Source organism: Pinus tabuliformis, chromosome 6 (genome assembly GCF_031772625.1).
Source record: "Pinus tabuliformis cultivar Carrire ecotype Pingquan chromosome 6, CPIR1, whole genome shotgun sequence".
In the NCBI taxonomy this organism is placed as follows: Eukaryota; Viridiplantae; Streptophyta; class Pinopsida; order Pinales; family Pinaceae; genus Pinus; species Pinus tabuliformis.
Window position 1 is genome coordinate 148,655,587 of NC_142292.1, and position 72,089 is coordinate 148,727,675.

The following is a 72,089-nucleotide window of genomic DNA, read 5'->3' on the forward strand; positions in this document are numbered from 1 at the left end:
TTCTCATCAGGTGTTTAGAAAGAAGACGCATACTGAGCAATACTTGCATGCTTCTTCGCATCATTTCCCCGCTCAGAAGTTAGGGGTTCTTAGCACGCTTGCCACCCGTGCTGTAAGAATTTCTGATGAGGAGAGCCTGGAAACGGAGAAGGTTCATCTCCTAGATGTCTTTGAGAAGAATGGTTACAATAGGCACCTCGGTCAAAAAGCCTTCCGCAGGGCCAAGAAGGAGCCTTCAATCCGAAGGGTTCCTAAAGATCATATCATGGGCGTGAACCTTCCTTACATCCAAGAGACCACAGACATGATTGCGAGGATTATGAGGAAGTACGATGTGCCCGCAACTTTTAGACCTCTCAACACTATCCGTGGCTCCCTCAGGTCTGTGAAAGACCCTATTGACCCTAAGGACATGAAGGGTGTCTATGTCATTCCCTGTTCATGTGGGACCCCTTATATTGGTGAGACTGGTCGCTCTATCAATCAACGGATTAGCGAGCATTCGGCTGACTTAAGACATGGTAGGACCAAGTCCTCAGCCCTGGCTGAGCATGCGGGGAAGACTATGCATCATGTATGTATAGAAGAGGCTCAAGTCATTGCCAAAGTTGCGCAGTTTTACCATCGCAAATTTAGAGAGGCCCTGGAGATTGAGAAAAGACCGAACAATCTTAATAGGGATGATGGCTGGAAGATTAGCAGTTGCTGGGTCCCAGCCTTGTCTTCCTAGCCTCCTCATTCCCCTTTTGTTTGGTCTTAGGGTTTCTGTCTTCCCTCTCCTTAAGTTTTGTTTTTGGATCCTATAGTATTACTACGGATTAGTCCTATTTTTACGGAGTGTATGAGTGATTAATAGGTTATTAATTAATTTCGAGCTAATTATTGTATTAACCTTATCCCGTTTATGATACTATTGGGTATATTATAATTAGATTAGATTTTTGTTTCCATAATTTCAATTATTTATGCATTTATATTTAATTCTACTATACCTTTAGAATTGTAATTCCCTTTAACTAATTTCTCATATATTTAATTAGTAAAAAAACCCCTTTTTAAACCTTATAGGTAATAATATATTTACCTAATGACATAGTTAATTTTAATAATTTTATTGGAATAACAGATTATTGAATAAATATTGATTATTTAATGAATATAAATTATTAAATTAATTATAAGAGGAGATCTAATTTACCAAATGACCATTAGTTTTAATGACAAATAAGAAACTATTATTAATAAATATATGATATACCAATGGTATTGAGTTAGTTTGAGTTAGTCATTTTTTATAGATATACAATTATTAATAAACATGTACTTTAACAATCCTCAATTATGGTATTTACCTAATGTAACTAATTTCTAAGAATATTATTTGTTTGTTTTTTAATAATATTGGAATTAAAAATTTTAAGTATATATAGATTTTTTAATAAACATAAACTATTGTATATAACTTATTGTTTTAATTTCGAATGGGCCATTATATTTAAATAATAAATAAAAATGATAGAGAAGATCTAGTTTACCAATGGACCATTAGATTTAAATAATTATTATTAAATAAATATACAATTACCTAATGTAACTAAATTCTAAGAATAATAGTAATTTAATACTATTTGTTTGTATTTAAATAATATTGGAATAATAATAAATATAGATTATTTAATAAATATGAATTATTATATTAGATATAAGTTATTAATTTAATGACCATTATAATTAAATAATAAATATGGATTATATAAATATTATATATCATTCATTTTTACATATACATATACCTTTATTATTATACGAATTCATTTAGTTAAATTAACAAATGAATTCTTTTAATATATAAGTTACCTGATTTAACTAATTTCTAATAATAATGAATTATATATTATTTGTTTTTAGATATACATATACATTTATTTAAATTAACAAATGAATTCTTTTAATATATTATTTACCTGATTTAGCTAGTTTCTAAGAATAATAATAATTAAATATATCTAGAATATTAGTGGTTTGACTAGGATCATTAGGTCAAAATTAGCCATTGGCAATATAGCCGTTGGAGTCTCTGCACACTCTATTTAATCAAGCTAAGCCAGATTGGTTCTTCAACTTGTCCTGACGATGAACCACACTGGTTGGTTCGAAACGCGTCGACAAAAGATTGGTTATGTGATTTTACTGAAGATTATCTAAACAATGTTATGGATCACAGAAGTCTAAATTCCTTACTAATTTTTAATTAATTATATTTTATTTGAATTTTTTTAAATATTTATTTTTCTATAATTATTTTAATAATAAAAATTATTATAATGAAAATTATAACTTATAATTAGAGTATTTTTTATGTAACAAATTAATTTAAGATTAAAATTTTAAACTTTTACTTAATGTAATAATTTATATAAGTTATAATGATTACTATAAAAATGAAATTAACGTAGGGAAAATAAGAAAAATTCAAGGAAGTGATTTCTGATCATGAGAATATGAGAAGAGGCACAAGGAAAAATTGATAGAAGGAGCCAGGATCTAGTTAGGGTCAAATTGGCAACAACATGTCACTTGTGTATTTTTTTGGTTTTCACATATGCCGCATTCACTCTTGCATGTGTGTCTTTCACTGGTTTTCACATATCCTAAGGGCATCAAGGCACACCCTCTAGAGGCAGTTCCAGTGCACTTGCTTGCACTAGTTGATGTTATTTATCATTAGAACATTTGTTGGACACATTCTAATAATATAGCGCACCTCTTGGTTATGGTTGGCAGTTGTCATAAAGATATATCTTAAATGTCACACTTCGGGACGAGTGTCACTTTATTGTCGTTTCACTATATAGATGTTGATTCAAGGGACAGTGTAACTTCTTGTCATGTGGTTGACCATATATATGTGTGTGATCTTAAAGACTTTTTGTATGCTCTTACTCTTACTTTCTTGTCTTGTTGATCTCACACTTCGTCAATTTTGGAGTTTTGGGTCACTGATTGATGTTATTTATCATTAGAACATGTGTTGGACACATTCTAATAGCATAGTGCCCCTCTTGGTTATAGTTGACACTTGTGCCATAAAGATATATCTTAAATGTCACACTTCGAGACAGGTGTCACTTTACTGTTGTTTCATTGTATACATGTTGATTCTAGGGACTATTTATCTTCTTCTCATGTGGTTGATCGTATATATGTGTGTGATCTTCAACACTTGTTGTATGCTCTTACTCTTACTTCCTTGTCTTGTTGATATCTCACTTAGTCAATTTTGGAGTTTTGGGTCATTGATTGATCTTATTTATCATTAGAACATGTGTTGCACATATGGTTGTTGGGTGATTTAATTGTGAGTTAAATCCCTATCATTAATTTTCAACTCGGGGTTCGTGAACTCATGAGGTATACGTGTATTATATGTACTAGGTGGTTATTTATCATAATATATTAATCTAATGTAATTGAAACTAACTACAAATCGAATCAAAGCAATCCAATCCAATCATAAATAAATTGAAATCACACTTGCATAAATGAAATCACACATGCTAAAATGAAAATAAATGAAATAACATAATTACATAATGTTACCAATATGTACAACAAATGAAAAAGAGATGTGAAACATGTGGTTGATGGGGGCCCTCCATTCCTCAGCAGGCACACCGAACATTTTTCACATCTTGGAGGTCAAGATAGTAGTATGTATTTCATAAAATGAAGTTACAAGATATTACAAGAATTCTCTATCCTCACTTTACAAATTACATCTTGGATGGAACTCTAAAATTTGGAACTTGGAAATTCTAACCAGCAACCCTTTGTATGAAGGATGCACTCCTATTTATACAAAAGTTGAAGGTAACTATTCAATAAATATAGATCCTTCAATCTCTCCTAATTCCACTTTTATCTCTTGTGGTTACAACCAATCACCTAAAAATATAAGATACAAATCCTCTTAAAAGTTTCTCTTAGTTTTGATCAGAGACACATATCAAAACATCCAATATTCTTCTCCTTTGAATGTGATTGGTTAATGATCCACATCTTCTACAAATATTCCACAAATCTTCATGAATTGGAATTTGAAATTCGAATTTGTGGTTGGGTGGCCAAATAAGACCCCTCTAGAATCTCCAAGCAAGCTAACAATATCACAAAAATCATAAAAATTTTAGTTATATATGAAAACATGTTAACTTCCTAATATTTAATCATAAATTCTCTTAGAATAATTAAAATAAATGAATTGGAAAATAATAATGATAAACCCATATGATCATGAAAATGGTTATTAATCTAGGGTTATGGAGGCACAAAATATGGTAAAGAGTTAAGAAATATGGTAAAATGATGGAAATGAGGGTAAAAGAGGAAGACATTTTGGAGACCCAACATACACCCTAGCTGAACATCTTGCATGTCCTCATACAGCTATTTCATTGATTCCCTTAATCATAAGTTGATGTTTTTGAAATGTTTTTCTTCTATATGAGCTTTGGCTTTGTATTGATTTTCTTTTAACTTTGCATAATCATATCATTCGATAACTTTATTCTTTGTGAAAAGTTTACTTTAAAAGATATTTGATTGCAACATATTCTTTATGGTTAGTTCTTGTGTGACAACCAAAATTTACGAGTACTGGTTCTTGTGTAACAATACTTTTCTTATTGTTGTTGCATCAAAATACTTGAAAGCAATGAGAATTTATATTTAGGTCCCCATAGTGGTTCTGAGCCATTTAATGTGCTCATCAATTTATCATTGCAAAACATATAAACTTTTGGAATCAAAATGCAATAATAGTTGATTGGTAAAAATATGTTGGTTAGGATGAAATGAAATGTGACATGTGACATGCAATCTGAATAATCCTTCCCCTCAATTAATGGTGTTTTGAGTTTTTGTAACATGATAAAGGGAATATAAATGATATGAGAGATTTTCAAAAATCACAATTTTAGAATTTAAGAAATTACATGATTAAAGATTACAAGACAACATACCTTCACCTACCTAAAAAGTGGACAAGCTATGTATATAGAAGAGTGTGTTGTTGTTGTTGGATCATGGAATGTGAAGCAAAAGAATCAGATCTACTTTTTCTTTCTCTTGGTTGTATGAATAGAGGATGAGATTCGAATATTTATTGCTATGGCTATTGAATTGGAAATTGAGTCTTGCTGCAAGCTGCTGAAATCATGTACTCTTCATTCATTCCCACCAGTGGCAAAATTCTTATCTACGTGAATAGATGTGTTGATGTCGAACATAGAAAATAAATTGTTGTATTACTGACCATTAATGAATTCCATTAACCAACACGAGATTACTCAGCATTGATGTCATTGAGAGTCAAGATGCCTAAGTACATCTTACTAGGTATGAATAGAGATGTCGTAGTCGAGTCACCTCGAAGATCCGACAAACAATGGACATTGATTTATTCCCATTGTATATTGGCAAGAGAACCTTCCATTATGGATGCAAGCCTCAAGGTACTTCAAATATCTCTATTCTTAATCCTAGATGATGTGTCAGAGTCGATGGGTCAAGACTTGTTAGAAGCATGGAAATTGTTAGGGGCTAATATTTGCAAGTGGGCTAGTTTTCCATGTTTTTTCCAAAAAAAGATTCGTTAGTTTCCATTTTTTTCTAAAAACGATTCGCCTAAATTTTATAGGATAAAATGATTTTACCTTAAAAATTGCTAAAATTGTATAAAGACTATATATAAAACTATAAAAAAATTGAATGTTTTTACAAAGATATCAACGAACATTTTATAATTTGCAATTAGGGAACTAGTAAAATTCTTCAATGTTTCTAAACTTTAAGACAAATTTTCATCCTTAGAATTTTCCTTGGTTAGAAGGGAGGCCTTAATGAATCCACCATCATCTAACGTGAGTATAAAATAATAATTTGAAGGACTATAGATGGAAAATTTTCATTGAAGCAAGGTTTATTTGACAGAAAGGAAAAGGAAAATCGGGTGACTTATCTTTGTAAGGGAGTTGAATGACTTTATTTTTAGTTTAAGTGTGAGTTAAAATGAGGCACGAAAGTATGAAGATTGCAAAGGGAAATGAACTTTTGGTAGTAGGGAGATGGAAATTTATGTATCAACTGTAGGCTTTGTTAGAGTCCCACCCTAACCCCCTTATTTAGGTAATGGGATCACGTCATAGTCAAGAGTCAATAAAGCCCATATTAATAATTGTAAGTGGTTAATCCGCAATTAATGACGGGACCACAGTTAGTTGCAAATGGGTCGTAGTATTAGATAGATGGTATTAATAAAACCCATGGTATTGGTCCGTGGTATTGCATGTATGAGTCATATATAAAGGATAGAGACTCCCTGCGAGGAGCATCGTGTCTTATTTTGTAATCGAGCTCTACTCTATTGGAGGTTGCCCCCTCGAAGAGGCAAGTGAACATTACTCTCTGAATAATAAAATCATTGCTATTATGTGTTCTGGGTATCTTTTCTTCACATATTCTGTATTTGGGTATCATTTTGCAGGTTAAGAGCATAACAAGTGTTATCAGAGCACTTTCCAGGGCCGGTGGGATCTCCATTTCTTAGCAATTTTTTTTTTTGGCTAGAGACGTGTTCCGGCATCTTTAAACCATGGGATCTGTCATTGAGCGGATAAACCTGCGGATTTGGGGAGGCATGCACGCAGGAAATACAAGAGGTGGTCACGTCTGTTGGACTCCCTTGTAACCCCTGTGGGTACCCCTTCGAGTAGTAGCGCATTAGACATAACCGCACACGGACTGTCTTCCACGTACCCTCTAGGTATATTGGAAGCCCCCTAAGCTCCCTTGAAACCTCGCCATAGATAAACCATCAGTCGTCTTGCGGCTACAGTACACCAAGAATAGCACTCGAAGAGATTACTCGCCCGTACGATAGGGTAGTCAGGTTGTACGGCTAAGGGTACGGTCGATCCTCCTTAGTTAGAGCCCTGAAACATTGGGCCGAGTACTACTGCCAGACCCTTATGTATATTGCGATCTGTAGCACCTGAAACTCCTCAAGACCATAGTTCCCTTTTCTATCGGGGGATCACACATCATCTCTTCCAGATCCGCTTGTGCAAAGGGGTGCAACAGCAGCAGACATCAGTCCCACAGTCTCGAGTTCGTAGATCAGCCATTCTGATCTATTAGATCCATCAGATCCGCAGAAGCAGTTTGTTCCGCCGCCCAGAGCTATCAGATCCGCCATTCAGATCTCTCAGATTCACCAGATCGGAGTCATTGTGAAGGGTTCCTATACCGAGGTATAATTTTCGCAGGACTTTTGGCCGCATTGACATTTTGAGGATTTGGCGACTGCAGTATTGATAAGGAAGGAGTAAAACTCCGTTAGGAGTTTTCAGAAAAAAAAAAACCATTCACTTCTTAGTGAAATTTTTTTTTAGGCGGTCCCAATTTTAAAAAAATCAGGTTGGTGTATGGTAGAAACTAGAGCTCAAGCGATGGCCAATGAAAGGATGGAAAAACTTGAAGAATCAGTGCAAACCCTCCACATTCAGCTTAGCAGACTATGTAGCATGGTCGAGAAAATAATCCCGAAGGGCAAGGAGCAAGCCCACGAGGAGGCGTATAATGGCAATGGACACAATGAGGGTGAGTCTAGCCACTCTCCTCACGTCTGGCACACCCACCAACAACCCAGTTAGCGACCTCCCAAGTTGGATATGCATAAATTTGATGGTTCTGACCCGTCAGCATGGATAGCACAAATGGAGCAGTATTTCAAATTGAATCACATCTTAGATGATGAGACTCGGCTTATGTTGAGGAGCATGTAGTTGGACAATGAAAGGTGGCAATGGTGGGAATGGCATCAACGTTGCACTGGACCTTTTAGGACTTGGACCAAATTCACCAAAGCTCTTCAAGACCGCTTTGACCAGGAATCATCTCTTTTGGGTCGTCTTACTAAGCTTCGACAGACTGGTACAATGGATGAATATATTACAGCTTTTGAAGCCTTAGCCTTTTGCACTTGGGGTCTCTCAGATGTGTTCTACACATAATGTTTTATCAGCGATCTTAAGGAAGCCATCAAAGCTCAAGTCCTACAGCACCACCCTCCCACATGGACGGAGGCTTGCGAGGTAGCTCGTAACGTGGAACATGCATTAGGAGCCCAATATAGTTGCCCAAATTTCTCTGCTAAAGGTCGCCCCCCACAGGCTCACAACACGACAAACACTTAAGGTCCAAAAGGTGTCACCTACGGAAATGGCCGACAGAAGAAAGCAAGGACTATGTTACTACTGTGATGAAAAATACTCCCCAGGTCATAAATGCAAGGAGCCCAAATTTTTTCAAATAGATGCCAATGACTACAGCTCAATAGAGGAAGATCCACCACTTGAGGAACATGAGGCGCTAGAAGACGACAAACAAAAGGACAATGTCTCTGATGAACCAGTTATTTTGCTGCATGCGTTGGCAGGGATTTCTTCCCCTCAAACTCTCAAAATCATAGGTTTTTTCAAACATCGCCTAGTAGTAGTCTTGATTGATAGTGGAAGTACACATAATTTCATCCATCAAAAAGTCGTAGAAGCAGTGCATTGTTTTGTACGAGCAGTTTCTAACTTCCAAGTTCAAATTGCCGATGGAGGCACAATGAAATGTGAAGGATGTTGTGAAAATGCCAAACTTCAAATGGTGGATTATCAGTTGAAAACCCACATGTTTGCCATACACATGGGGGGTTGCGACATTGTCCTCAGCGCTGAATGGCTCCGCACTCTTGGGCCAATCACAATGGATTTCCAGGAGCTATATATGAGTTTTAAGCAGAACAGCTACACACATACCCTCCGTGGACTCCAGGCGGGATCCCCCTCTATCATCAGCTTGCATAGGATGGAAAAATTGTTAAAAAAGGGAAATCATGGAGTTGTAGCTCAATTTAATGCCATCCAGGCAGTCGAAACCAAGCCTTTGCCAATTCATCCTGAGATGCAACAAATTTTAAATAACCATCTTCCGGTCTTTGACAAGCCTCATGAGCTTCCACCCTCGCGAGGGGAAAATGATCATAGCATCACCTTCGTTCCAGGGGCCCAACCCCCAAATGTGCGCCCATACAAATATCCGTTCACCCAAAAGAATGAAATAGAAAAAATAATCAAGGAACTTTTGGAAGTAGGTGTCATTCGTCCCAGCATTACTCCTTATTCATCCCCAGTGGTCATGGTGCTCAAGAAAGATGGGGAGTGGCGGATGTGTCCCGACTTCAGGGCCCTCAATAAGTTGATAGTCAAAGATAAATTTCCCATCCCGGTGGTTGACGATTTGCTGGATGAACTCAATGGTGCTCAATTCTTCACTAAGCTGGATCTTTGCTCAGGCTACCACCAAATTCGCATGAAGGAAGTCGACATTCCCAAGACTGCTTTCAGAACTCGTGAAGGCCATTATGAATTCCTGGTCATGCCATTTGGTCTTTGTAATGCCCCCTCTACTTTTCAGAGCCTTATGAACCACATTCTCAAACCATATCTCAGGAAATTTGTCCTTGTCTTCTTCGATGAAATCCTCATCTATAGTTTCACTTGGGCCGCACATCTTCAGCGTGTAGATCTACTCTTGTAGCTACTCCGCAAGCATAAATTATTTGTCAAGATGTCCAAGTGTTCGTTTGGCATGGCAGAAGTAGAGTATTTGGGCCACATTCTAGGGCATGAAGGTGTCAAGGTGGACCCCAAAAAGATCCAGGCAATGCAAGAATGGCCTCAACCTAAGACCTTGAAGAGCTTGAGAGGATTTTTGGGTCTCACAGGCTATTATCGTAAATTTGTCCTCAACTATGGTAGCATAGCGAAGCCCCTCACCCAACTCCTAAAGAAAAATTCATTATTCTGGAATGAGGAAGCACAACAGGCCTTTATAGCTCTAAAAAATGCCATGTGTTCCACTCCAGTCTTAGCACCACCTGACTTCACCAAATCTTTTGTCATTGAATGTGATGCTTCGGGTACAGGTATTGGGGTGGTCTTAATGCAGGAAGGGCACCCTTTGGCCTTCACAAGCCAACAACTAAGTGGGATGAATCTGGGCCAATCTACCTACGAGAAGGAAATGATGGCCATCTTACATGGAGTCGAGACCTGGCGACCTTACTTATTGGGGCGACATTTCCAAATCTGCACAGATCATCACAGTCTTAAATATTTTTTGGAGCAACACCTATCCTCCCCACAACAAAATAAATGGCTAGCCAAAATGCTGGGATATGATTATGAGATCATTTACAAGAAAGGAGAAAGACAATAGTGTAGCAGATGCATTATCTCGCCAATTTGAGGAGGAAAGTACTCTACTAGCAATTTCCTTCCCCATTCCAAAATGGATTGAAGAGGCTCACAGGGAATGGTTTTCACACCCCGGGATCTCCCAACTCATTTCTTAATTGGAGGTAGATCCAAATTCCACCAAGGGCTACTCGTGGCAGGATGATATTCTTCGCTACAAGGACAGAGTCGTAATATCACCAACATCCACCCTCAAAAGTCGCATTTTGGCAGAATTGCACTCATCTCCCATTGCAGGACATTCGGGCTTTCAGAAGATGTACGCTCGCACCAGAAGATCATTTTTTGGACAGGCATGAAAAAGGACATCCTTACTTTCGTAGCAGAATGCCATGTCTGTCAACGCCACAAAGGGGAAACCATCAACATGCCACGCACATTACAACCATTGCCCATTCCGGCATCAATTTGGATGGAGGTTTCTATGGATTTCATTACAGGTCTTCCAAAGTCAGGGAACAATTCAGTCATCATGGTGGCTGTGGACCGACTGTCGAAGTATGCTCAATTCTGCGCCCTACCCCACCCATTTACACCTACTTTGGTTGCTCAATCTTTCATGGATCAGATCTTCAAATTGCATGGCATGCCCACTTCTATTGTGTCCGACCGCGACTCGATCTTCACCAGTAATTTTTGGTAGGAACTCTTCAGGATACAAGGCAATCAACTAAAACTCAGTACTTCCTATCATCCGCAAACAAATGGTCAAACCGAAGCCGTCAAGAAATGTCTAGAAACCTACCTTAGGTGTTTCACTTCAGAAAAGCAACACCTTTGGGTACAATGGTTACCTCTGGCTGAATGGTGGTATAACAACAATTATCATGCCACCACCAAAATGACTCCCTATGAAGCAGTATATGGTCAACTCTCGCCTTCACCTACTTCTTATCTCAAGGGGTGCTCAAAAGTACAAGCAGTGGATCAACTCCTACAACAATGCGCAACCATGCTCGCCCATCTTCGAGAGAATCTTCATCAAGCTCAGAACCGCATGAAGCAACAGGTAGACCAGCATCACTCAAAGTGCCAATTTCAAGAAGGGGATCAGGCCTTTTTACGGCTACAACCATATAAGCCAACATCACTCAAAGACAAGGGGTGTCAGAAACTATCTCCCAAATTCTACGGACCATATCAAGTACTTCAGCACATTGGAGAAGTGGCTTACAAGTTGGCCTTGCCACCTACTGCAAAAATCCATCCAGTTTTCCATGTCTCATGCCTCAAGAAAGTGATTGGGAACAATTGCAGAATTCAGACCAGTCTACCTGAATTGGACGAAGAAGGGTCCATCTGGCTTCAACCCGAACTGGTCCTAGACACACGAGACAGGCAACTGCGCGACCGCATGACTAAGGAAGTCCTCGTCAAATGGAAAGACACCTCTCCGGAAGATGCAACTTGGGAACCAACCACTATTCTTCAGCAGTTTCCGCAGCTTCAGCCTTGAGGACAAGGCTAGTCTTAAGGGGGAGGGCATGTTAGGGTCCCACCCTAACCCCCTTATTTATGTAATGGGATCACGTCATAGTCAAGAGTAAATAAATCCCATATTAATAATTGTAAGTGGTTAATCCATAATTAATGACGGGACCACAGTTAGTTGCAAATGGGCCATAGTATTAGATAGATGGTATTAAGAAAACCCACGGTATTGGTCCATGGTATTGCATGTATGAGTCATATATAAAGGATAGAGACTTCCTGCGAGGAGCATCGTGTCTTATTTTGTAATCGAGCTCTGCTCTATTGGAGGTTGCCCCCTCGAAGAGGCAAGTGAACATTACTCTCTGAATAATAGAATCATTGTTATTCTGTGTTCTGGGTATCTTTTCTTTGCATATTCTATATTTGGGTATCATTTTGCAGGTTAAGAGCATAACAGGCTTAGAATGAGTAACAATGGTAAAATTGGTATATGGTTAGTAGCAATGGTGTAATGGATCTGATTTGGCATGGAATGATCATGCTCTTCTGAAACAAACTTGGTCTTTAAAAGGTACTTGGGCATATAGTAATCTTCTTTCATCTTCGTAAGACATGTAAAAAAATTAGCACTTTTCTGCAATAAAATGTAATATTATAGAGAGAGAGAGAGAGAGAGAGAGAGAGATGATTAGTCTCTCTTCATCTGATATAAAAAAAAAAAAAACTCATAAATGGTACTAATAAAACAAATTTAAGGAAGAAAAATTAAATTCACTTTTACTTGTTTGGAAAGCAATACTTTGGATCATCTGTTAGTGTTTTGTAACTGCCTTTTTCATTGTGCTTCTAATCAATTTTGAGCTTGATACCTCTTCTCCACACACTTAAGACCATAAACCAAATTTTCATAAGCTACCGAATTGTGTCGATTCTGCAAATACCAAAACATCTGGATCATTACACCTCCTTGATGATTTTCATATTTCAATTAGACTCAGATGTTGGTTTGTCAATTATCGCGGTTGTGTTTTTAATATTTGTGGGTTTTGATGAGGGTTGAAGCATGTGACAACATTTGTCCTTTTTCTCTAACGCTCCACCATTATCCATGATCCTGTGGATCGAGAAAGTTCTCAAAATTAAAAATGCTCGGATCATCTTGAAACCAATGCCAAAGAATAGATCTCATCACCTTGAATCCAACACAATTCATTTCACTCAAATATAACTTCAGATGTTGTCGGAATCACGTTCTATTCATTTCGGAAAATAACTATAAAAAATGAATTTTGAGTTGCAGGAATGCCCACTTAGTAGCCCATACACTCACTGGGTCATGACTTGGAAAGTTGACTATTCCTTCATTGGCCAATGAATGGTTGACATTTGGCATGCTTTGATTCGTTGAAACTTGGTTATTTTTCATTGTTTAATAGTTTTATGTGGTGGCCCAATGAGGGAGTGACACGTGGGACACCTAGTGGTTTCCATGTGGCCTCCTTGTGGTGGACAAAAAATTTTGTGAGGTCGAACGAACTACATAGGAAACGACCCTAAGATCTCATGTTTAGCAAACAAGCCCTTTTGCAAATTTGGTTGTGTGTCTTTCTTATTAACTATGCTCCTCGACTCATATTTAAGGTTGAATGGCCATGCATTTGGGGAAAGGGGTCATGCTAAGCCCTCCAACACCGCGGAACCATATGCGGAGGCCAAGGGCTAGGCATTAACTTGGATCGCGGTCATGGTCCCATGATAAAAACCATAATGTGCTAACGCAAAAATGAAAGGGGGCTAGCCCCAAGGTACATGGTGTTGTATGACCACAGGCGCGGCAGATGAACTAGGAACCAACCTTAGGTCATATGACCGGCAATGTGACCACACTGGCAGAAGAAAGGGCATAGAAATTCGTTGGTTCTCGACCTATGATCTCCGGCACCAAATGCAGTCATATGGTGCCATGTGACCATGATATTCGGAAGTGGGGCTTAATGGAAAATTTATCTGTCCTATAATTTCAACCTCCGATCAGGAATATCGGTTAGGTTTGCACATAGTTTCCGAGTTCGGGGTGAATAGACCATGTTTAGGTCGAATTGTAGGATTATTAGGAGCATAATTTGGAAAAAACTTGAAAGAGTCATATTTTACTCAATTTTTTGCCAAATGAGGTACAAAAAGAGTTAAAACAAGGCTTTTTTATAGTGTTGGATCCATTGGAAACATTATTTTTCTTGTTTCATCTTTTTAAAAGTTCGTAATTATACTTATGAGTATGAATTTAGATCTCTTATCCAATTTTTTTTCAAAATTTTAAAACTAGCTTTATTCAATTTTATTTTCTGATATTCCAGGTCATAGAGAGTGTAAGGAGAGACCATATTGAGCAATATTGAAATCCTATATTCATTTGGAATGTGAAATTTAAAAAAATAAAGTAAAATTATTTGATTTATAACTTCAAATTTTGGCTCTCAAAACTATGTTTGTTCTCCTTCTTCACAAATGTTCCTTTTCTTTCTAGATATTCCTACAAATTCTTAGTGAGTGTGGTGTCTCTTACTACAGCACCAATAAATAAAATTGCGAACGGAATGAAATCTAACTTTAAAAATAAAATAAAAAATCACCAAACTTGGTTTTATTCGTTGATTCTAACCTACTCTACTTTACTGGAAATAGGAAAATTAGTTCAAGTGTATGCATATTTCTAGTGTAGCCATGTGCGTAAGAGAAGTAAAAATATATTCATGCTTTGTTTTCAAAAATATGCATTAAAATACATCAAAGCATGAAAGACCAGTTGTTTTAATAATGCAATTAAGAAGTAAGGAAGAATGAAAGAGTGATGTGACTTGATCTTTGATTGGAACCATCTTTCAATAAGGCCATGACATTCCTGATTCCTTTCTTGGTTTAGATCACATTGAGTATCCTCCTTTGTTATGCATTCCTCAATATTAGATTCTATAGGTTTCTCCCCATCAAAATTATTGCATGATTCTTTACTCTCTTCAATAGATTGAGAAGATGAATCAAAAGGGACTTGAACATATTCTTGTGGAGGTGGAGAGATAGACAAGTTTTTTAATGCAATTAAAATATACTCTTCCTGAGAGGTAGATATCTCAGTTGTTTCTAGGATTTGAGAAAGTTCTTGGAAGGACATTCTTCAAACTCTTAATTGTCTATCAATTACTGCAATTGGTTGATAATTCCTGTCGTGCACACAGATTAGTACAAAGTTTTGAAAATTTATTGAAATTTAATATGCATCATAAATTATTGTATTATTATTTTAACCATTCATCTAAGAATGAATGCAAATTCCTGGATGTGGGTGTTAACTACAACAGTTAATATGATTAGATGAAGTGGCAGCAGACCGGGTGACCACATGGCCCTCTGTAACATTTCCAATGCCACACTGAATTCATGGCACCTTGCAAGAGCCATTTAATGCCTGCACTAGTTGAGGCAGGGCCATTACCCACATAACCATGGAGCTGGAGAACTTTCCTGTTATTCTGCCCCTGATTCACTGTGTTTTCCCTCCACAGGCGGGAGAGCCGAATGAACGCACCAGCACTAGCCGCAGATGTTGGCTTTTGAGCTGAATTGATTTGGGTAATAGCATCCACCATTCCCACACCAACCCCTATAATTTGGCTCACAACCTACATCCCTTTGTAATTTCCTCGTATAGATCTTCTGTCAATTCCTCCTCTGTTCTTGTTGACATTCTCCCTGTTCCCATATCCACCATGGTCTGCCATCATATGCACAGTCGACGTGGAGGCACGCAAGGAAGAATTTCTCGTTCCCCTTCTCTGCCTAGCATCAATTATGCTTCCCTTGCCTTCTCTGCCGAAAATCCCCACAGCACAGTTTCACAGGCCGGTACCTAGATACGAGAAGTGGCAGAGGCAGAGTCTGCCTCCATAGCTCAGGCCATGAAGCTGCAGCTGTTCGCACTACAACCTTTCCCCTACCTCCGCATCCTGCTCCTCACACCAAGTAGTTTCAGTTTCACAGCTCTTTTAACTGCCCGGTTATCGTAGCTACTATCTCAATTACCATCATAGAAGAGACTAATTAGCATGTTCCCCTCGATAATTCTACGGAGGAGGAAAACAGAGCTGGCCTGAGTAGCAGGAACCAGGGCAACAATGGCGAGCAGGAAGCTGATGAAGGACAGAACAGAAGGCATGGCAAAGCTATTGCTGGCAGTCAACATGTTGAGATGGGTGTACACAGTTACATGCAAGCCTCGGATAGCCATCTAGGTGACACGTCAAGCCCACGTGTTGGAGCTTGCAGCATGGAGGAAGGCCATCAGGCACTGGGACGTGGCGAGTCAGACAACCCGGATGACTGGGCGTGTCCAATTGTGGAGGAGCCCGCTCCGTAAGACTAAGCGCCATGTGTCGTGCCTGCCAGGTGGAATTCCTATCTTGTTCTTGGTTTAGTTTATGTCCAGTCTTATGTGTCTTCAGGATAAAATGTTGGTCTGGTCACCCTGTCTTGGTAATGATCTGTTTAAATTCACTACCCCTTTGTGAGTTATTTTCTGGAGATATTTAGGACATATTCTTGGACGGGTTTCCCCTCTGCGAGGGAAATCAAAGACAATTATCATGGATGTGTGCCGATTGAGGCCGGGTTCCTTTGTGGCCAACTCTCACTGTAACTACCCTTTTTTGTATGATATTAATAGATTAACCTTACTTACAAAAAAAAAAAAATGAATTCAACTATCATGAGTTCTCTAAACTTTCAAAATAAGCACCTATCTATACCTCCCCAACAATGACTCCAAAATGTTCAATGATTTAATTGTGAGTGAAATCCCTATCATTAATTTTAAACCTAAGGTTTGTTAACTGATGAGGTATATGTGTACTATATGCATTAGGTGGTTCTTCATTAGAATAGATTAATCTAATGCAAGTGAAACTAATTACAAATCAACTTAAATCAATGCAATCCAATCATAAAAAAATTGAAATCACACTTGCTGAAATGAAAATCACACTTCACACTTTCTAAATTGAAAATCACACTTGTTGAATTGAAAATCACACTTCACACTTGCTGAATTGAAAACCACACTTGATTAAAATGAAAATAAATGAAATAACATAATTACGTAATGTTACCAATATGTACAACAAATGGAAAAGAGATGTGCAAACTATGGCTGATGGGGGCCCTCCATTCCTCAGCAAGCACATTGAACAATTATCACATCTTCGAGATCAAAGTAGCAGTATGTATTTCATAAAATGTAGTTACAAGATATTACAATAATTCTCTATCCGCACTTTACAATTTACACCTTGGATGGAACTCTGAAATATGGAACTTGGAACTTATAACCAGTAGCCCTTTGTATGAAGGATGCACTCATATTTATACAATAATTGAATATAAATATTCAATAAATATAGATCCTTAAATCTCTCCTAAATCCACTTTTATCTCTTGTGGTTACAGCTAATCAGCTAAAAATATAAGATAAAAATCCTCTTAAAATTTTCTCTTGGTTTTGATAAGAGATGCATATCAAAACATCTATGGTTCTTCTCCCTTGAATGTGCTTAGTTAATTATCCAAATCTTGTACAAATATTCCACAAATATTCATGAGTTGAAATTTGAAATTCGAATCTTTGGTTGGGTGGCCAAATAGGACCCTTCTAGAATCCCCTGATGAAATTTGATGACTAAAATGTTTCCTGCAATCCCAACCTGGTTTTAATTCCACCTTATCACTCCCATTCAGTTAAATTCCCTTCCCCATAAACATGCATTCGACATATAGAATTATCGAAATGAAATTTTTAGATTAAAACACATGGAACTGTGAACACATGCTGAAAATAAATATGGACTTAAATAGACCAGAAACACATAAAATACACACAAATTTTTGGTTAACTTAGACCAAGGGAAAACCCCTTCAATCTTCTTCAGGGAAAACCTGTTAGAGAGATCTTCAAATTTATTTATCTTTCAAGTTCAAGAAAATTAAATTTTCAAACAAAACAAAACAACAAAATACAACTTATCTCTTCAGCCAAAAAATCCTTGAAAAACAGTGCCCACTTTGCCTCGTTTTTTGTGCCCACTTGAAGCTGAAAATATTTACTGTAGTACAAACTATATTGTATGGATTGTGTATAGACTGTATCGATTTTTGTACCACTGTACGGATTGTATGGATTTGTTTTTTCAAAAAAATGAAATTATTTTTTTCTCAAAAACTTCTCTCAAATGGCGTGAATCTCACAACATTCAATGTTGTTTTTACTTTACCTTCTGTTGTCTTCTATGCCTCAATTTGCATGCCCATTTTTCCTATAAATCACTCCTTCAACTTGCTGCAACAAATTTCTCCTTTAGAACGTTTCTCCAGCTCTTAGCCTCCACTTTCTAATCTGCTCATGATGAATGAATGCAATCTCTTTTTTCTCTTCCCCATTTGTTTCCATAAATGAATTTTGGGAAACCCTAAGATCTAATGGCTTAGATTCATTTAGATCAAGGGATGATAATAAATGTGCATTTAATTCTCACTTTCTATTTTTTAACTCACTCATTAAATAAAGTGCCCACATTATACTTTATGTCTAAAATCACTTTTCACTTTATAATTTAACATTGAATTTACCACTTATAAATTCACTTTCACTATATAAAGTCACACTTAGGAAAAGAATTAATTTGGGCACTCTTCCCTACGTAGAGAGTAAGCCATGGGAAACCACTTTTCCAAGGTACATTAAAAATCAACACTCCCTATCACTGAGGAAAGTTTCTTTCACCACATTCATCTTATCCCTAAAATGGACATGCCTGCCTCTTGGAAAGGACTTCCTGACAACATCAACCACCTGATCATCTGTTGATATATACTCCAGCTTCACTGCCCTCTTCTGAACATAGTCCCTGATGAAATGATATATGATGTCAATGTGTTTTGACCAGTCATGAAACCTGGTATTCTTCATGAGTTTAATGCAACTCTGATTATCACAATGAATAATCATCGTTCTTAACTCCTGATCAAATAGGCCATACAACAACTTGTGAAGCCAAATGGCCTAACAACTAGCTTGGTTAGCAGCCATATACTCAGCCTCAGAAGAGCTCAAAGCAACTGACTTTTTATTTCAACTCAACCACAACACAACTACAGAACCTAATCTGAAGAAACACCCTGAATTGCTTTTCCTGATAGAAGCACAACCTGCCCAATCTGCATCTGTGTAACCTACGAACCTAGCTCCATCTCCTTCACTATATTCCATACCATAATCAACAGTCCCCTACAAATAACGAACAATGTGTTTTGTAGCTAGCTAGTGCACCCTCTTGGGCTCAATTATGAACTGGCTAAGTGTATTCACTGCAAAGTATATATCTAGCCTAGTGTTGACCAAATACATCAAGGACCCAATAGGTTGCCTATACAATTTGGGATCCACCAAACTAGAATCTGAGTCATGAAGCTTCTTCCAGTTGGTGATCATAGGCATAGACATACGTCTAATGTTTTCATGTGAAATCTACTCAACACATGCATAACATACTACCCCTATCCCAGAAAGATATTCCCCTCCTCCTACCACACCTCAAGCCCTAAAAAGTAATGCATCAACCCAATGTGCATCATCTTGAACTCCATAGAAAGATCCTCCTTGCAACCACTACTCAGTCTCTGTGCTCCAGTAATGAATAACTCATCAATATACAACACAACAATGTTAATCGAATGATCCCTACAAAAATGTAGTATAGGTTCATATTTGCATCACTCTTCGTGAAACCCATCTACTGCAAGTAACTATCAATTGTCAAATACCAAGCTCTTGGAGCTTTCTTAAGTCTGTAGAGTGCTCATCACAACCATCATACATGGATCTCCCACCCAAGTACCTCAAAGCACAATGGCTGCTCAATGCACACCTCCTACTCTATAACTCCATTCAGAAATGTGGTCTTCACATCCATCTAATGGATCTGCCAACCCATTTCTACAACAATAGAAAGATGGGACCGAACAGAAGTGTACCAAGTTATGGAGATATGGTCTCATCATATTTAACTCCCTCTATCCATGAGAAACCCCTAGCCACAAACCTCACCTTGAACTTCTCAATGTTGCCATCCACAACATGCTTGATCTTGTAAAGCCACCTTGAATTCAGTATTGACATGCCCTCAAACCTAGGCACCACTTCACAAAAATTGTTCTTAATGATAGAGGCATACTCCTCCACCATAGCCTCTCTCCATACCTCTTGGATGGAAGCGTCCTCCAAGCTAGTAGGATTAGAGTCATCAATGCTGGTATCCTTGGCTACATAATTGCAAAACGGCTTAGGTGGCACACTGTTCCTGTTCACCCTCTTCGGAGGAACAATAGACTTTGCTTCCTTCAAGGTGTCTTGAAGCCACTTTGGTTTCCTCTTCCTTGAAGAAGCTTCCCCATAGGGAACCTCATCCTGTGCCCTCAGTCTGGTGAACCTAAAGGTATTCCAACTGACCCTTGTGTACCTGTACCAGCATTTGTCCTCGAAAACCTATACTAGCACATGTGCCTATGTCAGTTGAAGTGCCATGTGAACTCTGTAATAGTGGTCTCCCTATAGAAGTGTTCGGTGAACTTGCCGCAGGACATGTCGCTAACACTAAATTACCTCTTGTACCAGTTGATCCAGAACCCTAAGTTCTTGCTCCCTGTACCTTACCTCGCTATTGAGGAGAAGTTTGCGACTCTCTCTCATCATACTCTTGTGATCTCTGATAGGCCCTCTCCTCCTCAAATGTCACATCCCTTCTAATCACCACTCTACATTTAGAAGGAATGAAGATCTGTTAGGATTTCGAAGTCTCGATGTAGCCCATAAAGATACCCTTCTCTTCCATGGGTTCTAGCTTTGTCCTCTATTCCATCAGGATATAAGAATATGTGAGACATCGAAAGATACAAATATGTCCCACATGAGGCTTCTCTGTAGTGAAAGCATCCTTCCGATTCATATTCCCCAATAACTTGTGAGTACTCCTCTTCTAAATATAAACAACAGTATTGCAGGCCTCGTCCCACAAGAACAAGGAAACCCTTGATCATGAATCATCACTTTGGCAGCCCCAACAATATCTATGTTCTTCCTTTCAGACACCAAATTCTACTGGGGGTTGTAAGGAACCATGAACTCTCTCCTAATACCCTCTTGTGCACGTAAGTCAAAAAATCCACCGTTAGTGTACTCGCCACCAAATATTTACCTCAAGGCCCAAATCCTCCTACCCGTGTGCTTTTCCACAAGAGCTTTGAACTCCTTAAAGTGACTGAATACCTCACACTTGATCTTCAGGAAATATATCGAAGTCCTCCTAGAGTTGTCATCAATGAATATAACATAATACTCATAACCACCCAAAGGCACATGAGACATAAAACGACTAACATCGGTATGAATCAAGACTAGTATACCTGTAGATCTATTGTCACTTGGTGGGAAAGGTAACTTGGTGTACTTTCCCAAAGCACACCCTTTGTAGACCTCATAATGCTCAACAATGAAATCAGGAACTCTAGTAGTGATCTCCCTTAGTATGCTAAAATCTTCATGATGCATATGTGCCATCCTACAATGCCATAACTCACACAAGTCTCTAATGTTGGTGGTACTAGTGCGAGTGCTACTAGATGTGCTACTCACCAATGCTCCTGCCGACTGAAAACTGAGCATGTATAATTTCATAGAGCTAACTCCAATCACTTTAGCCAAAGTGATGAAAGCTCCCCTTGGATGCATCAATACCTTCCCTCCTGAGAAAGTGACATCAAACCCCTTCCCCTCCATAGAAGACACCGAAATCAAGTTTAGCTTCATCCCTGGAATATAAAAAACATCCATGGCCTTCAAAATATGAAAATACTCCCTCTAAAAGGGCACAGTCTCTGCACCAACAGCTCTCAGAATGCGTCCATCTCCTAATACAATCTCAATATCAGGTGCCCTCTCTGCAAGCTCTAAAAAGAACTCCCATGCACCTGTCATATGCTGGGAAGCCCTGCTATTTATATACCATACATTGGATGATGTACTCCTACTAGATGTAGAAGTAATAAATGTAAAGTCCTGGTCAAACTGTGAAGCAAACTGCTCCACCTCTGCAGAAGTTGTAGTATGCTTCTTCCCCTTCTTCTTCCTCTCAGGACATGTAGCAACATAGTTCCCCATCTTTTGACATGCCCAACATTTGACTTTGGACATATCCGTATATTTGTTGTTGTTCTTCTTCTCTTTTCTCTTAGCCCCATCTAATGAGGTCCCTTTATTGGCCTTCCATTTATTCTTCCCCCTGATTTTCAAGGCTATATCCTCCTCATCTGCTATCTTCACCCCACCACTGCTAGTCTTCCATATCTCATGCTCCACACAATCATCCCAGCATCTGTACTAATTGGGAAGATTGTTTGTAGAGGTAACAACAACTCCAAATACCTCTTAAGACTTAGGATGTGCTGCTACAGATATGATAACTAACTCTGCGGGTGCAACTACCTCACCAATAAAAGTCAAATCATCACTTACTTGTTTGACCCTGCCAAGATAATAAACTACACTTTCTGCCTTTGTCATCCTAATGTTCATAAATTGTTCTTTGAGAACCATCTTCCTACTCTCAATGGTACTCTAATAGAGAGTGGTTAGAGCTATCCACATCTGATATGCATAAGTGTTTCCTCTCACTTGAGGAACCACATGATACTTCAGACTATCCATCAAAATCCTTTTTTCATTTTCATTATTTTTTGTGAATTCTGAATGTTCATCCACAATAGTAGGAGGTACAACTACTTGCCGCATTCTGTCCCAAATTGTTGCCTCCTCAATCACAGTATGAATTCTGTCCTTGCAAATAGCATAGTTTGATGTCCCATCCAATCTGTCCACTATCCTTAAGAACATGGCCATGACTGTTGTCCAAAATTTATAAAACCAAGAAAATGGAGAAGTGAACCTTTCAGCACACCTTGCTATCTCAAAATATCAGTTTGTTGTCCAAAAATTCAATTTGTTATCCAAACACTGTTTGTTGTCCCAAACTACTGTTTGTTTTTCAAACTGTAATTTTCAGCCTATAGCTCTCATATCATGTTGAAATTTGATGACTAAAATGTTTCTTGCAATCCCAACCCGGTTTTAATTTCACCTTATCACTCATACTCAGTTAAATTCTCTTTCCCATAAACATACATTCAACATATAGAATTCTGGAAGTGAAATTTTTAGAATAAAAAACATAGGACTGTCAACACATGCTGAAAATAAATATGGACATAAACAGACCAGCAACACATAAAAATACACACAAAATTTTGGTTAAATTAGACCGAGGTGAAACCCCTTCAATCTTCTTTGGGGAAAACCTGTTAGAGAGCTCTTCAAATTTATTTATCTTTCAAGTTTAGGAAAATTACATTTGCAGATAAAACCAAATAACAAAATACAACTTATCTCTTTAGCCCAAAACTCGACAACCATGCCCACTTTGCCTTTATTTTCATGCCCACTTTAAGTTGAAAATATGTACTCTACCGACATGACTGTATGGATTCCATACTGACTATACGGATTTCTGTACCACTGTACAAATTGTATATTTTTTTTTCAAGAAAAAATATTAAAAAATTCTCTTGAACGGTGTGCAACTCATATCATTCAATATTGTTCATACTATACCTTCTTTTGCCTTTTATGCCTCAATTTCCGTGCCCATATTTTCCTAGAAATCACTCCTTCAGCTTGCTGAAACAAATTTCTCCTTTGAAGTTTTCTCTCGCTCTCAACCTGTTGTCTCCAATCTGCTCATGAAGAATGAATGAAGTCTCTCTTTCCTTTTCCATCTTTTGTTTCCCTAAATGACTTTTGGGCAACCCTAATATCTAATGGCTCATATTCTTTTAGATCAAGGGATGAGAATAAATGTGCACTTAATTCTCACTTTCTTTCTTTTAACTCACCCATTAAATAAAGTACCCACATTGTACACTATGTCTAAATTCACTTTTCACTTTATAATTTAACATTGACTTTATCACTTATAAAGTCACTTTCACTTTAGAAAGTCACACTAAGGAAAATAAATATTTTGGACACTTTTCCCTAGGTAGAGACTAACCCATAGGAAACCACTAGTCCAAGGTGAATTAAAAAGAAACATCTCCAAGGAGGCCTACAATATCACTAAACGCATACCCCTTTTAGATATATAGAAAACATGTTAATTTCTTAATATTTAATATAAATTCTCTTAAAATACTTGAAATAAATGACTTGAAAAATAATCATGATAAACCCATACGATCATGAAAATGGTTATTAATGTAGGGTTATGGAGGTACAAAATATGGGAAAGAGTTATGGAATATGGTAAAATGATGGAAATGAGAGTAAACGATGATGAAATTTTGGAGACCCAACAATCTAATTAGGGTCAAATTAGCAATAACATGTCACTTGTGTATTTTTTTATTTTCGCATATGTTACTTTGACCCAACAATCTAATTAGGGTCTGATTGGCGATAACATATCACTTGTGTATTTTTTTGTTTTCACATATGTTACTTTGACTCTTGCATGTGTCTCTTTCACTTGTTTTCACATATCCTAAGAACATTGTTGGGAATAGGATCCCCCAAGGATAGTTTTGGGGTTAAAAACCGGTGTTTTGGGTCAAGTTTTGTAATAAAGTATAAAGTCTCTGCATTTTGTGGTCGTGGAGTGCGAAGGTGCCATGAGTCATAAAGGGTTGTACACCCTTATTTTGTAAAGTGTAAAGTCAGCTGTAAAACCTACCCATGGTCTGCGAACCATGGGATTGTATAAAAAGAGCTAAGTAAGTAAGCTCTAAGTAGTTTTCATAGTAATAAGTGAATAAGTTTGGAAAGAAGTCTTGAAGCGATAAGGAGAGAAGTCTAAGCTTAGGGTCGTAGCGTAGGTAGAGGGTCTGCAACTGAGTGTGCAAAGGCCTAGGGTAGAAGTCTGCAGCTGAGTGCGTGGACCCCGGTAGCTGTGTGTGCAGGGCAAATAGAGTCTGTAATAATCTAAAGATATCAATAAAGAGAAGCATTCTATGAATTCTGTGTCTTTTTTCCTATTAATGCATCTTGTCATATTGTGTGTGAATTTCGTTTATAATTATTATGTGATGCACGAATGTACGCGATTACATTGGATCATTGAATGCAAATAAGGATATCTTTTGATGCGATGCTAACTGTGATTATTTAATAAGATAACTAAGACACTTAAGCTAGTTTGGGAATTTGTGTGATATGCTGCCCTAGCAGTGCGAAAGTACCTAAACCGTAGGTTAGGGTTGTGTGAAGGTCAATCGTATCCCTTCGCGGAGGTACCGAAGGGTGAAATAAGGGGCTAAGTAGACAGAGCCCTAGAACTTAACGACCTGTGCCAAAGCATGAATAGAAGGAATAAATTGACATCACGACCATCTCAGGGAGCAAAAACTTGGTTCCAACACCCCCCCATACTGCTTTGGTTTAGACTTCGGTCCGCACTCCATGGGCTGATGCTGAAAGGGCCAGAAGTGTACAGATTTTTTTGGCTAACTAACACTGAACCTGGGTCAGCCCCCCCTAAGCCAACAAATGGTTCCATTGCCGGGACCAAATTCAAGGTGTAGTTGAACAAAAATCCATGATTGACAATGGAACAGTGGCTGGACAGGTACCTCTATATAGAAATCCACAAGATATTTTTTTTGTTCCTTTTTGGTTGAGCTATATGAGTGGATTGCAAAGCTAGTGGATAGCCAAGGAAGGTGGAGACTTGACGGTCCTATTGTTTGGACCCAGAAGGTAGTACAAAGATTGGAAGCCTCTAAGGATTAGATTGCTTGTGGTGTCGATCATTGGCTCACTCGCATCATAGGGGTATTTGTGACTCAATTCGCAGTTGATACCTCAGTTAGCTACAGCGAGGCAGAAAAACACTTTTTCGAAGGACCACGAGCTAAGTACTTAAAGTCTTTGAATACCTGAATTAAGATGTTATTGTGCGAAAAATGGGTTATGCAAGTACTTGATGTTCAGAGCTACATGAAGCGGAAAAACTTACAGGAACGAAGGAAGAAAGGGTCCTTAATATAGTCCATTGATTTCACCTCCATTGGGTGACAAAGAGGGAGTAGCGGAGGCTTGTCTGTGAAGTTTTATCTAGTTGACAAGACAACGATTCCCACAACTGCCACCTCCACCCACACCATTTCCAAGTTCACCACCATCACCCATGACTTCGCCCATACAACCTCCACCTCCACTGTAGTTTAGCATGGCAAATTCATTGAAGTTGCCTTTGTTTAAAGGCTTGGGAAATGAGGAACCAGACCATTTTTGGTTCATTGTGATAGCTGTGTGGGAAGCTCGGGGTGTTACATATGATCACCTAAATAAGGAAAAACTAGTTAGTTCTTTGCCGGATCACACGCTATCTTGGTTCATTAAATACTTTAATGATAACCCGAATGTTGGAGTGGGAGACATCCAAACCGTGCTCAATAAATAATTTAGTAGGCCTAAGTCTAAGTCATGGTTGATTGTGGGGTTGAAGGAAATCACGATGAACCCAGGCAAGACACCTTGAGAATTAGATCAGAGGTTGAAGTGTAAAATCCGTGAAGCTAATATGAACTTAACAGATGGACACCGTGAATAGTTCGTGGCTTCACTCCTGCCACACCTAAGGGATGCATTGTCACAATAGAAGATAACAACTTAGGTAGAGGCCTTGGATTTTTCAATGATACTGCATGAAACACTGATGCATCTGGGGCTCCAACAGATCTACGCGGAGTTGCAAAATCGTTTCCCTAAAATGAAAAGTTTGAAGCAGGACATAACAGCTCGATCGGGGGTGTGCAAAGAGGTATGGTTCCTGAAATCTAAGGGTCAAGGGCATGACAAAGACCATTTCCTAGCCTTTGCAAACTACATTACAGGAGGGGGACCGATTCCTTTAAGGTTGGAAGCTCAAGTAGGACCAAGTGTGGGGCTTGTGTTTTGGTATGCTATATGTCAGGTAGTAGGAAAACATACGACAAATAATTTTCATTTGTTGTAGAAGTTTGTACAAACCCCACAATAGTTGTTCTGAAACTTATATAGGTTGGTAGGGAATGATGAGCACAACTGCATAACTTATGAATTGATGATGGATAGAACACTTGCCTATAGGGGTCTCGGAAAAAACGCGGCCCCCTGACTAGAGCGTAGGGATGATGCGAATAGGCTTTCAAGGGTGCGAATGAGGCGGAGGCGGGGAGGACCTAACAGAGTTTGAGGACAACTAATCTACTACAATTGCGGAGGACCAAGACACTATGCCCATGATTTCACTAACCCAACATGTTCATCTTGCAAATATTGCACTTTGTTTGATGATGAAACAGAGGACTGTCCTATGCTGATAGCGAGGATACACAATAAAGGGGCGCTACCAACCCAGCCAACTCAGAACCTACATATGATGAGTTCTGAGCCTTGCGAATAGTATCTGAATGTGAATATAGTGCTTCGAAGTCGAATTGAAATAAGGAATGATAAGGGGAAACAACCCGAAGAGAGTGCATGGGTTCGCAAAGGCCCGACGAAGGAGGATGAATTTGATTTGGATAAAAAACGTTCATGGAAGCAAAGAAGAGTTTCACTGAGGCCTCCACCTCAGGAAGCAAGGATAATCCTGATCATGAGATGGACCCTTCTATGCTTATGACCCTCTAGGAGACTTGCATGAAGTTGTTGGGCGATAGTAAGGTTGTGAGGGGATTACAAGAGCTTATAAATTGATATGCCGAAAACACTCCAGATGAACCATGCGTGGTACGAAAGATTGGTAAGCATAAAACAAGGGTAGGATGAGAGATGAGGTTGACTGCCCAGATAGGAGAATATGAAATGGATCAGGTTATTTTGGATCTGGGGTTATACGCGAACATCCTACCGAAGAATACTTGGGAACGGATGGGAATACCCATGCTATAGTGGTCTCTGATTCAGTTAAGGATGGAAAATTAGTAGAAGATCATCCCCATGGGGCGGCTGCAAGGGGTGACTGTAGATATTGAAGGCGCGAGCACGTTGGCTGACTTTGAAGTAATAGAAATTGTAGATGACAGTAATCCCTACCCTGTGCTCCTTGGCATTGATTACGTTACTAATATGAACGCGTTAATCAACCTAAATAAGCGAAAGATGATATTTGAGAAGGAATCGCTCCATGTAATAGTACCCCTAGATCATGTTGAAGGATCATGCTATACTAAACCAGTCTGCTATTATGAGAGAGATGATGATCTAGACTATATTTATAAGATAACAATGCAAGACCAAGATTGGGTGAATCCAACGGTGGATGGATGAATTACATGGGATCATGAGAGTTCTTGCACCTCAGGCTCTAATGAATAATTAGAGTGATGGTAGAATTAGTTACATGAAGTAACCACACTGAGTTGTAACATGATTACCCAGTTGCTACGTTGTGTGTTGTGAGAGGTAAATAATCTGCCCACTTATGATGGCCTGAATGATGTAGATATATTTTTGGACGCATTGCAAAGGGACGTACCAGAGAGGTAGTGCTTCCAAGCTTTGGACTAGGCACTGTGCACTATGCCCGCAAGGTGGTGGGGTATGTACAAGGGTAGCTTTGATGATTGGTGCGAATGTAGGAGGATGATGAGAACACACCATGGGATGCCGAAGGTATGAATGACAGAAAAATATGATGGGCAGGATGATCTGCGCACACACTTGGCCAAATGGGCTCAGGCTTATGAGATGAAGCACCAACCTGATTAGGTGCACTTGTTCTGTCACACCCTGGATGTCATCCCGATGAATTGGTACATTGAAATAGAGCTCCACCATGGTACAAGTGAATGGGCTATTTTGGGCGAAGGATTCATAATGACATTTAGCTTTGAAGACGGGTTTGACTGTATTGATGAGGCACGACAAGAAGTGAAAGCAATAATATTTAGGATACCGTAGGATCCTTTGGACCTGATTCAAAACGATTGGACTACTCAACTGAGTCATGAGTTGGAATATTATAATGTGACACTTGAAGAAGAAGATGAGGACCCACGAAAGATTAAAATCCTGGAAACAGAAGGTCACCGTGAGGTTGAGGGACCACAAACTGAGAATCTTGATATAACTGTGCCACTAAAAACGAAATAGGTAAATATTGGTACGGAGGCAGAGCCCAAATTTGTGAAGATTTGAGATTACTGGGATGACATGACGGTGGATAAGGTCGCTGAAATGCTCCACGAATAACAGGATTTGTTCCCTACGAATTTTGCAGATCTAAAAGGGATAATTGGAGATGTGGGTGTTATGAAGATCACGTTGAAGCCCAACATGAAGCTAGTTAAGCAAAGACCTTACCGTCTCAATATGAAGTATAAGGAGAAGGTTCGCTTAGAGCTAGACAAGATTCTCATGGCAGACATCATTGAGACCATAGAAGAATATGATTGGGTAAGCCCAATGGTGGTACAGGAAAAGAAGAAGAAGGATGAAATAAGGATATGCTTAGATCTCACGAAGTTGAATGATGGTTGTGTACATGATCCTTTCTCTGATGAAGTGTTGGACAATGTAGGTGGCCAGGAAGCATATTCCTTTACTGATGGGTTCTCTAGGTACCATCATATCAAAGTCGCGTTGGCAGATAGGAGCAAGACGACCTTCGCAACTGAGTGGGGGTGTTTTCAATATGTTATAATGCCTTTTGGATTGAAGAATGCACCTGTAATTTTCTCGCGTGTAGACATTGCTACATTCAAGGAGTTTATTCATAAGTTCTTAGAAGTGTACTTTCATGACTGGACTATGTTTGGGTTGTTGAAACACCATGTGGCAATTTTTCACCTAATGCTAGATACCTGTTGAGGATACCAGATCACCCTTAATCTAAAGAAATTCCTGTTTTGTGTTCCTTTTAGGACCCTGCTAGGTCATTTGGTTTGTAGATAGGGAGTGAGGGTAGATCCTGCAAAGATCGTGGTGATACTTAACTTAGAAGCACCGAGGAGTGTGAAACAGCTGCGCGCTACCCTAGGACATACAGGATATTACAGAAAGTTTATCGAAGGCTATGCCTAGATCACCTCACCTATGGAGAATTTGTTGAAGAAGGATGCCACATTCTATTGGAATGAGGACTGTAAGAAAAGCTTGGATGTATTGAAAGAAAATATGGTCACCACGTCAATTCTAGTCTTCCCGAGTTGGAAGAAGGATTTTCATGTACATGTCAACGCATCCTGTATAGCATTGGGAGTAGTACTGACACAACCTGGTGAAGGAGACTTGGACCATACTATAGTGTTCGCAAGAAGAAGGTTATCCAAGGTAGAGAATAACTATTCCACTACCAGGCGTGAAGGGTTAGCCATGGTATACGTGCTCGAGAAGTTTAGACACTGTTTTCTTGGTGGCCATTTTAAGATGTATACGAATCATTCCACGTTGAAATACCTAGTCAATAAGCTTGTGTTGGTGGGGGGGGGGAATCTACAGGTGGTTGCTATTATTTCAAAAGTATGATTTTTAAGTGATTTTGAAACCTAGATGAATGAACATAGGACCAGACCATCTGTTGTGCATCAAAATAGTGGAAGAGCCCACTAATCTGGAGGACAGGTTGCCTTTGCAGTGTGTGTCATGGATTGTCATTTTGAATATAGCATACACTTCCTAATGACATGAACTGCCCCGAAAGGTTACATAGTCCAGTAGAAGAAGGAGTTAGTGGTGCGCACGACAAATTTTTTTGTCATTGCTGGACATCTGTACAAAATGGGGTTTGATGAAATATTGGGATGATATGTACCAGAGTTTAAAAGGAGCAATATCCTCGCAGATGCTCATGGGGGCACCGCGGGAGGAAATTTTGTAGGAAGAGTGACCACATAGAATATTCTACACACAAGGTTGTGGTGGTCAACCCTCCATCAGGATTCAAAAAATTACTACAAAGTGTGTGATGTGTGTCAAATGACTACCACTCCATCGTGGAGGGATTAGCTGCCTCTGAATCCACAGATGATGTTACAACCCTTTGAGAAATGGGTGATAGATTTTGTTGGACCCATTCAACCCCAAGGAAAGAAGACATGAGTGAGGTACATTATCATTGTGACAGAGTATTTGACTCGATGGGCGGAGGCAGAGCTCATGAAGGGTTGTACAAGCATGACTGCTACAAACTTTCTCTTTGAGTATGTATTGATGTGATTTGGGTGTCCAAATATTTTGATGAGTGATTGCGATACGCACTTTGAATGAGACGATCAGCACACTAAGAAAGGAATTTTAGGTATATCACCAGAAGAGAATGCCTTATCATCTGCAGGATAATAGGACAGTGGAAGCATTCAATAAAGTGCTGGAGAACATGCTGACCAATGTTTTCAACGCTCACTGAAGTGATTGCAACCTATGCATAAACGCAGTACTATGGGCCTATCAGACAACATGTAAGAAGGGTACTGGACAAACACCCTTTAGGCATGTATATGGTGTTGAAGCAGTAATGCCCGTAGAATACATTGTGCCTAGTCTGCTCATCACGACGCTAATGGGCATGACAGATTGCAGAGCGTTGGAATAGAGGCTCATGCAGTGGATCCGGATTTAAACAAGAATGCAAAAAATTGTAGATATAACCATAAACACATAGATGCAGTAGAAATAATACTTCATTTCATTAATGTAAAATACTGAAATATGCTTACAAATAGAAATGGAAATAAACGAGCTAGGGCGATGGTAGCTTATCTCTAAGAAGAGATGTGGTGGCTACATGCCTCTGAATTGTGTTACAATCAGGCTAAAAGGCCTATTTATTGTTGAGAAACAATGGAAAACCCTTCAAATCTGAAAAGCTAACCCTAGAATATGAAACGCCAAATTGTGGGCTCCATTTCGAGTAAGTTGGTACATCAACTTCCCGGGGCCAGAACTTTGGCACTCGATCTTTGTTTGATGCGTACAATAGCTTGTTAGAAAGATCTATCTGAGCACTACAACTTTGGGAAAAGCAACATCGGTCCATGGACCGCGGTCCATGGACCGCGGTCCATGGACCGCGGTCCATGGACCGATGTTGCTCCCAGATTTCCCAAAAAACGTTGTTTAGGGCCTCAAAACAGCTGCGGAAGTTCAAGACCCAAAAAAACTCATAAAAATAGTAAATTGTGCTATAATTACAGAAACTAAAAAACTGAAAGAGACAGTTGTGGGGGTCCAAATGGGATAGCTGGGTGGCTACCAGCATCCACCTAGATCATTCCTCCCCCCTTAGGAAGCAATGGTCCCCATTGCATTGAGTTCCTCCTTGAGATGAGGAAGCTTTTGCTGAACTGGGTTTCTGGTGAACTGTTCTGCAATCTCTGATGTGTCTATTAATTGTGGGAAGCATGATCAATGACGTTCCACATTGAACACTCGGTGTAAGTGAAGGAATGGAGGAATGTTGTGCTCCAAAGAATTATTTCCCATAGCCTTGGTAATGGTGTAAGGACCATGTTGGTGTGGTTGGAGCTTCTGATGGGCTCTTGTAAGCCATTCTTTCTGTAGATGTAACCAGATTTTATTGCCCACCTGAAGCTTGTGTGGTACCCCTGTAGGTGAGGAGAAGTTCTCCTGTGTTCTTTCATGACCGTTTCCCTCTGTTGCTGCTTCTACATGAAGTAACCCTTTGCGGGGGTCATGGATGTAGCAATGATCTTCCCCTTACTTTGGGAGCGAACCAGACAGAAAATGAATTTCCTAGTCTGGGATATGAGCTTGCAGCCTTTCTTGGCAGTGATCAATGATGTGGCGGTAGGTGGGGCTACCTCTGGTATCCTGTATAATGAATTATCCAAAGAAATAATGAAAACATGAGGCCTTAACTCATACATAGCATGTCGCCTCCACAAGTAAGGTTGGCCTAATAGTACATCGCAAACATCCAAAGTTGTAACATCACACAATACCTCATCTCTGAAGGGCTTGATGCTGTAGGGAAGGTGACACTACTGGCGAACTTTGAGATCTCGTCCTTCGTGAAGCCACTCGATACTGTATGGCTACGGGTGTGGTGTACTCGATAGGCCCAACCGCTTCACAACCTCTGCTGAAATGAGGTTCTTTTGGGTATCACTATCGAAAATGAATTGCAGCGGAAAACGCTTCACCCACATCTATGAGTGGAAAAGGCGCTCCCCCTCCACTGGGTCTTTGGGTTCATTCTTCTCGATCTTGGGAGTGGAAATAGTGACGTTGGGCTTTGCATCAATGATCTGCTTCCCTTTGCCATTCTTCTTGTCAGGTTCTGACTCAAGGTCGGAACATGCATCTGATTCTGAAGCCTTCAACTCAGCCACCAGTGATTGCTTGGTCTAACACTCACTTGTGTTATGAGTGGGAATCTTGTGGAACTCACACCACTTTCCTGTGTCCTTCTTTGTCTTCATGGTGTTGTTATTTTCTTGTGGCTTCGATGGGTTGTCTTGGGTCACCCCACCTTGGTTTTGTCCTTTAGTCTTTGGATTTGTAGATCCAAAGTCTTTCTTCTTTTGTTTTAAATTTTGCTCAATTTTGACAGCATATTGGTACGTTGTGCCAAGTGACGATACGTTTGGGAGCTCCATCTCTTCCTGGATGTATTTGTTTAGGTAGCCATGGTATTTGAGTACCAGATGCAACTCAGAATATTTAATACCCAACTGTGTGCAAAAGGTATGAAAAATGTTTTATGAACTCTGACACATCTCGGTCCCATCCCTGCCCCAGTGTGGTCCATTTGATGTATTTGTCCTCGTAGCTTTTGACAGGGTAGTACTGCTCCTTGATGGCATCCCAAAAGGAATCCCAAGTGGGTGTGGCTGAAAATAGTTAGCCTATACTTTCATCCTTCTACTTGCAGTAGGTTTCCCACTAGTCCTTAACGTGGGGGGCTACTTTAAGAAGAGTGAAAACAATCTTTTCCTGACTCGAAAATTCATGAACAGAAAAATACCCATCTAGAAGATTTAACCATTTATCTACAGCATCTGCATTTATTTTACCCTCAAAGATGGGGATTTCAAAATTAACTTGTACCTTAATGGGTGTGGCGTTTCCAGCGTTGTTGTTGGAAGCTGATGTGTCACCTCTGGGTAGTCACGGAAGGATCTTCGCAAAGCTATCCATCATCGCATTCCTTTGTCATTTGAGGGCTTCTTCGAGGAATATTTTGATAGGATCTCCTGGCCCCTCGTCTTTCTTCTCATCCTCCATGGGAGGTTGTCGGGATTTGCAGGGCTGGTCTTGCAAAGGTTCGACTAGTTCAAGCCCTAACTCCTTATATCCTGACCTCGTCAGGGACATGCAAAGAAAAACAAAGAAAAAGCTGACCGCTTTGAAACAACTGATCCAGATTTAAACAGGAATGCAAAAAATTATAGAGATAACCATAAACACATAGATGCAACAAAAATAATACTTCATTTCATCAATGTAAAATACTTAAATATGCTTACAACAAAAATGGAAATAAACCAGCCAGGGCGATGGTAGCCTATCTCTGAGGAGAGATTTGGCGGATACAAGCCTCTGAACTATGTTACAATGAGGCTAGAAGGCCTATTTATTGTTGAGAAACAATGGAAAACCATTCACATCCCAAAATCTAACCCTAGAAGATGAAATGCCAAATTGTGGGCCCCATTTTCTGTAAGTTGGTACATCACCTTCCCGGGGTTGTAACTTTGGCACCTAATCATTGTTTGACGCGTACAATAGCTCATTAGAAAGATCTATCTGAGAACTACAACTTTGGGAAGAGAAACATCGGTTCATGGACCCATGTTGCTCCCAAATTTCCCAAAAACTGTCGTTTACGACCTCAAAACAGCTCCAGATGTTCAGGAACCGAAAAAATGCTAAAAATAGTAAATTGTGCTACAATTACGGAAACTGAAAAACTGAAAGAGATAGCTGTGGGGGTCCAAGTGGGATAGGTTGGTGGCCACCAACATCCACCTAGATCAGCAACTGTCTGAGCTTGAGGAAGAAATATTTCTAGCTAGATTTCACCAATAGGTCAAAAGCAGCGCGAAAAAGTATGCCATGATTGGCACATTAAGCTGCGCACCTTTAAGGTAAATGACCTTGTTTTGTTATATGACAAAAATTTTGATAAATTTTTAGGAAAATTCAGAATGCATTGGTTAGGGCCCTATGTCATAAGGATATTACCAATGGAGGAGTGGTTCAGTTGTTCAATGTGAATGGAGATCCCTTATGAGGAAACGTGAATCTTGAAGCCATACTCCGGTGGTTTGGCCATGTGATTATATGAAGGTAGCATAGTCTTAACACTCCAGGCAGCTGAAAGGAGGTGCAGGACTATAAACTACACTGGCCGGGTTGAGGAGTTGCACGATGGGAGGATTGTGCGAAGCAAGGAATTGTCACAACGTTTGCGACAATGCGAAGGAAGCTGTGCTACCCACGGAGAAATTGCATAGGTCAACCAAAAAGTGACTGTTAAAGTCACTGTTCATTATTTGATGATAGAAATGCGGCCAAATGGAGTGGGCGGCCATCATTTAAGATGAAATTTATGGGTCAGATCCTTGAAAATCTGCAACCAATCCAGCATTAATGAACTGAATTTGGGGGGAACAGTCGGATTTGAATTCAAAATTCCCTATAAATTATTGGTGGCTCCCATCAAAAAACACTCATAATTTTAAGAATTGAGTTGTTGAGCTCTTAGACACACATGAACAAAGAATTCTTTGAGGCTCTAATAGAGAGTACAATGTTTGAGAACTTACGATAAACATCACGAGAATTGCTAATTAGCGTTATGTCGACACCTGCCACAACTATGGACACCAAAGCAGTGACAACGGAGGAGGATATGCCGGAAATTGTTATGGAGGCCGAAGAAGCTTCTCCAGAGGTTGCCAAAGTATTAGTGGAAGTTATTAAATCACCAAGGATGCCGAGACAAAAGATGAACCCAACCAAGGAGAACGTGAAGGATAAGAAGGGCAAGTAGCCTGCAATACCAGTGCACGCATCGTTGAGAAGAAACCCATCGAAGGATAAGCCCACCACATAGGAATAGGGCAAAGCCATCAATCTGGAGTGGGAGGGGGAAGAAATCAAAGACATCCTGATGGATGAGGAGGATGTGGGGATAGATGTGGAGGAAGTTGAAGCCTAGTGTGCTAACCCTATCACTCGATTGCCTGAGTATGTCCCTCTAGACAAATGTAAGGCCGAGGTCCCGAAAGATATCTACAAGAGAAAGGTCCCCTTGGAGACCCCTTTGCTGCTGGATGAGATTATCCTCGAAGGACTACGCTTGGGGTGGGTTCCTCTATAAAAATCGAAGACTGAGACTTGGCTAACAATGAAAAGTTCCGACACTTGGCAACCGAGCAAACTATGCACCGCATTATCGATACAACCATCGGAATGACCACATTGGAGTTGTGAAGGTGGCTCAGAGGAGTAAACAAGGTAGGTCTGCTCGACCTGCTATTGTTGTTGCACTACAACCGCACCCCAATTACACTCTTGGTCATCAAGTAGCTGCCGTGCTTGTTGCATGATGGGTGTTTGTGGCTGGCGGAGCCAATACCCATCACTGGTAGATTGATCCACAGGATCATGCGGTTGCCTTACACAAGAGAAAATGCAGTCACGTTGTTTGGAAGAAAAGGAGAAGGCCCTCACAAAGGCCATGAAATAGAAGTTTAGGTTGGTAAAGAAGCCTCATAGATATGTTATATCCAGCATTTGTCACTATGCTGTAAAGGTGGCTACACAGATTTTAGTATAGAAGGTGATGAGGAATTGTCGGGCCGATGAGGTGTTGGCACCTGTCATCGCGCTTGCAGCCCAGTGCATCGAAGGAGTTCAGTTAAATTGGGCAGACTATCTCCGTGGTTAGTTCCTTGCCAACTGCTGCAAAGCTTAGGAGCTCAGCCAAGATGTTCCACTACGGGTGGCTCTTTCTCTCTGTTGTGCTGGTAGAATGGGAGCTGCCAGAGGACAGGCAATTCCCTTCGGTCGTGCCAAACCTACCATAAGCCACAAATTACACTTCATTGTGGGCGAACAAGGATGCGCAACGCATCAAGGACAACAAGATCTTCTGGATATTGATGGATATAAAAATCCGCATGGTCATCAATTGCAAACTGTGGTTTTTGCCTACGGTGTTTGTCAACCTATAAGGCTACGGGGAGTTTAAAGTAGATTTTCACCATGTTTCCATGAGGGCAGGGAAGGACCCTACGCAGACATGGTATGACTTTCCTTACCTGGCAACAGATGATGCCATTGATACAGTACTTGATTGTTGGCTGGTAAAATGGAGCACTACAGCAGACTTGGTGGTGGGAGGGAGAAAGTCTGTCACACAGTGCAAAAAGGATGAGGCCAAGGTAAAGATGATGCAATTGGCTGAAAAGAAAAAGGAGGAGGCTGCTGACAAGGCACAGCCGGAGCGTGGTACCGCTTAGCAGACAGATAAGTAAATAGGTGGAATAGAGTGGGGCCCTGACAAAGGCATGAGGTCGCCTTCACCCGAGATAGAGGAAGAGACATATAAGCAGATAGAGTAGCACGATGCAGACCCACAGGCAACATCCGCCCACATCAAACGTCCAAGGGAGCAAGATAAAGGAGGGTCCAGGAAGAAATCCAAGGCCACTAAAACATCGTTGAACCCAATCACCCTCATAGATGGTGATTTGCATGACATCGGTGACACGATGCGGGATGTCACTGCGGAGGCCCTACAATAGTTTGAGCATCAACAACAACTAATATCGGGGGCTATCTAAACAGGTCTGCAGGAGCTGCAGACTCACACATCACAAGCTCTCATGGTGTCCACCAACCTTGCTATCGGCACTTCAGAAGCTTTTGATATGCCTCACTTGAAGGCCTCCAGTGTGATAGTGCTGCATGATGGAGCACTGGCCATAGAGAATGAAACTGATAGACCCACTGTCAGCTCCCTCAAGGGAGTAGGGTTGAATTTGGTAGCGCTCCTTGGTGAAGTGCTCCCCCTGTTGTAGGATGGAGTCATTGCAGAGATGAGGGCCCGTGACCACTGCACCCTATAGGTGATCAGCGAGTAGCAGATTAACATTGAGCATATGGCACTACAACGAGACACTGCCATCACCGCCATGATCGAGGCGACCAACCAAAAGAAGTGTATAATGCAGGTCATCGAGGAGGCATGCCAAATGGTCCCAGAGTTGGCCATTCATAAGGAAGAACCAATTGAGGTGCATGTCCACAAGCTAGTGACTGGGGTGCGTGATGCTTGTATAGAATTGGTGAGGGTTCAGTTGGAGTTGAACCTCCAGATCACCGAGTTATAGTTGAAGGCAAAACCTTCAAACCCACTGGAAGTAAAGGAGAAGTGTTCAACCGTTGTCACTGTTAGTGAATTATATATTATAGAGCAATGGAACACATAAAATATTGTAGAAATATAAACACAAAAAACACATAAAACAAGAGAGACACAGATATACATGGTTCACCTAGTAGATATACGCGGTTCCTTCTTTTTTTACATTATCCAGCAAACTAAAGAGATACAACCTACAACAGAACTGCTATAACTCACTCTTCCCTCTCAATCTCCTCTCTTTTCCTCACTCAAAATAAAAATGTGCATAAACGCGATACAACTCCCTCATATATAGTGAGGGGTTGCCTTCTAGGGGAAAAAACCCTAAATTAAACATAACTTCTACTGTCAGATCTCCACCTAATGAACGACCCAGATTGACTACGATATTACAGCATTTTACAAGGTAATTTTACGGATATTTTATGTTACGAACTGGGGTCCAATGTGGTGATACCTTTGAATACGGAATATAATTAGGCTCCACACCCAACAGTCACAGAAGCAATAGTGGCAGTTGACAGTGAGGTAGCAAACTACATGCAACTTTTTGAGTAGTCGTTCGAGGTCCTGAGGAGCTTGCAGGAGGACCCTAATATACAATGACTAGAGATAGAAGTGCGCGAGCTACAACAGTGCTATGATGAGTTCAAAGACACAGTGTAAACTGTTGCGCTCACACACAGACTGGTAAATCTATAGGAGGCCAAGTAGCTGAAAGAGCAGTTGGATGTAGCGTTGCACAAGGAAGCAGTTTTGAAAGCACAATTGAAGCCCTGGCTATATGAGGCTTACACCGTCATAGCCTCTATTAAAGGAAAGCTTGTGACTCTGCAAGAAACTCAGCAAAAGCTTGAGGCTGATAGTTCAGGAGCAGTGACTGAGCAGATGATTGAAGACGCAAAGCAGGCGACCACACAGTGCACTCCCGAGGTTACAGTCATACAGGTCAAGCTGGGAGGTCTTCGTTCCAAGATCTCTGCTCCTGTAGAGTGACTCGAGGGCAATTCATTATGTTTGTTTTGGGGGACTGTTGGGAACAGGATCCCCCAAGGATAGTTTTGGGGCCAAAATCCCATGTTTTGGATCAAGTTTTGTAATAAAGTGTAAAGTCTCAACATTTTGTGGTCACGGAGCACGAAGATGTCATAAGTCATAAAGTGTTATCCACCCTTATTTTGTAAAGTCTAAAGTTGGCTATAAAGACCTACCCATGGTCCATGAACCATGGGATTGTATAAAAAGAGCTAAGTAAGTAAGCTTTAACTAGTTTTAGTAGTAATAAGTGAATAATATTGGAGAAGAAGTCTTGAAGCGATAAGGAGGGAGGTCTAAGTTTCCGGTCGCAGCATAGGTAGAGGCTCTGTAGCTGAGTGCACAGAGGCCTATGGTAGAAGTCCGTAGCTGAGTGTGCAGACCCCTGTAGTTGTGTGTGCAGGACAGATAGAGTCTGTAATCATATGAAGATATCAATAAAGAGAAGAATTCTACAAATTCTGTGTCTTTGTTTCCTGTTAATGCATCTTGTCATATTTTGTATGAATTTCATTTATAATGCTTATGTGATGTGTGAATGTATGTAATTACGTTGGATAATTGAACACAAATAAGGATATCTGTTTACGCGGCACTAATTGTGATTGTTTAATAAGATAACTAATACACTTAAGCTAGTTTGGGAATCTGCGCGATACGCTTCCGTAGCAGCACGAAAGTACCTGAACCACTGGTTAGGGCTGTGTGAAGGTCAATCATACCCCTTCACAGAGGTACCCAAGGGTGGAATAAGGGGCTAAGCAGACAGAGACCTAGAACTTAACGACCTGCGTGAAAGCAAGAAAAGAAGGAATAAACCGACATCGCGACCATCTCAGGGTGCAAAAACTTCGTTCCAGCATCCCCCCATACTGCGTTGGGTGAGACTTTGGTCCATGCTCCGCGGGCTGATGCCAAAAGGGCTAGTAGTGTATGGATTTGTTTGGCTAACTAACATTGAAACTAGGTTAGGCTCCCCTAAGCCAACAAGAATCATGGCACACCTTCTAGAGGCAACTCCAGTGCACTCTATTGCACTAGTTGAGGTTATTTATCATTAGAACATGTGTTGGACACATTCTAATAACATAGTTCACCTCTTGGTTATAGTTGACATTAGTGTCATAAAGATATATCTCAAATTTCACACTTCAAGACAACTGTCACTTTACTACCATTTCATTATACACATGTTGATTCTTAGTACTGTGTATCTTATTGTCCCGTGGTTGATCATATATATGTGTGTGGTCATGATTAAGACTTTTTTTATTCTCTTACTCACACTTAGTAAATTCTGGAGTTTTATTTGTCTTCACAAGTTGCGTAATCATTAGTCAATCCTCAACCTTAACCTACTATGCAGTACACATTCCTAAGCCATAGTGATGGAGGCCTTACCTCTTGGAATTTCATACTATGCAAACCTAGATGAAAGCCACCTTCAATTGCATGTTGAGAAACCTCAGATCTTAGTCACTTAGCCTTGTTGGTTACACTTTTCCAATGCAAAATTATAATAAGCCCTTCCTTAAATTATGCACTGCACACTTCTTGTGGGTATTGGGGTCATTTATAGACCCTTGTGGAAGGCAACTATGCAATGCCTAAGCCTCCTCCTCAGTCACTACACACTGCACTGTCATAGTCCCCAACTCTACATCCCTTGTCTTCTCAAATTTCCCATTGTGCAATACCTTGACCAACCTTGCCTTCACTATGCACTGCACACTTTCAATGAGTAGTAGGGTCATATTTAATCCTTGTGGTGCTCAAATTTGTAGTACCTACAACCCTCCCTTCAATGACTACGGACTGCACATTCTCTGTGAGTGCGAAGGCCTTCCTTACCTCCTGGACTTGCAAAAATGCATAATCCATGATTTACCTACCCCTTGCCGCTTCACATTGCACACTCACTATTCCTAGTCGCTCACTCCTTGCCATCTTACGCACTACACCCAATAATTCTATTATCTCATTTCTTATGCTCTATCCCATCACAATCAACATCTCTCATGAGAAAAAAAGATAGGTAGGTGATTTTGAGGTGGATGTTGTCTTGCCTTGAGTAAATTGATTTCCAGGTCTTATCATCCTCACATGGCATGATTCTTCTCAAGGAGGTCATTAAAGAGAGGCTACAAGAACACACTTATGGAGATGAGATACAAAGATACCTTCATGCAAGAGATAAAGGAATATTAGACCTTGACAGAGAGATTGCAACGTAGGTTGACTTAGAAGGTTCCAATATTCATGTAGACCCTATGGAGGGTGAAGATAAAGCACATCATAGATGAATAATCAAGTGTTGAAGATATAGTAGCATCAATCCATTTCCATCAAGCCTCATGTCACCGTCACTAAATTATGGTCATTCAAAGTGTCAAAAAAAGAGTATTCCTTGGTCCCATGTACTTTTTCCACATTAATGGTGCAATGTGATTTTTTATTTTCAAAATGAGAAAATGTAAAAAAAATTTAAGCCCAAGGGTCACACATTGAATGTTAAAAGTCACTATGAATTCCTAGAGTCAAGTAGGGGTTCAAAGGTTACATAGAAACTCAAAATTCTCATCGGAGCTGAAGAGTCATCCCAAATGTCAAGAGTCACATGGGAGTTGAAATGTCACATCATTTATTATAAATAAACCTTCATGCCTCAAGAAAATGACTTTTCACCTTGGCTTCTCTAGTTTGGCATAAGAGAGAAGATCATTCTTTGGAGGTGCAAGTCATGACTTACTGTTCCACTATTGGAGCTAGTGTTGCATCATTATAATTGTGTATGTTGGAATTTTCACTTAATACATGGAGCTCTTGGAGTCCTCGCATTTTCATCCATGTATCGTGGATGTTTTAAGTCTATCCTTTTAATGTTTACGGTACATTTTTATGTTCATACATACTAAAAAAATGAATTTTTTTGTTGGCCTTGGTATATGTCTTGTTGAATGTGCATTCTTACCTTCTTTCATTATCATTATTACTATGTTAAATGTTTTGTAGTTTCACTAAAAATAACTATAAGGAAAATATCATCTAGTGAAGGTTTTTGTGGAAACCCCTATAAAAAAACCCAAAAATATCTTTGTAGTTGAGGTCACTAGTGGAGGTGGGTGGGAAAATTTTTAACTAGAATTTTTTTAGACGGTGTGTATACAATACACAAATAAGTTGATACTTGATTATCCATACAAGAACTAGTTTGGCATAGAACATGGTGCATCGTGAAAAAATTATTTTTATAAAACACAAAAAAACATAGTGCACTAAATAAGACAATGTAGTAGTGCTTGAATAATTTATGGCGCTGGAAAAAGGTTAACCTTTAAAAATTGTTGGTTCTATATTCACCCCGTAGCACTGTTTTACTTCATGTAATAAAACAACCCGATGCCTACCAAGAAGGAGCATTTTTATAGTTTTTAAATTTCAAAAAAATGTGGTACTATTTTCCAATGATGCACCAGTGTAGTAAATTTGCTAAAATGCCCAGGGTGTCTTGTAAAGAGCATCAGTAGATGATTTTTAATTTTTAAACAAGAGCAAAGCTATAGTCAAACAAAGAATCGATGCAATACCTGTATTAGAACAACCTAGGGCATCTTATGAAAAGCACCACCATATATTTTTTAATTAAAAAAATGTGGTGCTCTTGAATATCTTCCGCACTAGAGGGGTTATTGTAACACACCATAGGAGGGTTAAATTGAAAAAACCTCCCAGACATAAATTCCATTTTTACCATCTACAGTGTTGGAGAGCTTTGAAGCACTGTTGCCATTGATGTTTCTCTTACTTGCCATCTTATGTACTGTGCTCACTACCTAACTTTCCAATTTTTTTAAACATGGTAAAATTTGTTTTTCTCCATTACATGTCAACAATGCCTTCCCAATGACAAAATGTCTACATAATTTCTATGTTTCTATCTAACTTAATTTTTTTGTGGATTAGAATTGCAAATTAGCTTAAAATTTAAATTATTTTTGAAAAAGGAGAATTCCCTATGCGCTATTATATGTTCGACTGGGATCGATAATGGTGCACCTTATAAATTTACAGGGTGCACTATAGTTCGGTCTGTGAACGTAACACACCGATATTGTTGCAGTGTGTTTCATAAATTGAAACACATCAGGAAATCTATAAATTGTATGTTGGTTTATTACGCTTGGTGTTTGTATATTTACCAAATGCACCATAAAAATAATATTTAAAAATATGGCTATAGCTTTGTGTATTCGCTAACCTAAACATTCCATATCGGTGTGAAAAGGTTATACCTGTGCACTGGTCCATAAGTTGCTGCCATTGATGATGTAGTTGTTAGATGCAATGATTGATGGTTGGCATAGATGTCAACCTGAGCATGTGTTGACAGTTGCAAAGGAGTTCTGGTTTTGGCATTACCCTAGTATTTGGCACTTGGTATTAGTTTGAGGTTGATTGCTATATGTTTGTGTGTGGTCTAGATCAGTACTTGGTATTGGCATTACAGGTATTGATTTTACCATGGTATCCACCTATGGTATTAGCTTTGAGATTACCATGGTACAGGGGTCTGTGGTATTGGATAACCATAGTATTGGCACATGGAATTGTCTTGGATTTATCCTAGTATAAGTGTCTGTGGTATTAGTATAACAATGGTATTCACTTGTGGTATTTAGTTAGAGATTAACATGGTAAACGTTTCTGTGGTATTGGGATAAGCATGGTATTTTCCTAAGGTATTAGCATGTATAATTGCTTAGATTAACTTGACATATACATTTGTGAGTGTGTTGACTTATGGATTTTTTGTTAGTGTGAGAAGATTGATGGCGAGAAAGTGCGAGAGTGTGCTACAATGTCTTATCTAGAATATTGCATATATGTAGTGGTGTCTAGTCTGTAGGTTTTAACCCCATATAGAAATTACCTGCATATGAATTCTAAGACAGAAAATAAACAATGCGAGAGCATAACACATAAAACACATATACACAGAGATTTTCCCCTCGATCCCAAAACCAAGACTACTAGCTTGATTTTTCATTATTTTCTTTCAATGTTACATACATATTTATACATGCTAAAGCATCTAATATTATGGACCGAAAAACCATCGCGTCCAAAACCATGGACCGAAACCCATTGCATCCAAAACCATGTGCAAAAATCATGCACAAAACCATAGGTAGGTCCATCCAACCTAATATAGCATCTAAAAGAAAAATTTTCTGAGGCGCTATCCCAGACCCCATAGAGTGGGGTTACCTACACCCCGCAAACCCCTTGTGACTCCCCCTGCTATGCAATCGGAGCAACGAAGGGGGGGGGTTCCTTTGCCCTTCAAAACACCTGGTTAACTACTTGGGCTAATCATGGAAAGATAATAACACAACCCAACATTCTCCCACTTGTTTTTTTCTTTCCACAGGGGGACACAAGAGAGCTTAGTGATTTATCTAGCCTTGCAACACCCATTGTTTCTCTACACCAAGAGAACTTCTCAGAGCTCATATATTTTGTCAAATCATTTGCAGTATTCTTCAAAGTGTCCACCTTTACTAGCAACACCTTTTTGTCTTCTATCATATCCCTCACAAAGTGATATTGAAGATCAATGTGCTTTGTCTTTGAATGATATGCAGGGTTCTTTGCCAAGAAAATTGCACTTTGGTTGTCACAGTACATCCTTATAACACCCTAAACTAACCCCATACTCGAACACAGTCTCCGCAACCAAACGGCTTCCTTGCTTGCATGAGTGGTTGCCATGTATTCTGCCACTGTAGTTGATAGTGCTACTACATATTGTTTCTTATTCATCCAACTGACTACACGTCCAAATAGGTTAAACACATACCCACTTGTAGACCTTCTCTGATCCAGATCTCCACCACAATATGCATCAACAAAGCCATGAATATCTAACAATCCATCCAATCCTAGTCTTCCTTGGTAGCACAAACCATAATCACTAGTGCCACACAAATACCTGAAAACCTACTTCACTGTTGTCCAATGCTCCTTCCCTGGTTCTAACATAAACCTACTCAATACTCCCACTGCATGTGCAATGTTTGGTCTAGTACAAACCATAGCATACATCAGGCTACTGAATGCACTTGCATATGGAACACAAGACATGTCCTCTTCCTCTTCTCGTGTCTTGGGACACTGTTCAACAGATAACTTTACACTTACTGGAATAGGAACCTTTACCAGTTTACTCTCCTACATATTAAACCTCTACAATATTGTCTCGACATACTTACTCTGGTTTAACCAGAGCTTCCTCTTTTTCCGATCTCTTTTAGTTTCCATGCCCAAAATATAGTTTGTAGCACCAAGATCTTTCATGTCGAATTTGGAGGACAATTGGGTCTTCAAATCCTAGATAATTTCTTTGTCATTTCCAACTAGCAACATATCATCCACATACAAGACTAGATAAATAACACGGTCACCAATTAATTTAAAATACACAGAGTGATCTGCTTTGCTTCTGGTGAAGCCAAGTCGCCGTATAAATGTATCAAATTTCTGATACCACATCCTTGGTGACTGTTTTAACCCATACACAGACTTCTTTAACTTGCATACCCATTCTTTCTTACCCTTCATCGTAAAGCCTTCTGGTTGCTTCATGTAGATTTCCTCTTCCAGATCCCCGTGACTAAATGTTGTCTTCAAATCCATTTGTTCTACCTCAAAATCAAAAGAAAAAGCAATAGATAAAAGTAATCTAATAGAAGCTACCTTGGCAACATGAGAAAAATATCACCAAAATCAATTCCCAACACCTGGGAATAACCTTTTTCTACCAACCGAGCTTTGTATTTCTCCACCTTTCCTTCTACATTTGTCTTCTTCTTGAAAACCCATTTGTTGTCAATGGGTTTCCTTCCAGCTGGCAACTCCAATAGATCCCAAGCCTCATTTTTGTGCAAAGATGCCATTTCAACAACTATGGCCTCTTTCCAGAGTTTTCTATCCTCTAAATCTACTGCTTCCTTCACATTTCTAGGATCATCATTAGTAATAGATAAAGAAAAATTTGAACATAAAGCAGATGGACTATACCTTTGTAGCTTCCTTCTCTCTCGAACTGATCTTCTCACACCTAGAGTTTGTGGCTCTTCATCTTCTAATTCCTCCTCTGATGTAGAGTCTGATTCTTCCTCCTTTAGCTCAAACAATATCTTCTCAAGTTCCCTTGGTTGGAATTCATGTTTAATAACATCTTTCATGTCTTTGAACACCACATCTCGATTGTACACATACTTCATTGTTACTGGGTTCCAAATATTATAGCCCTTTAAACCATCATTATACCCAATAAAGATTCACCTTTTAGATTTACTATCCAATTTGGTTCTTTTCTCATTTGGAACATGTACATATGCATCACATCCAGATACCCTTAGATGTGAAAGAGAGGGATTCTTACCAATCCATACCTCCCGTGGAGTCTTATACTCCAATGCTGATGAAGGTGATCTGTTGACCAGGTAACATGTTGTCTCCACTGCCTCTACCCAGAATTCATGTCCTAACTCGACACCACTGAGCATGCTTGTTTCCCTTTCCATCAACATCTTGTTCATCTTTCTACAACTCCATTTTACTCAGATGTGTATGGAGTAGTCTTCTGCCATGCCATACCACACTTCTTATAGAATTCTTCAAATTACTTACTGCAAAACTCTCCACCGTTATCCATCCTCAATACCTTTATCTTGTTCTTTGTCTGGTTTCCACCAGAGATTTAAATTCTTTAAACCTATCAAAGACTTAAGATTTCTTCTTAAGGAAATATATCCATGTATTCCTTGAGAAGTCATCTATAAATGATTCATAGTACACAGACTTACTCCTTGATGGAACCTTCAAGTCCAAACACATCACTATGCACAAGTTCTAATATTTGTTTCGCCCTCTTATCACCAGAGGGGAAACTCACTTGATTCTACTTCCTATATACACAATTTTCATAGAAATTAAAATCCATAGAGCTATTACTCATACCTTCTACCATACCTTTACCATGAAGTATTCGAAGGCCCTTCTCTCCAATATGTCCAAATCCTTTGATGCCATAGCATGGTATTCTCTCCAAAGGCCACTAGATTTTCTGCTCCAGTTTCGGGAACCACAGAGTTGTTGCACCCATCAACAATAGTGCTACCTTGTAGCTTGTATAGAGTTCCAATCCAAACTCCCCACATCAATACCTGTGCTCCCTGAACCATCTTGCAGGTATCCTTCTTGGAAATTTCTTTTACACCTACATCATCCAACTTGATTACATAAATCAGATTTTTGGCCAATGCAGGAATATGCAGAACACCCGGAAGTGTTCTGACCCTTCCACCTTGCAACTTCAACTCTACTTTTTCATGACCAGCGATTCTAGCCTTCCTATCACCCCTTAAGAAGACTTCACTACCATTGTACTTCTCATACTCATAGAACCACTCTCTATGGGGAGTGAAGTGAAAGGATGCATGTGAGTTAATCAACCATGCCTCATGATCTACATGTGTACTTGAAGAAGCCAACTACACATCCCCACCTTCATCTGAGGTGGTTTTTTCCTCTGCAGAAGGAGCATCCTCAGATTTGTTTCCTTTATCAAGAGCTTTAGATTTACAGTCCCTTTTGTAGTGCCCTTCCTTTCCACCTTTCCAGCACACCACCTTTACAGGTTTTCCTGGAGATTTAGATCTCCCACTTGATGACTTATTTTTGTTTTTGTTCTGGGACCATCCTCTTACAGACAAGGCATCACCATTCTGGCTCTCCATATTTTTCCATCTCATCTCCTCCGTCAGTAAGGATGAGACTATTTCATCAAACTGCAAGGAAGTTGCATTGCTACCTATTGCAATAACCAGACTATCCCATGAATCTAGTGGAGAACACAACAAACTGATGCACCTATCTTCATATGAAATTTTAATATCAACAGATAATAATTGACATACCACAGTATTAAATGCATTCAGATGCTCTTTCATTGAGTCTCCATCTTTCATCCTCAGGTTATATAGCTTTTTCCACAGGAACAGTGTATTCAACAAAGACTTAGATTGGTACAAAGTCCCTAACTTGTCCCACAAAGCCTTCGTTGTAGCTTCCCCTGAAACATTCAACAATAATGAATCGGAGACACACAATCGTATTGTGCTCTTTGCCTTCCGATCCAACTTCTTGCATTCTTCATTAGACACTTCCATTGGTTTAGTACGTGGATCTAATATGATCCACTAATTTTTATCCACCAACAGATCCTCCATCTTGAGTTTCCACAACTCAAAACTCTGACCATTAAATTTCTTGATCTCTATCTTTCCACTGCTCGCCATCTTCTTTTGCCACTCGAATCGATCTCAGAGATCTCCCGCTGAACAAGGTCTACCACAAGCTCGAGCAAAACCCCTCAGCAACAAAGGCATCCCCTTGAAGCCAAAATAGCTCCGATACCAAATGTAGGTTTTAACCTCGTATCGAAATTACCTGCATATGAATTCTAAAACATAGAAAATAAAAAATGGGAGAGCATAACACATAAAACACACATACATAGAGATTTCCCCCTAGATACCAAAATCGGGACTACTAGCTTTATTTTTTCATTATTTTCTTTCAATATTACAATATGTATTTATACATGTGGAAGCATCTAACCAAAAAACCATCATGTCCAAAACCATGGACCGAAAATCATCGCGTCCAAAACCATGTGCGAAAATCATGCACAAAACCATAGGTAGGTCTGCCCAACCTAATATAGGGTCTAAAAACAAAATTTTCCAGGACACTGCCTCAGACCCCATAGAGTGGGGTTACCTACACTGCTCAAACCCCTTGTGACTCCCCCCACTATGCAATCAACACAACGAAAGGGGGGCTCCTGCCCCGTTCTAATTCCCTGGTTAACTATGTGGGCTAGTCATGGAAATAATATAACACAACCCAACATAGTTGTATGCTTTATCAAATATTATTTTTAGATCAGAGTAGCTATTTTTTCTCATGTTGAGCCATTTTGAGGGCCCAAATTTAAAATGCATGAAGCGTGGTTCACATGGAGGAGTTGGAGGTATAGAGAATTCATGCTTGTGGATATGAGAAGACAATTATTACAGGAGGAGAATCTCAATCCAATGGTAGTTGCATAGTCCAATGGTTATTGGGTGAGGCTTTTTGGTTGTGGAGGCTTCCAATAGATTTTTATTTGTAGATTCGTGTGAGTAGGTACTTCCTGGCGGATAGATTTCAACACATAGTTGTAGGAGTTGAGTCTTCTAGCTAGTGTGTTTTTGCTACCCCATGTACAATTTTTTTTAGCTATTAACAGATGATTTGAGCAATAGTAGCAATGGGTGGCTTTTTCCCTGGACATGGTTTTCCACTAGAAACAATTGTGTTCTCTTATGTGCATGCATTGATATTGTTTATGGTGTTTTTATGTTGATTTTCCATGCTCTTAATTATTGATTTCATGTTGGTTTCATAAGTTTTACTGATGGGTTATTTCTTTGGTTAGAAAGATAAAATTTATATAATTATAGTCAATATTGATTCATCCCCCGCCGGCCCCCACCCGTACTAAGGCCATTCCCAATAATTTGTATCAGAGCTAGATTATCTTGGTGAAGCTTGGTTGCTTGAGAGAAGATCATGGGGCATGGCGAAGAATAAGAGGAAACAATATCAAAAGAAGAGAAGCTGAAATCAAACCAAGAATGGAGAAAAACCTCTTCTACTGGTAAAAGGTACGGAAAACAATATTTTTTATCATGGAAATTTTCTTTGACAGTCTAGTGATGATGCTTTTGGGGTCACTGAAGAAATTATTGATCAATGTTTTTAAGTTAATTCCTCAAGAGGTGAGGAAGATGTATTCCCAGTGCAAGAATCTAAAGATGAAGATGTTAAAAGATTAGTCACCCTTGAAGCATAAAACAAATCTAAATTAATATTAATTGAGAAGCTCACTTTAGATAATAGAGATCTAACTAAATTTCTCTAGATTCTTCAGGAGAGAGAGCTTTCACTCAAGGAAGAAATTTCAAGAAGACTAAAGTGGAGATTGGAATTCATCTTAAAGATTAGATCACCTATTGTAAAAAAGTGGAGGATGAAATATGAGAGAGAAGATCCAAGAAGGTTATTAGTGAAAATCCTAAAGCAGAAAGTTCAAGTAGTAATGAAGGAAACCACCAACAATATCAAGTGTTGAATCAAAATCTGGAAGAAAAGAATAGAATGAGAAGAGTTATGAAAAATGTTAAGTGCTGTTGTTGTCAAGAAGTTGTTCACATTTCAGTTAATTGCAAAAGTAAAAGGATCAATTCTCTCTAGCAAAGCAAGAAGTTGTTCACATTTTAGATAATAGCAAAAGTAAAAGGATCAATTCTCTCTAGCAAAGTAAGCAATCAAACAAGGAGAATCCTCAAGAAGACAATCGAAGGAATGCAGTCCCATCACTCTCCAAGTATAGAAATGCATTTCATGGGTATTGTTATTTTTGTAGTGGTTTCGGGCATAAATATGTTGATTGTAGGTTTTATGTCACATGTAGAAAAAGGCATATCAGAAAAACATTTGAGCCCATTCCACCATTTGTTTGGCACATAAGATTTTTTACTTGCGATAATTTTGAGCATAAGGCCAAAGACTACAAGCTTCTCTTTTCCCCCATGGAATGTAGATGGAAGAAAAGGAATTCTAGATCGAATACTTCCACCATGCATCAAAACAATCAGCAAGTGAAAAACAGGATAGTCTAGAAAGGAAAGGAGTGAAAAGACAATTGAAGCCAGCTTGGCCTCAGGGGGGGAAGTAGAAATTCAGGGGGAGCTCCTCCAAGGAATGAAGCATATGTTTAAGGTTTGTTTTTAGAACATTTTTTTGTAGCATGTTTGGCTAAATATGCTCATATTCAGGGCATGCAATGATGAGGAATTAGTTGCACAAAAAAAATCAATAATCAATGTTTAAAAAAAAAACGTTCACCATGAGAAGAATCCTTGTGTACATTGGTGTTATGAGCATATTTTCTTGAGTTATGTTCTATATTGAAATTGAGTTCATCTTGTCTAGCCTCGACATTTGTGATATTTTGGTTATTATGTAAGGATTGATTTCATTATGGGTGAGGGGGGTTGATATGGTCATTAAGCTTGTTGATTTGGTCCCAAAAAACTTTCTTTTTTCAAAGGAAATGGTTTTTGTCAAAATAAAATATAGTGGAAATAATCTATTAGTTTCTAGACTTGATATAAGTGGGAACATAACCATGGGAGTCGCATAGTGAATTGAATTAAATATGAACTGATTTTATCGACCATAAAGGCGTGAATTTGGTATAAGAAACCTGATTTCATTATGATCTAGTCAAGTTCGTTAATTTATTGATGTGAACTTTTGTTAAATAGTGGAGAATTTGTTGTTCGGCATGGTGGAGCATTAAGGTGCAAGATGTAATCATAACCATGTTGAAGTGTAGCTGGAGTCCATCGCACATGGCTTCCATGGGCATTGATCTAAATTGGATCCAAGAAAAATTATCAAAGTATCATGACTGTATCAAATCAGGATAGACCTCAGAAATTTATGGACAAAGAGTGATCAGGAAGACCTCTGGACAGTGACAGTTTGTAGCCAGCAAGGAACGACGAGGACCTCGGTCAAAGTGTGCTGACCGAGGCCCATGGAGACTGTGCAAGAGGCAAAACTAGTAGTTGGGAAGCCCAGATGAGGAAACGGAGGCCATTTCTGATGCGTGAGGCAAAACCCCTCGAAAGGGAAAGGCCCCGAGTGCTCAGTTGCATGGGAAGCTGGCAAACCGTGGGGAAAGTGCTAAGGTGAAAGGTGGGTCCCATGCTCCAAAACCGGCGGTATATCTGGGGCATCCTTGGGCAGTAAGAAGATTTGGCTGAAAACGAGCGATTCCATTCAATGCACGATGTGTGTCCAGCGGAAGAGAGAGAAAACTGCCTCTCATCACGCGCTAATGGTTGAGCAAGTCAACTATGCGAAATGAGCAAACATCGTAGGATCTGCGGGCTCTACATCTGATAACGAAGATTGCATCCGATGGAGAAACCGGATTTGACAGGGGAATTAAGCCATGGCATGTAAAATTCTGATGTTCGATTTTACCACTAAGTTAGTGGATGAGTCATTCCACAATGTAACTGAATTACCGAACCGTCGAGGAAGAGATGGTGCAGTTCGTGAGAGGACAAGTGGCCACTTCCATGTGGATGATGGCAATGACGTAGAGGCAAGGAAATCCAAACGAATAGCAGTAGGTGAACCAAAGGGGCAGAAGAGGAATCGAACAATCAAGGATAGATTGGCTTTAAGCCATGAACAAACATAGAACAAAACATGAAGAGAGAAGACAAAATATGAAGACAGAAAGAGCGAGAGTAGAGAAAAGATAGTGCAGCAAGAAGCAGGAAACAGAGAGCTGAGCTAACCTAAGGTAGCATTGAGCAGACAGAAGGCTTGGGAGGTTCAAGTAAATCCTATGAGGATCTGTCGGGAATTGAGCACCACATTGGGCTCCTCCCATTAAAGACCAGAGAGGTCAAGACTTGGAAAGGGGAAAGAGTTTGTGCACTCTAGTGGCTTGGGGAATCCAAGAACCACCCTACCAAGCATTATCTGTTTCAGGAGACTCAAATTGAGCTCCTCATTGTAAATCTTTGCTTTAAAGACACAATAAAGGAAGGACATCACTGAACGCTAGCCCGAAGACGTAGCCCTGGAGAATAGGGTGAACTCCCTATTAAATCCATTGTGTTCTTGCATTTGCTTATTGTGTTTCTCCTACTATTTTCAATTCTTCCAGTGTCTGTGTATTTTTCAATCTGATTGATCCATTGCCGAAAATAACATAGACACACACCAACACATGATTTTTTAATACCTTCATTCATTAATTAACTAACTGAGGTCACTCACGAGCTATTTTAAATCAAGTGGTATCAGAGCTTTAGGCTATTAAGGTTAGACAAGCTTGTGTTGGTTTAGCTGTTGAATGCTAACTAGATCAACGCTCAAATTAGGAGAAGGAGAGTTGGTCGAAACTAATCCTGATATTGGGAGAGTCTATCCTCGGAAGACAATGTCAGAGGAAGGTTCTATGGGGCTAGACCCTCAATTCATAGATAGTTTCCTACCCATAAATTCCATGGTAGAAGAAATGTATAGGGACTTTAGAAAACATAAGGATGAAGATTCATCAGGCTCTAAGCTAAACAAAGGAGAAGATGAGTCACATTCCCATGACCACTCAAAAGGCAAAAGGAAAGAGGAAAGCTTTCTCACACCTCTTGACAGCCCTAAAAAGAAAACATGTTTGATCAAACTAGATGTTAAATTCAATCTACCTATAAATGATGGAGAGTTGAATGCAAAAAAGTTGGATAATTAGATTAGACAAATTGATGTTTATTGTAGAGTGCAAAATATCGATTTAGACAAGAGCAAGATTCAGCTGGTAAGCCTATCCCTTGGAGGCACTGCCTTGGTTTGGTGGGAAGGTAGGACCCAATCTAACATGAAAAGACATGGTAAGACTATCTCTATCTGGAGTGAGTTTGTTTATGCAATCAAGAAGCAGTTGTATTCATTGACCTACATGCAGCAAGCCATGATGAGTTGGAAAACTCTTCAATAGTTGGAAGGGCAAAGTGTGCAAGGGTACACTCAAGAATTTAGAAAGTGAGCATTGATTCTAGGAATCTCATTAGACTCACCTGAGACTCTATTGAACTACATTGGTGGTCTACACAGCTACATGAGGCTCACTATCTCCATTTTTAATCCCACTAGTATAGATGAGGTATCTGTACAAGCTACTCATCTAGAAGCTAGAGGAAAGAATGGAAATCCAGAAGTTGGAGGATCATCCCAACCCATTGCAAGAAAGAGAAGGAGAAAAGAAAGCAGAAATGGAAAGCAAGGAAGGCTAATGCTGCACAGAAAAGCAAAGCTTCATGCACTCACTGTAAAAAGGATGGGCATGATGATAAGCATTGTTGGATTTTGCATCCAGAGCTTATTTTCACTACTGGATTAGTCACTATTGACCAGCTGATTAGCTCACTATCAAACTGAATAGCTGATTAGGGGAGGGGTGCGCAATCGGGATATACCCCTTTCCCTCTATTGATCCAGCAACTAATATCTTCCCTTGCCTCTTCGATCAACAAGCAACATGGTGGGATCATTCCAACCCAATCTTCACCTCTACCTTCGATCTAACCCATCATTTTGATCAATCGGGTCAATCCCATCCATCACAAGAAGGATCCAGTCCTTCGATCAGAAGAGGGGAAGATAGCCCGTCACAGTTGCTTGCCCCTATCAATCCATCGGAGGAACTCGGAGCACAAACTTACATGAAACCGTTCCTTGCTAGTATCCCTATTTTTCGGAGTTCACGTCGCAGCGACAAAGGGTCCGTCGCAGTGACAATTAGGGGAAATTTTGACGGAGAATAATCCACTCTTTATAACAAGCAAGCCTCACTTTTGTGTAGCAAGCCAGCCCATATCCCTTCCATACTTTCCGTAAGGACGGGGCTAAACCTAAGAAGTTCGAGGGCAAGAAGAAGAAGACTGTTGTAGCTATTCAGAAAGATTTGGGGTCAGACTCAGGAGATGAAACAACCATTGTAGCCACAGGTATAAGAGGTAAGAATTCTGAAGCATCTACTAGTAATGCTGCACAATCTACTATTGATGAAGAAAACGAGAGGAAAAGACATGATCTTTTCCATATTTGAGTTATTTCGAAACATCAAAATATTGATATTTTGTTCCATAGTGGCTCACAAGTAAATTTGATTCTCTGAAGCAATTGTAAAGAAGTTGGGATTAGTAACTACACCTCACAAGAAACCATACCCATTAGGATGTTTGAATGATCAAGCACAACTACAAGTGACTAGACAATGAAAACTCAAGTTTTCTTTTGGGTCAACATTTGTAGATGAGGTTGAGTTAGACATAATTCCCTTGGATATATGTGGAATTGTTTTAGGAAGTCCTTACTTGTATGATAGAAAAACTATTTTCTATAGAGCTGAGAAAAAGTATCTACTTGTTAAAGATGGAATCGAATACTTTGTAAGAGCTCATAAGCTCAAGAATAATTATACTCTCATAAAATCGAGGCAGATGAAAATAATGATAAATTCCTGCAAAAAATTCTTATTGATGGTTGTAAAGGAAAATAAACTTGACAAAACCAATTTACTTGAAGGCTGTAATGCTAAACAACAAGCTGATTTAGAAAAGGTTGTTTCAGAGTATGATATCTTGTTTCAAGAACCTAAAGGTCTACCACCCAAAAAGGAAATAGTACATGATATTATTTTGCAGCAAGATGCTCCATTGCCTAACATTGGAATATATATATTGTTTGCTTTAGAGAATGCTGAAATCAAGAAGCAGGTGTAAGAGTTGCTCGAGGAAGGGTTCATCAAACCTAGCACATCACCATGTGGGTCACCAATCGTTTTGGTGAGAAAGAAATATGGCTCATGGAGAATGTGCATTGATTACCGAGCACTGAATAAGATAACCATCAAAAATCGTTATCTCCTTCCTCACATAGATGATCTTTTAAATCAATTGAAAGAAGTCGTTTACTTCTCCAAGCTAGACTTGCACAATGGATACCATCGGGTCAGAGTTGTAGAACAAGATGCATGGAAGATTGCTTTCAAAACAAAGCATGGATTGTATGAGTGGCTGGTTATGCCTTTTGGCTTAACTAATGCTCCTGCTACTTTCATGAGAATAATGAATGATGTACTCAGACCTTTTCTTCATGATTTTTTTATTGTGTATCTAGATGACATTCTGTTTTTTAGCAAAATGTGGGAATAACACTTAAAGCATGTTAAGAAGACACTAGATGTTTTGAAAAGAGAAAAACTTCATGTTAAACTCTCAAAATGTGAATTTGGAAAAACATCTCTGAATTATTTGGGTCATATAGTAGGGGTGGTGAATTGAAGATAGATCCCTCTAAGGTGGAAGTCATTGTAAACTGGCCTAAACCCAAATCTGCTATAGAAGTTAGAAGCTTCTTAGGAGCAGCACAATATTGGAGGAAGTGCATTTCTAAATTTTCCTTAATTGTAGCTCCCTTACATGCTTTAACAGGATTGAACAAGGTATTTCAGTGGGGAGGCAAACAGCAAAAAGCCTTCGACACCTTGAAAGAAAAGATTAGTACAACACCTGTACTAGCACTTCTTGATCTTCAAAGACCATTTGAGATCCAAATAGATGCCAGTGGCTATGCCATGGGAGCAGGGTTGACACAGCATGGTAAACCCATATGTTATCATTCTAAGAATTTTAATCCTGCAATAGTTAACTATCCTACATATGATAAAGAATTGTATGCATTAGTTCGGAGTGTGAGAAAGTGGAAACATTACTTAATGGGAAAAGAGACAGTAATACATACTGATCATCAACCACTCCAATATCTACACTCCCAAACTAAGTTGCAGTAATAAAGTCACTATAGATGGATGGGTTTTCTACAACAGTTTCATTTAGTCATCAGATATAAAAAGGGAATACACAATAAAGTTGCAGACATGTTATCTAGACCCATTATAAATGCATCTACTATACTTAAGCATAATTCTGTGGTACATGAAAGCTACATTGAACAATATGCTCAAGATATAGACTTTAAGGATGTATATGCAACTTTAAGTCAAGGCAAAAGAGTAGAAGAATTGGATTATCATGTAAAGGACCAACTCTTATATCATTGTGGGAAGCTATGCATTCCACAAATTGGAAGAGTAAAGATAATTAGAGAAGCACACACTTCTATGATATTAGGTCACTTTGGTGTAAGTAAAACAGTTGCACAGCTACAAAGCTTTTTTTATTGGCCAAAAAAGAACGAGATAGATTCTAGATATGTAAGAGGGTGTACAATGTGTGCTAAAAGCAAGCCCAACAATAGTAAACTAGGCTTGTACACTCCATTACGAGTTCCTTCTTACCCTTGGGAAAGTGTTTCCATGGATTTTGTTGGAGGACTGCCTAAAACTAGGAAAGGCCATGATTATCTATATGTTTTTGTGGATAGGTTCAGCAAAATGTGTGTTTTGATACGTTGTAATAAATAGATTACAGCTGAACAAACTCCAAAACTATTCTTTGAACATGTATGGGTTCATTTTGGATTACCCACTTCCATTGTATCTGATCAAGGCACCCAATTTGTGGGGAAGTTTTGGTCAAGTCGGTGGGAACTGATGGACACCAAACTAAAGAAAAGCACAGCTTTTCATCCACAAACTGATGTCTAGACAAAAGTAGTTAACATGACAGTGATCTAGTTACTCAAAGGATATTGCAGCAAGCATCCTAAGCTTTGGGATGAACATTTATGATATCTGCAACATGCTTATAATAGAGCAAAACATTCTTCTACATAGAGATCTCCTTTTGAGACCTGTTTTGTTTTTACACCAAGGTCTCCTTTGGATTTTGTCTTTGGTAAAGATACCACAATTGATGGACATAGTGATGTGGATAGGGAAACTATGTTCATTGAACAGATCCAAGAGATCCACCAAGCAGTACAGAAATAGCTGGAAAAGAGCCAAGCCACATACAAGGCAAGGCATGACAAGCATTGGATGGAGCATAGTTTCCAAGTCGGTGGCCAAGTCTAGCTATATATCAGCAAGGACAGGATGCAAGGTGAATGTAAAATTCTAAAGCCTATTAGGTATGGAACCTTCAAGATAGTTGAGAATATTGGTGAGAATTCTTTTCGCCTTGATCTACTAGATTACATGCACATCTACTGTCGTAAATGCAGATTGCTTGAGATTGTTTGAACCTTCATTAATTGACGATCCTGAAGAGCAGATTCAGTTGCCTTCTATTGATGACCTGCTACCTAAATATCTCAATGAATTATAGGAAGACACAGTTCTGGATAGGAAGGTGAGGACAACGCGTAGAGGAGATGTTGAGTACCTCAGAATTGGGCACAAGGGTTCAAATTTGAGCAGTGCAAAGTGGCTAGAGGTTGGACAAGTGAGACAATTGTACCCTCTCTTAGTCGATGCTTGAAAACCAACTTTTGGTGGTCCAAAATCTTTTTAGTGGGAAGACCGTGATCTGAATTGGTTCCATGAAAATTTATCAAAGTACCATGACTGTATCAAATCAGGATAGACCTCAAAAATTTATGGACAAACAGTGATCAGGAAGACATCTAGAAAATGACAATTTGCAGCTAGCAAGGAACGATGTGGACCTCAGTCAACGCATGCTGACCGAGGCCCATGGAGACCGTGTAGGAGGAAAAACTGGTAGTTGGGAAGCTTGGAAAACTAAGAGCATTTCTGATGTGCGATTAGCACTTATCACTAATCACGGATCGCTGGGCGAAACCCCTCGAAAAGGAAAGGCCCTTAGCTCTCGGTCTCATGGGAAGCTGGGAAACCATGGGGAAAGTGGTAAGGTGAAAGGCGGATCCCGCACTCGAAAATCGGTGGTATATCGGGGCCATCCTTGAGCGGTAAGCAGATTTGGCTAAAAACGAGCGATTCCATTCAGTGCACGATGTGTGTCTGGTGGATGAGAGAGAAAATTACCTCTCATCGCGCACCAACGGTCGAGCAAGTCAACTGCGTGAAACGAGCGAACACCGTAAGATTTGGGGGCTCCAGATCTAATGGTGGAGATTGCGTCAGATGGAGAAACCAGATTTGATAGGGGAATTAAGCCGTGGCATGTAAAATTCTGAAGTCCGATTTGACTGCTGAGTTGGTGGATGAGTCATTCCACAATGTAACTAAATTACCGAACCATCGAGGAAGATCTAGTGCAGATCATGAGAGGACAAGTGGCCACTTCCCTGTGGATGATGGCGATGACACAGAGGAAGGGAACTCCAAATGAACAAAAGTAGACAAATCAAAGGGGCACAAGAGGAATCAAATAGTCAAGGAAAGATTGTCTTTAAGCCATGAATAGACAGAGAACAAAACACGAAGAGAGAAGAGAGAAGATGAAGATAGAGAGAGCGAGCGCAAAGAAAAGATAGTGAAGCAAGAAGCAGGGAACAGAGAGCTGAGCTGACCTAAGGTAGCATCGAGCAGACAGAAGGCTTGAGAGGTTCAAGCAAATCCCTGTGAGGATCTGTTGAGAATTAAGCACCACATTGGGCTCCTCCCATTAAAGACCAGAGAGGTCAATACTTGGAAAGGGGAAAGAGTTTGTGCACTCTAGTGGCTTGGGGAATACAAGAACCACCCTACCAAGCATTATCTATTTCAGGAGACTCAAATTGACCTCCTCGTTGTAAATATCTGCTTTAAATACGCAATAAAGCAAGGCCACCACTAAAAGCTAGACTAGAGACGTAGCCCTGGAGAATAGGGTGAACTCCTTATTAAATCCGTTGTGTTCTTTCATTTGCTTATTGTGTTTCTCTTACTATTTTCCATTCTTCCAGTGTCTGTGTATTTTGCAATCTGATCGATCCATTTCCTAAAATAACATAGGCACACACCAACACATGAGTTTGTAATACGTTCATTCATTAATTAACTAACTGAGGTCACTCACAAGTGATTTTTAGATCAGGCATTCCTTGAAATTAATACTGAACTTAGCATTGATAAAAAAATGTGGTCAGGAGTTCGAATGGGTCGGATGCAAAGTGAAGTTGAATGATGCATCAGGTGATTTAAACATTTAGTATGCCTGTGTGTATGAACAATATGAATATATGCTCATGAATGGAGCTCATGTTAATTGGAGTAGCAATTTTTTTGTGTGTTTAGCCGCATACTTAAAATGTGTTTTTTCTCATACTTTTTCCCTTCAAAATTTCCGAGAAGACCACCGCATCCTGATCCAGTTATGGATACACAATCTTTGTCTACAGCTGTGAGAAGTTTTGGTGTGTTGATTTTCATGTGAAGAAATTTGTGTAGAAGGAAAAAGAAAAAGTTATAAAAGAGGTTGAAGGAGAAGAGGTGATCACACCTGTAGCTACGTTTTGAGTAAACAACATTTGATGAAATGCTTTTATGAACAATGTATTAAAATATGCATTCTTTCTATAAGAAATGGTAAGAAGGCTCTATTCCCTTAGTTCTGATTACTTTAAAAAGTTTTCATTCATTACAACGAAGGTGCTAAGATCAAGTCAATCATTCATATTATGGTAGTTGTCACTCCTAATAAAACCCTAGCTTCATTTATTTCCTCGACTTATATAGTTTTATGGATGTTAGAACGAAATGGAATCGAAATGGATCTGTTGAGATCATTACTTAAGAAGTCCAAAGAGGATGTGGTTTCCTAGGTGTGTTATGGTATGATGATGTGAACAAAGAAGTGAGCCAACATTCTTGTTGCCTATGAGAACAACCAATTTTTTTTATTATCTAACAAAGAGATTTTTGACCTTAAAGAAGAGATTTAGTGTATGGTGTGCATGGAACCCGAGAGGTTGTTCCATGTTGTTGAAGAAGTTGTTGGAATAGAGATTGTAGCTAATGGATTGATGAAAATAATGTATTATGGCATTCTTGGCTAAAACTGTGAAAAATCCCAACTTTGTAGCACAACTCGTTCAACATCCTGATAATATTTCTCATATTAGTATGACAAAAAAGAAAATACATCTGCTAAAAGAAGACAACGTGTTGGAGATTAACGAAAATGGATGTACCAGTAGTGAAAATGTAAGATATTACCCTACGGGTCCCTTTTTGTGGACTAATTCAAACAAAAACAACAATTTTTTTATGTCCAAGTTCATCTAAGACTTGAAAGCAAACAATAGCCTAAAGAAAGTCAACTCAATGGAAATATGACAAGATAATGATTCTTACGGTGATTCATACTCATCGTTGTGGGGCGATAAAAAGGTGTCCTTTGAACCCCTAATTACCTTCACATTAATTATCAACCCAGGGACGACTTTTTATTTCAAGAGTGTACTCAGTCTGAGGCGGCTATTTACTCAAGAGTAATGTTTTGTAGTATAGTGCTTAAAATGCAAAAGTAAATGAAAGCTGGAAACAAAATCTAATTTGAATAGCAAGAAACTAAATCATTCATTCAAATAACCACCAATCGAGGATACAGTAGCAATAACTCATTCCTCTAGAAATTGATGAAGGAAAAGGAATTAGAGTATGGATCATGGATCTGGGAGCATAATAGTGTCTGTTGTGTCTCACAACAGCCTTGATCCTCCTCCCACACTAAAATAGTAAATGCAAGTAAATGGAATGGAAATTAGAGCATGGACCAAAGATCTGGGAGCTAAGCAGCGACTTGCTGACTCACTACAGCTTTAGACCTTCTCTCACACGAAAGCAATAAATACAAGTAAATGGGCAGCAGAAAATAAATGGAACAGCAAGTCTAAAATGGAACGGCCGTAAATGGAATCAGCAAACTAGAATTAAAGGAATCTGAACAGCAAACTCTGTTTTAATGAAAGCAAACAACAACCAAGCCAAATCAAATAAATCAGACAACAAAAGGAAATAGAATGGAAACTAATTGGAAATGAAATATGGAACAGCCTACGGTACTAAAATAAATAATGCACACAGTGTACAGCGATATTAAGAAATGGTAATCTGAGTCTGATACGCAAGTATTAATCCTGGTTGGAAAGGGTAACGATTGCAATTCATAATGGAACCACAATGTCATTTGAACAGCAATCGTATGAAGTATAAACCATGGACAAATACAATAATACCAGCTTAAGAAGGTTACAACTTGATTACTCCGTAGTTAAATCATTCTGTAGAGAACATTAATGTTACATTAACGACTTTAAAGAGATAGCAATACGTTATAAGATCAGAATGCACATTACGACTTTCTTGTTGCAGAGAGCGATATATGAAATATAACAGAACTGCAATATAACATAATAAATCACACCAGATTACCAATTCAAGCTGATAATACAAACCACGCATAAACCAAAAAGATAATATACAGCAGCAGCAGCGTACTCCACCAGAGGCTGGGCCCTTAGCCGCCAGCGGATGCTGCGGGGTCACTTCAGAATGAGAAAATTGAACAACACTCCCAAATCATTTATTAATCAGCCAATTGTGGAATCATTACAATAGCAAAGCTTAAGAATTACAGCATGAATAATCCACCATTGTTGTCCATCATTTCTCATTCCCCAAATCCATCATCACGTCTCACTCAAAATCATTCCCATCTCTGATCTCTGTTTTCATTTAAATAGAGAGAGATCAGAGAGAAGTTACAATAAGGATAAGTACAACATAATTCCTATTACAAAATTGGTTTGCCTCTAACCATTTGATCAACAAGAACAAGGCGAATTTGGCTTTGCAGCTGAGATTTGGAGGACGGTCACAACTGCAAATTAGAGAAAATCATGCTCAAAGAACCCTGCGTTTCTCTTAGTACAAGTCGAATTTGGGCAAACGGTTCATAATGAAGATAATTGGGCCCGTTCTGGACAAAACCCATGTTCCTGATTTTCCAAATTCGTCTTCATTTGCTCAGAATCTCAACCGCAAAACTGTCACTCCTTAAACTAGCGAATTTCTGAGTTGGCAGATTTGAAAATCAAATCTTCAATCTGGAAGTTACCTTGGAGGCTAAAAATGGTGAATAATGTTATAACCAACTTATTAGCACTATCATCGGTAAAATAATGCATAATCATCAATTTATTAGAAATAAAGGAGAATAAATAATATTTATTCATGAGAGCATAAATAATTAATAAAATGGATTTAAATGATAAATTATAATAAATGGCATGATGAAGAATGGTAGAAATGGGTGGAATAAGTGTTCAAAAGTCATAATAATAATGGCATATTAACGACTCTACAATCGTCAACAACATAATTTTTTATTATTAGAAATTTTCTAGCATAATGATGGTTCTAAATAGATTTTGGACGTATTAGATGAAAATTGAAAGAAAATATGCATTCCTTCCTTTTGAAGTCATATTAATTGAATTGAAGCATAGGATTTTGAGTGCATTGGGCAAGCTTGTAGAATGCACACACACCAAACAACCCAGGAATAATTGAAAAAAAATGGTTCATGAAAATTTGCCTAAAGGGGTCTTAATATACTTTTCGTATTTGTATGACACAGATGGCCAACAGAAAAGTGTAGTTTATAGAGAACATGTTAAATTTTTTGGCACTATTGTAAATCTACATGGGGATGGTATTGCTTCACATTGTTGGACAATTGCCATTACGTGCATGGAAAGTGTCCTAAAGAAGCCATCTACAAGTGTTTTGGCATTGATGTCAACAGTCATGGTGTGGAGATGTGTTGGGAAGTTGGCAGGCCTAACAGTTGGCAGGAGTGTTAGCATTGATATCAAGCAGATAAGCTTAGTTTCTTGTTGCAACAGATGGTGGTTGTGATGGCTTAGGAGGAATCTCTTGGTAGTTGCATGTTTCATGTAGAGAATCATCACAGCAGAAGGCTTATTCGAGCATCCATGAAATGATGATTACAGTGATGGTCTAGGATGGAAGTCGATGGTTGTTGTAGGCCTCAAGCTAAGGACACATTGTGGATGTGATTCCTAGTTGTTTGAAGAGTTCAAGAGAAAAATATTGGTGGTCAAGTTGGAGCCATATTTTGAGGAATAATATGGGATCAATGGCTAATTAGACTCTTTCCATTGGAAAGTGCTCTAGAAGAAATTTCCAATGATATGTGAAAGTCCAAAAATGGACTTGTGGGTCAAACATTATGACCTGCTAAAGTTAAGGGTGTTAAAGCCTTACTCACAGAAGAATCCCACATATCATAGGCCCCAAAAATCGGAGGTCCCGATAATTGGAAATCAGAGGTTCTAAGGTGCATCACCCAAAAAATGCAATTTTCCGATTAGCGATTAGAGATCCTGCATATCGAAACTACAGACGACTCGGAGGTCATGAAAAATCACATATTGGAGGTCTCGATGAATCGAAATCAGTGATCCTTGGTGGCTTGCATCGGTGCACCAAACAAAAAAATGTTGGGATTTGAACCTCTAGTGTTAAATTGTCGGAAGAGCAAAAAATATTTTTACAAAAAAAAAGTACTGTAAAACCAAGCATGTTGGGCCTCTTTCTCTCTCATCTTGGAGGACACATGGAGGTATTTGGTTGGCTTCGATAAGGATAGATGGTAGCATCTCGTAAGCTCTGATAAGGATACATTGCTGCAGGTTGTGAGCTTTGATGAGAACACATGGTAGGATCTGATTGGTTTTGATAAGGCCAAGTGGTCGTTGACGTCAGCATGATGTGGCGGTACAAAAGGACACACGGTAGGCATATTTGACCGTTTTGGGTGGCCTAATGGACCACATCTAGGTGACAAATGTTGCCACTCAGGGAGTTACACACTGTAGTGATAACATCACATTGGCAATCAGCGATCGAAAGTTTGCAGTGGTTGGCTCATGTGCCACAATGAAATTTCACCGTGATGTGTGATGCTGGATAGCAGGTGGTCACGGACGCTTAAAGAAACTAAGGGCACACTACTTTATAAAGCGAAAAGGCCCCAGGACAGGAGTCTATAGGCCTTAGAGTCTTGAGGCTAATCCTTCAGTGACAACCTTTGTTCTTGTGGTGATAAATGTGCGACAAGGGCTAAGCAAGAGGGAGCAAGGAAATCGGAGATGAGCAATCAATGATGTATGGCTACTGGCATATGTACAACAAGTGAAATAATCCAATAAGGGGCCTCTAATGTGGTTAGTTCTCGGTATAGGAGAAACTTAAAAAACCAAGGGTGTAGTGCATAACAAAGGGAGTGTACCCCCCTCCCCCCCACCTGCGGGAGTCTAAAAGCTAAAGAATCTTAAGGCTAAGTGACTAGTCACAACCTTCAGTCCAATGGCGAGAAATAAATGGTAAGAGCCTAAGCCAAAGGATGTAGGAAATCAGAGATCGATGATTGACAACCTGTGGTTGTTAACATATGGGAAACAGATGAGAATCAAGGATAAGGGAGGTGCGATATGGTTGGCACTTGGTCACAGCACCCGGTCCTATGGATGAGATACATCAGGGATCTAATCGAAAGGGGCTTGAATATTGGAGTTCAAAAATCGACATTGTATAACATTGAACCACTATAAAGTTGTGATGTGGAAGCTCTGATATAACACTATAGTGTAAATTCTCCAATAGCACAGTACAAGACATTGGAGGTTGGATGGATCGGCAGCTGAAGAGTAAATGTAGAGGCAGTGGAGTTGGTCGTTGGAGATATCCCATTCACACATTATAAAAATAAATGAAAAAGATAAAATCCATGTCGAACTACTATAATCCATGAAGAGGCATAGAGAGTCTCAGTGGAGTGTGCAAGTGGACTAAGATTAAATTATTAGCTTGAAGAGACTTAGTGATGGGGGGGCTGCATCATAGAAAGGATTGTCCCTAGTTTGAGTAAGTAGGTGGACTGAGAATTAATTATCAGTATGTAGAAAAAAATTACGAGATCCAGAGGCCCATTCTCAAGTGAACAAGGAAATTGTGGCAGCATCGACTCAGGTGAACAACAAAGGAAAGAATCGAGGAGCTCGATTGAGCATTGTGGGGGAAAGAAACATATATTCTAGAGATCGAAGAGGAAATAGCTTTGAGTGTGAGCAGTGTTCTATGAGGTTAAGGAAGATTCAGTTATGCAGAGAGGCTGAGAATTCCTATGTAGAGGTAAAGAGACCTCGAGAGCAGTGAGTTGGGTGTGAGAGGTGAGAGTTGCATGTACCCTGTGTAAGAAAGGATGAAGGTGCCTATGCACTATGTAAGCAAGGATGAAGGTGCTTATGCACTGTGTAAGCAAGGTTGAAGTTATTTTGCTCTGTATTTAAGGTTGAAGTTCTTTTTTTTTGTGTGGAAGGTCGAAGGTGCCCGTGAGATGCTGTGAGCAGAAGTCTGAGAGTTAGGCCTATGTTGTGTGAAGGAAGGCTGAGAGCATATTTTATGTTGTGGAGATAAAATTGGCAAAGAGAAGAGTGCTTATTGTTGAGAGTAGAGAGGACAGGGCTGAGAGTGACTATTATTGAGAAAATCACACTGTTGTTGGAGAGAGTTGTAGAGAGCTGCAAAGTGCAACAGAGTGAGTAGAGATCAAAGATGAGATCGGGCGGAGTCGATGCCAAATCAGAGATGACATTAATTTCCTATATGAATGTGGGTTGGTGCCTACAGACAGGAAGTTCGTGCTTCCATCTCTAGTTGATCTTCGTAAGGCTTTAGGGTTGGTGCCTCCTGCAAGTTGGTGCTTGCAACAAATCCATGAGGTCGGTGCCTCATATGCTTCTTTTGGTAAGCTAGAGGGGTGTCTACAAATAGAAGGAGTTGGTGCTTCCTACTAGTTCATGCTAGCAAACAAATCAAAGGGAGTTGGCGCTTCCTGTGAGTGGGTGCTCACAAAATATATTGATGTAATAGAGTGTGTTATCTTAATTTACATCAATAAGAACAACAAGATTTGTGGTTTTTTCTCGAAATAATTTCCACGTGAAAAACATTTTGTCTATATGTATGATGCTTATGGATTGTTTGCTTGTGTGCTGAGTTTATGGTGCTGCCATATTATATAAGCTATTGGTTATATGGTTGGATTCCAAGTTTAAATAATAAATGTAAAATGGCATAAAGAAGTAAAAAATAGCCTTAATATTGATTCATTCCCCCCTCAATATTATCATTTTTTCCCAACAATTGGTATAAGAGACAAGTTCCTTCAGAAATAGCTTAATCTCTAGAAGGTAGATCAAAGGGAAACAATATCTAATCAATTTTGGCTAACAAAAGTAGGAGTTCCATCTTTAAATGAATCAGACCATGGGCTCAATTATGAATTATGGGAGGTTTTAATGATGGAATGTTTACTAGCCTTGAATGTTGACATGGTGCACTTTGTTCAATATAGAGAGAAGAATGAGCAGAATGTAAATCCAAGGAGGTCATCATGAGAGGGATATCTAAGCTAGATGGTGACAAAGTGAGGCATTGTAAGTCAACAACAGATGTGTTAGACAGTCTCGAATGTATCCATAGTGTAGATATCCATGTGGCTCAAGGAGAGGTTGAGGATCCCTGCTACTCTAGCAACGAACCGGAAAGTGGAGAAGTTGTTTCTCCTCACACTTTCATTGATGAGGTAGAAGTATCAAAGGAGAGATCATGCTTCTCAGAAGGTATGATATTGCCTTGTGATAAATGCAAATAAGTAGGTCATCGATTATCTAGATGTTCATGTGAAGATAAAGACAACCATGCATCTACTAGCTGTAATGAAGATAGACCTGATCTAGTAGCAATAAAAAATAAGAGATCCTCATACGAAGAAGAAGGAATAACGCTTAGACCTGTGGAAGACACAATGAACATAGATATGGGCTTAGATCTCTATGATAGCTCATCTAGCACCTCTGATAGATAAGGGAAGGATCTGAATGAAATGATATTTTCTATAAAGAAGTTGATCTCTACTCTAAAGGAGATCAAGGACCTATCAAAGGAAAATCTCAAGCAAAAGGAGAAACTATAAGTTTATGAGCTTGAGAATGAGGAGTTGAGGAAAACAATAGTAAAACTTGTAGAAAATATGTGTAGGTTAGACCGATAATGCATTATAAATCAAAGCAAAATACTATAACCTACTTCTACTATCAATTTGTGGAATCTTAAAGATCAAGCTGAACAATATAGCTAGAAGAAGAAGATTCAATAGCACAATACACATGAAAATACTTTGAGGAAAGCCTCAGCTAAAAACCCCACACTATTGTATTATCATACATTGTGGAAATACATAGGAATTATGCAAAGCCTTAGCTCTCACAGCTAGCCAGCTCTCAGTACAATCCTCACAGATGCTCACAGGAAATCTTGGCTTCTCTCCGACCTTCCTCTCTGCCTTCCAAGCTCCTATTTCCTTGCGATGTTCCTTATGGATGATTCACCTATTACGAAGTGGATAATCTCCTTTCAAACCTGCACAATCGTCAAGGATTTATCCTTGATTGCATGCATGCGTTTTCTCCATGAGAAAACACATGCAACTTATAGTACATAGTCCTTGAACTTTAATCTCAACTAGGTCTTTCTCAGAATAGACATGCATGATTTTCTCATGAGGGAATCCTCAGTTAACTAGAGTAGCACTAGTTGAGTGCATGAATGCATCAACTGACTGTTAACTCACTATTAGTTCCTCAAACAGTTTGGAAATAATTTAACTGGACTTAACTCAGTAAACTGAGTTAACTAATTATAACTCAAATATAACTCAATCTTATCTCCTTAATTTAAGGGATAACTCTTGCATGACTTTAGAAAGACTTCTAACTTGAATTTCTCCAATTAATTAATTTAAAATAAATAAATTATTTATTTCCAAGTAGCTATTAAGACTAAATTTGATTTTAATTCACAATTTAATTCAAGGACAATTTAAATTGAAATATTCTTGTTGCCATATTTCAACACTCCTTCTCAACAAGAAAGAGATTATTTGCCACCTTGATCCTGTCTCTATGGAACTCGAATTTACACATTGACAATGCCTTTGTCAAAATGTCAGCATGTTGCTCCTATGTCGAAATATATTGCAGCAACATGATCCTCTCGACCTGTGACAAGCCACGGGCAACAATCTTGCCTTATGCTTCTCCACACTACCATCAAGAACTTGGTTTACCTTGTAAAGCCAACAAGAACTCAAAACTGACTTGTTCTCCGATCTCGGAACCACGTCCCAAACACTGTTACAAACTATGGAGTCATACTCCTCCACCATAGCATCAACCCAAATCGGCTACTACACTACTTCCTCAAAAAGACGGCTCGGTCTTAACACATTCCCCAGCAAAGGCCATGTATCTAGTGTACCTCTCAAGTGACCTCCTCTGTCTGCACTAAGAAGATGGTGCTCTCACATTCTCTCTCACATCCTCCAACAATCTACCAACTTCTCTTGTGTGCTTGCATCCATCTCTAGAAGACTCTGCTTGAGTGGATGTCTCCACTCCTAGAACCTCTGCATGCAGCTGTTCTACATCAGTCTGATGCTCCTCCTCCTTAGGAACCAACTATTCCTCCGCAGCTTGTAGTTGGAGCTCCCTCTCAAGAGAAACTTGCATGACCTTCTACTAATCAAACTTGATATCTCTACCAACCATTGTCCTTCGGCTGGTAGGATAGTACACCCAGTAGTTGTGAGGTGTATTAGTGTACCCCACAAATATCCCCAACTTTGTTGTTGGCTTAAGCTTCTTCCATGCATCCTTTGTCACATGGAAATATACCAATGAGCCAAAGATCTCGAAGTGACCCACATCTGCTCTCTTATGGGAGAAAGCTTCCTCTGGTGTATCCATCCCAAGTATGCGATGCCAGCTTCTATTTTGCAAATAGACTGTTGTGTTGCATGCGTGAGGGCACAAGTGAAGTGGTAGGCCTTTGTCATGCACCATTTCTCGTGCTACTCCTACAATAGTTCTATTATTCCTCTTAGCCACCCCATTCTGCTGTGGGTTATGAGGTGTTTTCAACTCTCATTTAATTCCTTCCATTGCACAGAAGTCCTTAAACTCTTGAGAGACATATTATCCACCATTTTCGCTTCTCTAGGCCTTGATCTCCTTCCCTGACTCTTTCTCGACCAAAGCTTTGAACTCATAAAACTTTCTGATAGTTTGGTCCTTCTTCTACATGAAATAGATCCAGCATTTATGAGAATAGTCATCAATGAAAATCACATAATACCTTTTCTTCACTACGGATGCCATCAAGAATGGTCCACAAAAATCAGTGTGAACTTGCTCTAAGATAGCCTTTGCTTGACTGTCTCAATCATGAAAAGAAGACTTGGTGTACTTTCCCAAGGTACAACCTTTGCATGTGTCAACTTGCTCAAGTTTACCTTTGGGAACTCCTGTAGATATCTCCTGCATTATCTTTAAAGCCCCATGATGCAAATGACCCAATTGCATGTGCCACAACTAGCCAATGTCTTGGCTTTTCACCAATTCTTCTTTCATACTCAATGTTGCACAATCATATACCTCTAGTTTATAGAGATTCTTCATCTGAATCCCTATCCTCTTGGTTTGTCCCATGTCTATGTGTCTTAGGAACACTTTTCCTTTACTAAAGACAACATCATAGCCTTTGTTCTGCAACATCGTGACCGATACCAAGTTCTTCTTCAGTCGAGGCACATACATCACATCCGTCAAGGTGAGAGGAGCTCCATGCTCCCTCTGAAAAGCAACCATGCCCACTCCTAAAAAACTAAACTTTTTTTCATCACCGATATCTATGTGCATCTTGAGGTCTTTCTCCTCCAAGGCATTGAATAAATTTTTATCACTAGTCATGTGGAATGAGGCTCCACTATCAAGATACCAGACATAACCCATCATCGATGACACCATGCATGTAATGAGGGTAAAGTCCAAATTTTCGAACATTCGATCCTTTTAAGGATCCCTTCTTGGACTTCTTTGATGGGTAATTAGTGCCATAATGTCCCATCTTATGACAATTAAAGCATCCTACTTTAGACATGTCACTCTTCTTCCCTCCATGAGAGGAATTCGATTTGAAATGGGAAGCCTTCCCCTTCCCTTTCCTTTCCTTACTTGCTAAGGCCAGATTTTCTTCATCATCATTCTTGGATGAAGAACCATCTCGTGTGCTCCTCTTGGTCTCCTCTTGCATAATGTCCAACCACAGTCATTCCCAATTTGGAAGTTTCTCCCTTCCATTCACAGAGTCCTGGTAGCTATTCCAACTCTTTGGAAGGCCAAGGAGAGCGAGGCTCACCATATAATCCTCGACAGTACTTACTCCCACACTGCCAAGCTCATCTCTGCAGGTGGTGAGCTTTTTCAGATATGTGGAAATAGTATTGCCCTTATCCATCTTGATTCTTCGAAGCTTATCCTTGAGTTCCAATTTCATCTAGTCGCTATTGTTCTGGTAGAGGTCCTTCAATGTCTTCCACATAGAAAATGGAGTATCCTTCCCATGGAGAATCAAGACAATATGGTCTCGAACTCTCTGAAGGATGATCCGTCTTGCCTTTGCCACACAATTCTTCCACTCAACCAATTATTGTGCATTAGTAGAAGTTGGCTTTGGGATTTCTTGATCAATGAATTCCTTCAAGCCTTATCTTCTAATACAACCTCCATTCTATCTTTCCATGCTATGTAATTCGAGCTACCTTCCAAGGCATACTCGAGTCTCAAGCCACAGAACACCATTGGCCAACCTTGAAGCATGATATGAATTTGATATGCACCTACAACCCTGAACTTCAAGCTTCGAATTCTTTTCTTAGTATATTGTTCACATCTCCAATACCATGAAGAAAATTTCTGTAGGTTAATCTGATAATGCAATATAGATCAAAGCAGAATATTATAACCTACTTCTACTATCAATTTGTGGAAGCTTAAAGATTGAGATGAACAATATAACCAGAAGAAGAAGAATCAATAGCACAATACACATGAAAATAATTTGGGGAAAGCCTTAGCTAAAAACCCCACACTATTGTATTATCATACATGGTGGAAATACATAGGAATTATACAAAGCCTTAGCTCTCACAACTAG